The sequence below is a fragment of the Aegilops tauschii genome, chromosome 5 (assembly GCF_002575655.3).
Source record: "Aegilops tauschii subsp. strangulata cultivar AL8/78 chromosome 5, Aet v6.0, whole genome shotgun sequence".
Taxonomy (NCBI): Eukaryota; Viridiplantae; Streptophyta; class Magnoliopsida; order Poales; family Poaceae; genus Aegilops; species Aegilops tauschii.
This window is the reverse complement of record NC_053039.3, coordinates 573,279,443-573,340,390: the sequence shown is the minus strand read 5'-3', so window position 1 is coordinate 573,340,390 and position 60,948 is coordinate 573,279,443. Positions and strand designations below refer to the sequence as shown.

Sequence of the window (60,948 nt, the reverse complement as noted above, 5' to 3'; positions counted from 1 at the left end):
CTTCAAAGGTAGCATTGATGTTCATAAAGTACTCCCTCCGTCCCAAAATTCTTGTCTTAGATTTGTCTAGATACGCATGTATCAAGTCACATTTTAGTATTAGATACATCCGTATCTAGACAAATCTAAGACAAGAAATTTGGGACAGAGGGAGTAGTTGAAAGTAATATATAAGAAATCAGTGTCAACCTCTCGCATGTTTTGGTCAAAAGAGGAATTTAGAACCGTCATTTGGCACACAAAAATCACATGCAAGATCACCCGGAAAGTTGTACTACTAGTACTAGTACTCCGTGTTAGATGAAAAAACACGATCAAGATCGACAAAAAGATCGTCAAGAATAGATATTATCTGGACTTGCTTAACGAGGGATCCCGGAGAGGGGGTCTTGGACAGGGCGATGGCTTTGAGCTTGTCTGCGGTAGTCTCGGCGGGGTGCTTGCGCTTCTTCGTACCATGAGCGTCGACGGTTTTGTCCAGAGCCATAGACATCACTTCGGCCGGTGCTCCAGCGTCCATCAAGAAACTGTCAAATAGAAATAAAAGAAAAGAAACCATAATCACAAACCCAGAAGAAGAGAAGAGAGGGAGTTATAGGATCAGTCTCGGGGTTGCAAGACCGGGCCTTGGCCAGAATCAACACCATCGATGCGCTCACCTCTCCTTCTTTGGGAGAGAAGAACAACGGCAGAAGCAGGTCGGGGTTTTCTTGAAGAAATGAGGAACAAGATGAGGGAGAAGCGAGTTGGGTAGAGAGGAATCTGAGAGAGAAGAGTGAAATGATGGTTGCTTCGTCTGTCCAACTTACTGCTGGAAAGGAGGGGGTTTTGTGATTTGACAGCTCATTGGGCATTACTGCGGCGCTTCGATCGGGGTAGTCTACCGTCACTCTACTACGGAGTAATTTAATGCATGGCTGGTGGACCCCGATGCTGGCTGTCCCACATGTCGGCGAAAGTGAGTAATTTAGTGCATGGCTGGAGGAGGATCCGCATGGTAGAGCATGTCCACTGTTTTTCTGAAGAAGAAAAATGATTACAACAAGTGTTTCCTCTCTTACGACGGAGGAGTGCGAAACAAGGCAGCCACTTGAACATACACAGTGCTCCTACTACTAGGCATGTGCAGTGGTTCATACGTCAGTACTACATAATCTTGTTGCTGGTGTAGTAAGATATGACGACAACAAATGATGTTGTGCGCATGTCAACTATATGAACAGTAATGTAGTGACATAGTACCGCTTTCTCGACTGTCCGGTTGAGAATGGACGGTCAGATCAATGATAACAGAACTAGGTCTACAGCGCACGGAGAGTACGGTGCTACAGTACTCCACGAAACATGAACCATATGAAGCACGGATAGTGTTAGGCTGGGTGTATGAAGGGTGCACGGGATGGGAGCAAAAGTTCCCTTCTCGACCCACTTTTGGGTGTTTGGCAGAGTGCATGAAGGGTGCATGAGTCCACACTAGTAGGTTAACACAAATACACGAAGAGGAAACAACTATATTGAGATGAGAATGCAACAAAACACACCCACACGCTTTTTGCTATAGTGACTGATCTGTACCGTCAACTTGGGTTCTCAATCTACTCCCGTGTGAAATTTCATGAAAAAATACCAGGAGACGTATCCGTGGTGAAGGAAATAATGTTGGAACAAAAAGCCATCCAAACAGTTTTTTTCTATACATAGAAATTTTTTGTCTTTTTTGCCACGAATATGTTTCCTGGTATTTTTTCTCGAAATTTCACACGAAAGTAAATCAGGACCCCAAGTTTGATATCCCAAAATCTCAGATTTTTTTCCCAGATTTCTCGGTATTTTTTTTGAATTTAATGTTCGTATTGGTGTGTGGAGCACCCGGGTGCTACAAATCCGCAGGAGCTCCTAGGTGCTCCACACCCCTATACGAATATTAATCGTAAAAAATACCAAAAAAATATAAAAATCTGAAATTTGGGGATATCAAACCTGGATTCTCAATCTACTTCCACGTGAAATTTCGTGTAAAATAACAGGAAACATATCCGTGGCGAAGGAAATACTGTCCGAACAAAAATCCATCAAACAGTTTTTTTTCTATACATACTATTTTTTGTCTTTTTGCCACGAATACATTTCCTAGTATTTTTTCACGAAATTTCAACATGGAAGTAGATCGGGAATCCAGATTTGATATCCCAAAATCTCAGATTTTTTTTCCAAATTTCTCAGTATTTTGAATTTAATGTTCGTGTAGGGGAGTGGAGCACCCGAGCACATGGGCGCTACACCCCCTATATGAACGTTAAGTTCAAACAAATACAGAGAAATTTGAAAAACAAAGGATCTTAGGATATCAAACTTGGGTGCCCAATCTACTTCCGTGTGAAATTTCATGAAAAAACACCAGGAAATGTATTAATGGCAAAAAAGACAAAAAAAATCCTATGTATAGAAAAAATTATTTGGATGGTTTTTTGTTGGGACAATATCTCCTTCACCACGGATATGTTTCCTGGTATTTGTTCACGAATCTTCACACGGGTGTAGATTGGGAACCCAGATTTGATATCCCTAAATTTCAGTTTATTTAATTTTTTGGTATCTTTTACATTTAATATTCGTATTGGAGTATGGAGCACCCCGAGAGTTCCTGTGTATTTTCCGATGGGCACGGTAAGCTAGTCACTGCAAGGTTTTGACGTTTTGTTGACTTACCTAATCACCATGGGTCCATAATAATATTCTAGTTGGCATGCCTGCTCAGCAAGCAAACCGAGACACGGTGTTAAGCGAATAAATTAAGAACAACTTACCACAGACTTTGATCTTACTCCCACCGTCTCATAATTTAAGAGCATTTTTGGAAAATACATAGGAGCTCCTGGGTGCTCCCTATATGAATATTAAACGTAAAAAATACCAAAAACATTAAAAAAAAATCTGAAATTTGGGGATATCAAACATGGGTTCTCAATCTACTTCGTGTTAAATTTCGTGAAAAATACGAGGAAACGTATCTGTGGCAAAGGAAATACATCCAGACAATTTTTTTCTACACATAGGATTTTTTTTCTTTTTTCCCAGGAATACATTTCTTGGCATTTTTCACGAAAATTCCACACGAGTTGATCAGGTAGGTGGGTGCTCCACACCCGTATATGAACATTAAAGTCAAAAAAAATACCAAGAAATTTGAAAAGAAATCTGAGATTTTGGGTTATCAAACCTGGGTACCCGATCTACTCCCGTGTAAAACTTCGTGAAAAAATACCAGAAAACGTATTCGTGGCAAAAAAGATAAAAAAATTCTATGTATAAAAAAAACTATTTGGATGGATTTTAGTTCGGATAGTATTTTCTTTGCCGCGGATACGTTTCCTGGTATTTTTCACGAAATTTAACAGGAGAGTAGATTGAGAACCCATGTTTGATATCCCCAAATTTCAGAGTTTTTTGGTATTTTTTACGTTTAATTTTCATATAGGGTGTGGAGCACTCAGGAGCTCCAGTGTATTTTCTCAAAAATGCTCTTATATTATGAGATGGAGGGAGTAAGATCAAAGTCTGTGGTAAGTTGTTCTTAATTTATTCGCTTAACACCGTGTCTCAGTTTGCTTTCTGAGCAGACATGCCAACTAGAATATCATTATGGACCGATCATGATTACTGATTAGGTAAGTCAACAAAACGTCAAACCTCGCAGTGACTAGCTTACTGTGCCATCTATCGTGAAGTAAGTAGAGTTGAAAATTTGAGCAATTTTTCATCAAGTGTAATACAGAAAAAACAACTCCCTTCGTCTGGAATCACTTGTCACAAAAATAAGTGTTTGACAAAAAACAACCAGTTTAGGGGTTCGCGTCCCACAGAACTACCACTTTTTTAAAAGTGGCTGAAAACTACAAAAAAAGTAAAAACGTGACTAAAAACTACCAGGTTGATTGAATGGTGGTTTTGACCGTTTTAACAGCGATTCTGACGTGAGTGGCCCACTTGCCAGGCGGGCGACCCGCCTAACGGCTAATGGCGCGCGCGCGGGGCCGTTAGAGCCGCTCGGTCGGGACCAGGTCATAACCTGGCCGACCGGGCCGCTCGTCCCCACCAGCTCTCTCACTCTCCCCGAGCTCCTCCCTAGCCCTAGCCGTCGCCAGCCATGGCGGCTGTGGATGCAAACTCCGGCGGCGATTCAGGCATACCTCCGGGCGGCAGCGCGGCGCAGCAGCCTTCTCAGTCCGAATCTAATCCTTCCGCTGGCGGCGCGCAGCAGAGGTTGGATTTGTCGGCGCCGGCGTGACCACCGTCGACGACAAGAAGCAGAGCTCAAGGTCGGCGGAAGCTTCCTCGTTCTGCGGGCGGCGGCAGGTACGGCATAGTTTTTTGCATGGTTGTGAGATTCAGAGATTCAGTAAATTAGGCTAGTTTTTTGCATGGTTAGATTCAGTTATGGTGACCTTGGAAATTGTTAGTATTGTGCATACTTTGTTGTGTAAGAAACTGAAAAAAGCAGTTTGACAGAAACTCAATATTGTGCCTAGTTAGGTTCAGTTATCCTGTTTTCAGTTAATAAAGGTATTTTATTTTATAATTTTCAGAATTGATGACCCAAAGTGGTCAATTTGGTTCCATTTCAATGCCAGAGACACTAGTGGAAAACTGGGCTTTGGTCACAGGGCAATATTCACATTAGTCCCGGTTCAGTCACGAACCGGGACTAATGTGAGCATTGGTCCCGGTTCGTGCGGCCAGGGGCCTGCCGGGCCTCGTGGGGGCATTGGTCCCGGTTCGTCCGGACCCTTTGGTCCCGGTTGGTGGGACAAACCGGGACCAATGGGCCACGCTCCTGGCCCATCACCCTTTAGTCCCGGTTCCTACCACAAACCGGGACTAAAGGGCTGGTCCTAGTTGCGGCCAGTGTTTAGTCCCACCTCGCCAACCGAAGGGCGCTCACACCAGTTTATAAGCCCGTCCCTCTCTGCCTTGTTGAGCTCCTCGTAAAGTGAAAATAGATGCCCTTATATAGGGAATTTGACCTAAATTCATAGTAAATTTCATAGAAATTTATTATGAATTTAGGTTGAATTTTCTCTATAAGCGCATCTATGTTCATTTTTTTATATTTATAAAATAAGTAAACCTTAATAAAATAAATAAAACTAAATAAACCTTAATAAAATAAAATGAAATAAACTATAGGAACTAAAATAAATAAACCTTAACAAATTAAGTAAAAATAGCAGCAGTAAAATAAATAAAAATAAAATAATTAAAGTAAAATACATAAGTAATTAGAAATAAAATAAATAAGTTTTTTGTTGTAAGTAGAAACAAAACAAAACAAATAAAGCAAAAGAGAAAAAAACAGAGGAAAAAAATTATGCCACCTACTGGGCCTCCACGGCCTGAATACGACTAGAAACCCATCCATGGGACAGAATTCAGGCCCGCAGAAGGCCCAGTAGGCCCCATAGGCAAAGAGAATAGTTAGGCCCGAAAGCCTGCAGTTGAGAGGAGTTCGAGAGGGTGGGCGCAGCAGCGATTATAAACCACCCTCGAGCTCTCTCAACTAGCGAGGTGGGACTAAACTTTTGACGCGGGGCAGCACAAGGCCTTTGGTCCCGGTTGGTGCCACCAACCGGGACTAAAGGGGGCATTGGTCCCGGTTCGTAGCACCAACCGGGACCAAAGGCCTTTAGTCCCGGTTGGTGCCACGAACCGGGACCAAAGAGTTCCCTATATATACCCCATCGCCACAGCAGAGCACTCCACAGTGCTCTGTTTTTTCTGGCCGGCGAGGGGAGGGCATTTGGGTGCTCTAGCTCACCTCCTATGCACATGAGGTGTTCGATGAAATGTCTGAGCCACACTAATTAATCTTTGTCCTCCCAAAACTCGACCTCCGAGCTACATTTTCCCCGAGATTTGTCAAGGTTTAGCGGTCCGTCACGTCCCGTTCCCGTCTTCACCGCCGTTGATCGCCCGCGCCGATCTTGTCGCCAGCACCACCGTGGTGAGCCTCTTGTTCTTATCTTCTTTCTGAAAGGAAAAAATTCTTACTTTAGATAGTTACTTGTGTAATTTTGTTACTTTTATTATTCCTTCTTATTACATAGTGCGATGGTTTTGGTATCCGCCCCCGTCGGCCCTCGTCCTGTCTATGATTCGGATGTGGTATATATTATCTTTTTATAACTATTTGGTTCATTTATTATTTATGACAAATATACCGACCAACGTGACATAGATTTTATTTATCTAGGAGGTGGTTGAACCGGAAATTCTAACCGACCCTATTGTCGAGAGGTTAAATTTAGTTGAAGAAGAAAACAATTACTTGAAGGAAAAAATAAAAAAAATTGAGGAGGAGAAGATGATATTGGAGTTGCATGTTGCGGATGTCGTCGATGATCACAAGATCAAGATGGATGCAATGCGCTTGAAGATTAGAAAGATTAGAAAATATGCCATTCATACCGAGGCTTGGTATCATTATGCCGTTGGATCAATTGTTACCTTGGTTGCGATTATGATCGCATTTGTTTTCGCATTGAAATGTTTTACATAGTTTCAATGTATGGTTTAATTAATTAGATGCTCTGGAGAGCTATATATATGTTGTTAGATGAGAACTATGTATGTACTTTGGTTTTAATGTGATGATGAACTTCTATTAATTTGGTCACTTAATTATCTATTCATGATGTTCTGTAATGGTTTTTGACACACTTAATTATATATAATGCACGCAGATGAACCGGCAATGGATGTACGGTGACAGACACACCTCCGAGTACATTAAGGGTGTGCATGATTTTCTCGAAGTGGCTGAGGCAAACAAGCAGAATGGTTTTATGTGTTGTCCATGCCCTATATGTGGGAATACGAAGTCTTACTCTGACCGGAAAATCCTTCACACCCACCTGCTTTACAAGGGTTTCATGCCACACTATAATGTTTGGACGAGGCACGGAGAAATAGGGGTTATGATGGAAGACGGCGAAGAAGAAGAGGACGATGACAACTATGTGCCCCCTGAATACGGTGATGCTACAATGGGGGAAGCTGTTGAAGATCAAGAGGAACCAGACGATGTGCCCAATGACGCTGCAAGGGGGGAAGCTGCTGAAGATCAAGGGGAACCAGTACCCGATGATGATGATCTCCGTCGGGTCATAGTCGATGCAAGGACGCAATGCGAAAGTCAAAAGGAGAAGCTGAAGTTCGATCGCATGTTAGAGGATCACAAAAAAGGGTTGTACCCCAATTGCGAAGATGGCAACACAAAGCTCGGTACCGTATTGGAATTGCTGCAGTGGAAGGCAGAGAATGCTGTGCCTGACAAAGGATTTGAGAAGCTATTGAAAATATTGAAGAAGAAGCTTCCAAAGGATAACGAATTGCCCGACAGTACATACGCAGAAAAGAAGGTCGTATGCCCTCTAGGATTGGAGGTGCAGAAGATACATGCATGCCCTAATGACTGCATCCTCTACCGCGGTGCGTACAAGGATCTGAACGCATGCCCGGTATGCGGTGCATTGCGGTATAAGATCAGACGAGATGACCCTGGTGATGTTGACGGTGAGCCCCCCAGGAAGAGGGTTCCTGCGAAGGTGATGTGGTATGCTCCTATAATACCATGGTTGAAACGTCTGTTCAGAAACGAAGAGCATGCCAAGTTGATGCGATGGCACAGTGAGGACCGTAAGAAAGACGGGAAGTTGAGAGCACCCGCTGACGGGTCGCAGTGGAGAAAAATCGAGAGAAAGTACTGCTGAGTTTGCAGCTGACCCAAGGAACGTATGGTTTGGTTTAAGCGCGGATGGCATTAATCCTTTCGGGGAGCAGAGCAGCAATCACAGCACCTGGCCCGTGACTCTATGCATGTATAACCTTCCTCCTTGGATGTGCATGAAGCGGAAGTTCATTATGATGCTAGTTCTCATCCAAGGCCCTAAGCAAAAAGAATTTTCATAAAGAACTTTTTTTGATAGAAACTTTAATAGCAAAAAGAATTATCATAAAGTAAAATAAATAAGTAATTAGAAACAAAATAAAATAAAATAAATAAGTTTTTTGTTGTAAGTAGAAACAAAACAAAATAAATAAAGCAAAAAAGAAAACAAAAAAACTAAATACAGCAAAAAGAATTTTCATAAAGAACTTTTTTTGATAGAAACTTTAATAGCAAAAAGAATTATCATAAAGTAAAATAAATAAGTAATTAGAAACAAAATAAAATAAAATAATTAAGTTTTTGTTGTAAGTAGAAACAAAACAAAATAAATAAAGCAAAAAAGAAAACAAAAAAACTAAATACAGCAAAAAAAATTGTTGGGGCGCTGCCCGCTGGGCCCTCCAACCCTCGGGTTTGCAAATACAGGCCCAGAAGGGCTAGAGGGCTCAACGGGCAGCGCGCCAAAGTTAGGCCCAGAAGCCTGCTATAGAGAGGAGTTCGAGACAGCAGCCGCAACGGGGCTTATAAACCACACCGAGCCCCTCTCAACTAGCGAGGTGGGACTAAACTTTTGGCCGCGACGCGGGCAGCAAGAGGCCTTTGGTCCCGGTTGGTGCCACCAACCGGGACTAAAGGGGTGCATTGGTCCCGGTTCGTGGCACCAACCGGGACCAATGCCCCCCTTTAGTCCCGGTTGGTGCCACCAACCGGGACCAAAGGCCGCCGCTTCCCGCCCTTTGCGCTGCTGAAAAGGGACATTTGGTCCCGGTTTGTGGCACCAACCGGGACTAAAGGGTGGCATTGGTCCCGGTTGGTGCCACGAACCGGGACCAATGCACTTGCTATATAACCAGGACTTGTGAAAATTTCACATCTCCCTCGCCTCCCTCGCCAGTTGCCCCCGCCGCCAGGCTGCCCAAAAATCGCTCGCGCGCTCCTCGTCGCCGTCGCCGCCGCCGGCCGCCATCCCCGTCTCCCCGTGCCCCTGCCCCGCGCCCGAGCCCACGCCGGCCGCCGCCCCCTGCCCCTGCCCCGTCCCCGAGCACGCACGGCCGCGCCCCTGCGCCCCGGCCCGCCCCCACCATTGTCGTCGTCGCCGGCGCCCGCCCCCACTGTCGCCCCTGCCTCGACGCCGCCCCTCCTCCCCGTTTGGTCCGGCTTCGGCGACCCCCTTTCCTCCCTGTCCCCTCAATCCTCTTCATATAATTTATTTCATATGCATATGTTGATTATATGGATGGATGGATGATGTATATGTTCATTATATGGATGGATGGATGATGTATGCTTTTTTTTCATATTAGGCAGATTTTTAGAATTTTTTAGGCAGATTTTTAGAATTTTTTGTGTATGTATGTTATGTTTATATGTATGTATGTATGTTCATATGTATGTATGTTTATATGCAAAGCATATGCAAAGAAAATGTATGAATGGTCATATGCAAAGAAAAATGTATGTATGGTCATATGCAAAGAATATGTATGTATGTATGTTCATATGAAAGAAAAATGTATGTATATATGTTCATATGCATATGCAAAGAAAATGTATGTTCATATGCATATGCAAAGAAAATGTATGTTCATATATATGATGATATGTTCATATAAAAAGGAAAATAAGAAGAGGAACAAAGGAGAAGAAGAGGAGAGGAAGAAGAGGAGAAATAAAAATAAGAAGAGGAAAAAAGAAGAGGAGAAGAAGAAAGGAATAGAAGAGAAGAAGAAAAAATTGAATAGAAAAAATTCTATTTTTTCTTCTTCTCTCCTCTATTCCTTTCTTCTTCTCCTCTTTTTTTTCTTCTTTTTTCTTCGATCTTCTCCTCTATCCCTTTTCTTCTTCTCCTCTTTTTATTTCTTCTTCGTTTTCTTATGTTTTATCGGGTCTGTCGTCGTCGATATACCCCTCTCCCAATAACTTCAACACGAGGGGGGTCGATATACCCCCTCCCCGCCGATAATATTATTTTCCCATGTACGTATGTCGTCGTTGTCGATATAACCCCCTCCCGATAACTTCAACACGTGGGGGGGGGGTCTCGATATACCCCCTCCCCGATAACATTATTTTCCCATGTATGTATGTCGTCGTTGTCGATATATATAACTCCCTCCCAGATAACTTCGACATGATGGACGGTCGATATTTATACCCCCTCTCGACCGTGATAACTTATACCACGGGAGCACCCCCCGGCCCTCTCGCTCGACCAAAACTCTCGAGGACACCCAAACCCTAGAAAAAAAACGATGTCGGTCTCCTACCCCCTCCCGCCGCGCCCCTACCCTTGAAGCGTTGCCTAGGCCACCCCAAACCCGGAATAAGCTAGGTCTATGTTTGCACTAATATATCCACCTGCTGTCATGTTTGTGTAATAATTGCCATGTTGTAATATTTGCAGAAACAATGGAGCACGGACGAGACGAGCAAGCAGAAGAGGTGTTGGGGGACATAATCTTAGCCGCAGGTGATATCTTGTCGTATCTTAACGACAGTGATGGTCTGGAAGAACAGGGTGAAGAAGCAGGCTACGGTGATCGAAGAGTGGAGGAGGAAAGACATGATTATGATGGCTCCGGTGACCCAATGCTGGTGCAAGAAGGAGCCCGTGGTGACGGCTCCGGTGACCGAACAGAGTTCGGCCAGGTAAATATATTAGTTAAGCCTGTGCTGACTAGCTAATTGATGCATTCATTGTTTTGGTATGTACACATATTAATTAACACTCGTCTTTCTTCTTTTTCCTAGCCCTCCGGATCGAGCACAACTTCGGTAAAGAGACGAGGCCCGAAGAGAAAGTTGCGCTCGGATGAAAGGTTTGAGATCACAGCAATCGCGCGCGACGGCCAACCGATTGAACCCCTCCAGACAAAGGATGCATTTGCTGCTCAGTGCGGGGTTCTAGTTAGGGACAAGATCCCGATCAGCATCCACCAATGGTATAAGCCTAAGAAGGAAGACCCTGAGGTGTCTTATGTCAATGATATGCATAAAGATGATCTTTGGACTGAGCTGAAGGCAAATCTCACCCTACCGCCAGAGGAGGATCCGGAGAAGCCAGTTATAGAGCAATTAATCAAGTCTCATGCTCTTAAGAAGATTGCAGACCTATTCAGGAGGTGGAAGAATGAGCTGAAAACGTTTGTCGACAAAGAAGAGACACCAGAATTCATCGGCCGGTATGAGAAGACCAGAGATCACTGGCCCGCATTTGTGGCCCACAAGACATCGGAAAAGAGTAAGAAGATGTCAGCGACAAACAAGAAGAATGCTGCAAAGAAGAAGCTTCACCATCGCACGGGGTCAGGTGGCTACCTCAAAGCCCGACCTAAGTGGGCCAAGGCTGAGAATAATCTGCTTCAAAAAGGGATCGAACCACAGACAATGAACTGGACAGACCGTTGCCGGACTTGGTTCTTCGGGACTGGCGGAACCTTGGACCCTGTATCAGGGAGGTGCATTTGGACGAACGAGCTTTTGAGAATACCAGTCAAGAAGATTCAGCAATATATCGATAGAGGGCAGGAAGGGACGTTCGTTCCAGACAGAGAGAACGACGAGCTCACAATTGCCCTCGGGAACCTGAGCACCCTGGACGGACACGAGGCACGCCAGGCTCCGTTCCGTGGAAGGCTGGTTTTCCGGACGCGAGCGGTTACAAAAGCCAGGAGAGGAGGAAAAAAGTGGAGCAGATCCAAATTCAGAAGCTGCACGAAAGGGTTCAAGCGCTAGAGGAACGAGACGGCAATCGACATGCCGAAACTGCCCCCGAAGCTACACTGCCATCTCAGCGGAGAAGCAGCATGGCTTCCACTGAGCTGCTTCAGCTGGAGCATGCAGCTCCTGCTAGCTACCCCGTGGATGCTATCACGGAGTCTCAACATTGCCACCTTATGGTGGAATGGCAGAACTTCAAAGTCAAGGCGGCTGTTGGCTCTGTTTTACCTCCTGAACCCGGCGCAACCTACCACTGCCGGCCGATTCCAGAAGGATATGCTAGGGTGATGGTGGATGAAATAACGGAGGGATTTGAGGAGCTCCAGCTTGACCACCCTACCGGTGAAGGGGAGACTCGGCTGGGTTCTGCTCTGAAGACTCCATGCCTATGGCGGAAGGTGCTCATCAAGCTTCCGAACTGGACGGCTCCGGCGAGTAAGGGCACTCCGCCTCCTCCTCTGCCTCCTCCTCCGGCGAGTGATCAAGGCACTCAGCCTCCTTCTCCGCCAGCGCCGGCGCGCCAGAGCAGCCAGCCTCCTCCTTCTCCGCCTCGTCAGCAAGGGCGGAAGAGACCCGCCGCCGCTGCGGCTGCTCCGGCGCGTCGTAGTCCTTCTCCTCCGCCTTGTAAGCAAGGAAAGAAGACAGCCGCAGCCGCTCCGTCTGCTCTGCCGGCGTCTAGCAGTAGAGCTGCCAGAGGCGGGAGGCAATACAGATTTGGTCCTTCTCTGAAGACTCCAGAGAAGTTACCATACGAGAGGACCGAGGAGGAAACCAGGAAGATCGTGCGAGCCGAAGTGACAAACTTCTTTGAAGGGGTGAAAGCAAAGAAACATCCACCTCCGGAGGAGAAGGTAGATCCGGTGAAAGCAAAGCGCACTCTGGCTGCCCTGACAAAACCACCAAAGTCTCCGTCAAGAGGCAACTATGAGCGCATTCTTGCAAAGACATATGCCGAAGCGGAGCGGTCGGGAAGTACTTTCAGTGATCAAAGGTTAAAAGAACGACGAGCTGGGAAAAAATTGCCCAGCTCGGCGAACAAGCGAACCAATCGTGTCCCCCGCTCAAGGTGTCAAAAGACATCGTCGCTAATGATCCGAGTATGGTGCCCGGTTATAGCAATCTTGGAGATTACCTGCCCGACGATGTACATTATGAAATCATGGAGGTGGACGAACACAAATACCATTACGGGAAGCCTCTCGTCAAAGATGAAAGATCTCTAACAACGATGATGTGAAGACTACATGATTGGTACATGAAAACCTGCAGAGAGTCTGATGGGATGAATACTTTGACGCAGAGAGTTAAACCAGAGCATCACCTCGTTGGAATTGATATACTGAATGTTCCATTTGAGGATTTCTTCCAGTTTCACAATCAAAAGGCCCTCGATAAAACAACGATCACTTGCTACTGTCTGTAAGTAGTACTACTTCTGTCATTAAGTCTCTCTATATAGGTCAGCTCTTTCATTGCATGTATTTATAATTATCCTCACTATATTATGCATATTGAAGATCGCCGAATTGAAGAAAAGACAAATCGGTGATATTGGGTTCATTAACACAAATCTCATAGATGCATATACGGTTGAAAAACATCCCAAAGAAGCCGAGGCCAACTTGCTACAATCGTTGGTATTAAATCAAAACAAAGATATAATACTCTTTGCTTACAACTTCAAGTGAGTGTTACTGTCTTGTGCATATTCGGTTTCCCTTATTAGTCCAGGTTATGGTAATGTAATTGATGACTTATGCATGCATGCGCAGCTTCCACTATATTCTCCTAGAGATTAAGCTTGAGGAGGGAGTAGTAACCGTCTTAGACTCGAGACGAAAAGATCCCCAGGACTATGCGAACATGACTCAAATGCTCGAGAAGTAAGTTAAATCGATCATTATCCACCATATTAGCAACTTTGTTCATTTCCTGATATCAAGTAATTGTTTTCTTTGTCTGGCAGGGTTTGGAGAAAATTCACCAAAAAAGCTCCGGGACTGCCGAAGAAGCTGCAATTTAATCACCCGAAAGTAAGTACTATAGTAGCATGTTCCGCGCATCTCCTAGTGATTCAAGCGCTAGTTTCATCAATACCATTTAGCTTGCTTTCTTATCAGTTTGATTGACCTCTATTTCTTGTAAAGTGGTTGTGGCAGGAACCCGGGAATAATTACTATGGATACTACGTTTGCGAGTCGATCCGCTACACGACCTGTGAGCGGGGCTACACTGAAGAACAATATGAAGTGCGTAAGCAATAATATTCACAATTTTATTTTATTACCATCATTTGTGTTGAGTTTCATTTATTCATATATATATGTATTGACCCACTTCTTCAAATTAGATGTTTCGGAAGCGGGATGAACTCCTAGCACCAGATCGTATGCGAGGAATTCAAGAGGAATTGGCGGCATTCTTCCTTGACCACGTGATCGCTGAAAATGGAGAATACTATGTGGACCCTGTGTTCCTACAATTTAATTAGGAGATTGTATTGTAAGAGATAATTATTGTATATATGTAGCCGGTAGTGTCGGATAGATATACGAGAACTTGTTGTTCGACCAATATCTCGGAGAAGGAGAGGTGGTCGATATCACTTCTCTCTGTATGCATATGTTCATGACGATCTTCTGTTTCCTTCATTTGATTACTAGCTAGCGTGTCTACTCCTCTCCATACGTATATAGTACGTAGCGTCAACCAAGCACGGAGATAAGAGAGGACACTTCTCTCTATTAATTAGCTAGCTAACACAATACATGAAACACCTAAATTAACCCCCCAAAACCCCTAAACCACCCCCTTTCAAAAAAACAAAAACCTCAGCTCCTGCCAGCTGCTGACGCGTGGATGCCTATTGGTCCCGGTTGGTGACACCAACCGGGACAAAAGGCCCTGCCTATTGGTCCCGGTTGGTGGCACCAACCGGGACCAAAGGCCCCCCTGCCTGGGCTGGCAGCAGCGGCCACGTGGAGGACCTTCTGTCCCGGTTCGTGTAAGAACCAGGACTAAAGGGTTAGGGCTTTAGTAACGACCCTTTAGTCCCAGTTCGAGAACCGGGACAAAAGGCCCTTACAAACCGGGGTAAAAGCCCCCTTTCCTACTAGTGAGAATCTGTGGTTCGAAATTTATACCAGTCAGACATATCATATTTGACAATGCTTTCTCTTATTGGGAGTGAGGGCTTTGTGGCTGATGATTATATGTACTATGTATTTGATGAGGAGAAAGGATTAGAAGGTTTAGATAAAATATGCTGTGAAGATGATGTGCAGCAGATGTTGGCACACTCTCATAATGAAAAGTTTCTGAACATAAGAGTAGTGGGAGCTCTTGAGGAATGTAATGTAGATGAAAATCATGAAAACAGAGATAGTTATTTTGCTGAACATTGCATTAACACTCAACAAAGTTGCACTAAGGTGGTGGATATAAGCATGGACAGAAAGGAAGAGCTGAAGAAAAGCATGGTGCAGAGAGAGGCTAGCCTTAACCATTTTGAAGGTGACACTGATGTGTCTGAATTTGTTTCTGATGATGAAGCTGCAAATTCAGGTTCAGATGGGAACAATGTGGATTTTCAGTCAGAGTATTCCTCTGAAGATGAAGCTGCAAAACAAGATACAACAGTGGCACTGAAACTGAAGGTAGTGAGAAAACCTGGTCCAACTAGTAGATCCCACCATGAGGTTGAGAAAATGGAGAAAGCAGATTGGTTCCCTGAAGCAGATGAAAAATGTTTCCCTGGTGATTATGGCATCAGTGATGAAGAAGATGAGCCTGAAGGATCCTATAAACTACCAAGTGGTAGGAAGAGAAGGAATAAGAAGTTGAAAGACAGGATATGGTATGATCACAAACTTCAAGGACCAGTAGAATAGTTCTGTAAGGGCTTGTGCTTCACCACTGTGTATGAGTTCAGAGATGCACTTAGGGATTTTCACATTAGGACTTTGAGAAATTTTCAATACCACAGAAATGCCCCAGATAGGATTATTGTTTGGTGCTCAGAGAGAGCCGCCCAGGGATGTGATTTTTATATATGTGCCTCTAAGTTAGCTCATGAAAAAACATTCTGCATCAAGAAGTGTGATATGTTGCACACTTGTGGAGCATGTGCAGAGTCCACAAAGGTTACTACTAAGTGGATGTCAAGGTCAGTAGAGGCAGCATTGAGAGAAGACATTAGATCTCCTGTGGATGCATTAATTAAGAAGACCAAGACTAAGTTTGCAGTGGATGTATCAAGAAGTGTGGCATATAGGGCAAGGAGGAAGGCTGTTGATGTAGTTCAAGGTGACCACAAGCAGCAGTACTTGAGGCTCAGGGATTATCATCAAGCAGTTCTTGACACAAACCCAGGTAGCAGGTGTATAGTAACAACATTTGAAGATCCAGAGAACCCAGCACCTACTCCTAGATTCAAGTATATGTTCTATTGTTTAGCAGCTTCAAAGGAAGGTTTCCTTAATGGTTGCAGACCATTTATAGGTCTTGATGGATGCTTCATCAAGTTAACCACTGGACAGCAAATTCTTGCAGCCACATGAAGGGATGGAAACAACAATATTTATCCTATAGCTTTTGGTGTGGTTGACAAGGAAGATGGTGAAAGTTGGAATTGGTTTTTAACTCAATTGAGATGTTGCATTGGCAGTGGCAACAAATTTGAAACATACACTATCATGTCTGACAAGCAAAAGGTTGGGAAGAATTCCATTGAGCAATTTATGTTATTACTTTTTTTAATTATTTCAATTTTTTCAATTGTATTAATAATTTGTGAATGTGCAGGGCTTGCTTAAGGCAATAAATGAGGTATTCCCTGATTCACCTCAAAGGTATTGTCTTAGGCACATATATGCAAATTTTTAATCTGCTGGATTTAGAGGCCAGGAACTAAAGAAGTGTTTTGACAAGGCTAGCTACTCCTACACTAAACATGGGCATGAACTAGGCATGGCAGAGCTGAAAGCACAGTCTGAGGATGCTTGGAAATGGCTCAAAAAAATTGAGGTCTCTACTTGGGCTAGGTTTGCTATGGATCATACTTGCAAAACAGATTTAGTTGTGAACAATATAAGTGAAGTCTTCAACAAGATGATACTGGATGTTAGGGCCAAACCAATAAGGACAATGTTTGAAGGGATTAGGACCAAGCAAATGATCAAGAGGCAACAAACTAGGGAGAAGTTACAGATTAGCAGGTGGACAATCACACCAACCTACTCAGAGATTTTAGAAGAGAACAAGCAGTATGCCAAGTATTGTCAGGCTGACAGAGCTGGTCCAACAATTTGGCAAGTTACTAGCAAAGAAAAACAGTATTGTGTGGACATGGAAGGGTATACATGTGACTGCAAGAGATGGAACATGACTGGTCTACCTTGCAGTCATGGCATATCTGTACTGACAAAGAAAAAGCTGCATCCTGAGGACTATGTCAATGGCTTTTTCAAGAAGCCACTTTATTTGGAGACATACAAAGAAATTATATACCCTGTTCCTGGTCCAGATTTCTGGCCTCACACAAACACTCCAGACATTGAACCTCCTGTGTTCAAAGAAAAGGCAGGCAGAAAACAAACTGCAAGGAGGAAAGGAGAGTTTGAAGTTCCTGCCCCAAGAGACACCAGTAGGATGGGAACAATTACCTGTGGAAATTGTGGGTTGGAAGGACACAAGTATACAAGTTGCAATAAGACTCTTAGGCCTAAACTGCAAATGAGGAAAAACAAACACCAGGTAATTATCAAGCATCAGAGCAATGTTTCCTTTTACATAGTCTAATCTAAGTTAAGTTGGACCTTTAATGTAGGAAAACAGGGCAGTCTATGCACCTGCTCCATCTGCACCAGTACAAACTCCAAGAGCACCAGCCCCTCGTGCAAGAGCACCAGCTCCTGCTGCATTAGCACCAGCACCACATGCAAGAGCACCAGCTCCTGCTGCATCTGCACCAGCTCCTACTACAACAGCTAAAAGGGGTAGGCCTGCAGGTGGAGGGAGAGGCAAGGGATTCAGTGCACCAAGATCTGTTGCTGCAACTTCAGATGTTTTGGCTGGTAACAAAAGGAAGAGGTTTGCAAGCAGCAGATTGAGGGGTTATTTGTATGCCAGTGGTAACTGACACTATAAAAAGGTAGAACTTCTCTCTTGGAACCTGTTTGAATTAGTTTAGAACCTGTTTCACTTTGTTTTGAACATGTCTGTACTTTTCTGCATGAGTATGTCTGAATTTGTGTGAACCTGACCGAACCCTATACTTCTATCAAATTTGTGGTGTAACGTGGGCCTGATGGTGGGCTTCCGTGTTGGACCTAACTAACCCACCAAGCCTGCCACACTGTCTACATAAGAGAGGCCACCAGAAACCACTGGATCCCCGCGCCTCATTCCCCTTGACCAAAACCTAGCCGCCATTGATGGATCCACAGTTAGGAGAGGTAGTTGATGAACAAGACGAGGTTGCTAGGGCTGAAAGGAGGGCCAACCATCGAGCACAGGCACAGGAGCGACGCCAGATGATTGCTGCCATGATTATGGCGGAACGCAACCAGAATGACGTGAAGCAGTTCAAGGAGGTGTTCCCAGAAGGAACCAACTTCACAGATGAACTAATCATCTGGTGGGCCAGAGACAGGGCATCTTTCCATCGATTCCAAGCAACAAGGAAGAGATAGACTCAGATCCTGGCAGCAGCAGAAGGAAGACAAGATTGGGATTAGTTCAACGCGGTAGTTTCTGACTAAATTGTGGTGTTTCTGAATCTGCTTGTCTTGTGCTCAATATTGCCCTGAATCTTGTTCTTAGTCTTGCTTTGAAGCTTGTCTTGTTCTGAACTTTCTAAACTTTATGATTGCAGTGAAGGATGCAGTTCAGGAGATGCACCAACCGTGATGAAGACGATGCAATGTGGCTGCCTAAATCTATGTTAAAGACTATGCTTATTTTCTGAACTATCTATGTTTGGGTTGTTGGAAAATCTATGATAAAGACTATGCTTATTTTCTAAGAAATGTATCCATGGCACAATATTTTGAAGTCTGAACTTATGCCTGAATCCATCTATCTGCATTTATATGAATGTTTCTATACTTGGGCTTTGCTGAAATGTGATTTTTTGGTCACTCTAATTTTTGAAATACTTTGCCATCAACTACTCCACTGTTTGAGCACACAAGTTCCAAGTTGCTGGGTTTCAACAAAGACTTTAATTGCAACACAACTACCACCATTTCTCATCACTCAATCTACCACTTCCCCACTGTCACACTCCACCGCACTTCCTCCACTCCAACATTTAAGTAGCCCAACAACTCACTCTATCTCTGCTCACTCTACCTCTCTCTCAAAAACCTCACTGCACCTACATCCATGGCTGGTTCTTCCTCTATGCCAGACCCATGGCTGAACCCCTTCCCCACCGGCAAGGGCTGGGTTGCCATGCTTTTTGGGTCGGCTCGCGGTGACGAAGACCTCTTCCTCGACTACATGAAGATTGCCATGAGATACAGCAGCGCACAAGGGCTCGTGGATGCATCAGAAGAGGTGAGGAAGAAGGCGACGACTGAGGAGAAGCAGCGCATGGACCAGCGCTATGCAACCCCAGGTAAGGGTATCATGCCCATCAACATGTTGCTGTGGGCAATGAAGGAGGCGGACTCCGGCGATGCTGGGCAGAGGGAACGGTGGGCAGCCCACTGCTATATCCCTCCAGCACAAGCTACAACTCCAACTACTATGGGCAACGACGACGAGGACCTGCAGATCATCGCCCCACCAGCACTGCTGGCTCGCCGACGTCCTCCTCCCATCATCGTCATCGATGGAGACGAAGAGAAGGTGCCAGAGCTGCCACCTACCACTCAAGTCAAGCAAGAGGTGCGACGGTCAGGTCGCATAGCAGGGCACGGGCCTAACAATCTGAAACTGTAAGTTTCAGATTCAGTTACAACAGTTATCGCCAGATCTATGTGAGATTCAGTTCTGTCAGTTTAGTTCTGTCAGTTTAAGTGTCTTTGAACAATTTTAGTGTCCATGTCCTATCTATGTAAGACTAAATGCTATCTATGGGAGACTAGATGTCTTCCAAACTTCTCTGAATTTGTCTGAACCTGTGATGAAGCAATTTATGAAGTAAAAAGATCTCAGCAAGAACTTATGATACAACACACACAAATAAACTACATCAGACTTAGATAATTTAGTTCTTAACTTAACTTAGCACCAGTTCTCAGCATCAGGATAATATTTGGGCAGTACAGATCAGGGCAAACACCACCCCCACACCAACCAAAATGATCTGAACCCATTACAGTTCTTAGGTAGTTCAAAGGTAGTTCATAGGTAGATCAGGGCATATTTGCATCAGACTGATCATTCCTAGGCCAATTATATATATAGGCCTCATATATACTTACCATCCAGAGCTGCCACTTCACTCCTCCATCACAACTTCCTTTATCTTGTCCAACTTTTCCTTGCACCCATGACCAACCTTAAGGAGCTCAGCAATGACATTCTCCAGCTTCTTCTTCTCTTCTTTAAGGAGATCTTTCTCCACCTCTAGCTCCTTCATGGCCTTCCTTGTGTTTTGGATTATATCAGCTTGACTCTGAAGGATGCACCTTTGTTCTTTCTTGAGCTTAAGCTTCTCCATTTGAAGCTCAATCTTTGCCTGCTCCTCAAGTTGCTTCTTCTTCTCCTTCAGTTCATTGATTGCCTGGCTTGTGCAATCCATGTCATGAGATTTGATTCCATCCTGAAAATCAAACAACTTGGACACATCATCCACCAGCTGGCTATACTGATTGGCCAGAGAATCAAGCTCCTTCTGCAGTTTTGCAACCTCTATCCCATGAGCCTCATTATCCTGGGCTCTACCAAGGTTCTGCTCATGATACATATCCCAGAGCTTGCTTAAGCACCTTTGCAGAATTACAGGCCAGGGGGCATCTACCCACTCCAGAACACCACAGTTCACACCATCCTGAAAATCAATTTAAATTTACAGTGAACAAGCAAATTCAGAATAACAAATCATAAACAATAATGATATAAGCTACACTAGCTAGTTAGTTCTATACTAAAAATACAATACATCAATATGTTTCATATGTTTCCAGTGCTCTTTAGTACAAGTACAGTATTCAGACATACCAATGTTTTCAGACTTAAGGAAAATTTAGAAAAACAGCAACTAAACAGTCTGTTTCCACTACATAGCAGAAATTCAAGCTAATCAAATCCACACCAACTTGGTCCATTACCTCAGTAGCACATCCTATGAATCTCCTGCCAGTGTCAATGCCTTCAAATGCCACAAACTTGCCCGCCCTCTGCCTGTGCAGGATGCACCTTCTGTCAGATTCAGTCACAAGCCCACAGAAACTAGGGTCTATCACAGTGTCAGGAGTTTGCTGCAAATGCAAAAGCATATCTATATCAAGAACAACTCACATATATCAACTTAAATAGAAAAATCTCAAATATCTTCAAACCCTAACCCTATCCCTAGAACAGAACAGACAGGAGAGGGAGAGGATAGATTGAGCTGACTTACAAAGTACTCCATCTGCATGCTGTTGAGCTCGCTCATGTACTCGTCATCGTCGTCCGACATCTCGTTGCTGTTCGGCCACGACGGCATGGTCGCGGCGTCGCCGGAGCGCGAGAAGAAGAAACAGAAGCAGAGGAGAGCAGAGAGGAGTGGAGTGAGCTCGGGGAGAGTGAGAGAGCTGGTGGGGACGAGCGGCCCGGTCGGCCAGGTTATGACCTAGTCCCGACCAGGTGCGACCGACGAGCGGCTCTAACAGCCCCGCGCGCCGTTAGCCGTTAGGCGGGCCGCCCGCCTGGCAAGTGGGCCACTCACGTCAGAATCGCTGTTAAAACGGTCAAAACCACCATTCAGTCAACCTGATAGTTTTTAGTCACGTTTTTTCGTTTTTTTTAGTTTTTGGCCACTTTTAAAAAAGTGGTAGTTCTGTGGGACGCGAACCCCTAAATGGTATTTTTTGTCAAACACTCCCTAGCGACATAAGATCCAATAAGGCCAAGCAGTTCCTGGGTCACGCAGACCTGCAACGCGCTGTAATACTTGATTTCCTGGGTGCTGAATACCTTACTCAAAATAAGGATGGGGAAGATAGCCAGAGACACAACAAAGGTGGAGGTGTTGCCAAAGAAGAACACCAGGTATCTTTTGTCCGGCATATGGTCGCCGTTGAAGTACTGCTGGCAAAAGTCGCCGTTCAGTCCAGCTTGATACGTCACACTCGCCGTCAGAGCCCCGAGCAGAAGGAGATGCATTTGAGATCTCTTCAGAATCTGATAGGCATCGCCACTGCCTTGCCCGAGCACTATGTTTTGGTGCTGGCGATTTATCGGCTCCACCTTCAGCTGGTAGTACTTCTTTTTCTCCGAGCGAAGCAATTTCGGGCACTTTTGCGGTGTTTCTTGCATACAGCTGAGCACAATCTCCACAAGCTTTGAAGAGAATACAAGGATTTGAGTAGCAATGTAAAGTATCAATGCGATGATGCAGGCAGAGAATATGTAGATGGAGGTCCACACGCGGAGATAGGTTCTGCCATACAGAGCAAGCAGGCTCAGGGTCATGGCGACCCGCAGTGCGTACCACTTGATTCGCTGCAGGTTGCTGCTGATTAGGTTCGCCGGGAGGAGATGGAGGAGAATGACCACCAGCGACGCGACAAAGGCGATGGCACTGCAATAAAAGAACACCACGTATCTCCGGGGATGCGTGACGTCGAACGGGCTGCCAGTGAACCAGCGGCGGTTGTCGAGCCAGAGCTTGCCCGGCGGCCCCAGCACCGCCGAGCAGGAGAAGCTTGCCGTGAGGGTGCCCAGGAGCAGCACGACTTGCTGCCGCCGCGGGTTCATGACGGGTGGAACGGCCCGCGCCCGGGCTCCCCTCTCGCGGTCGACGACATACGTCGTCGTCGCCATCACTTCCGCGCTTAGGAGTTGATGTGTTGCTCCGTTATTGTGGATTTGTGGTGACTCTTCTGGTGATTTAAGAACCCATGTTCCGGGTTCCCGGCGTCGCTGTCGGGTGCCGGTTTCACGCTAATCTCCCAAAAGACATCGGGCGGTAAGCTTTTTGTCTCCACTGGGAACGGGGGAAAGTGCCTAGACTTTTCTTGTGCAGTTGTGCACTTGTCTCCGGCGGCAGCGGGCCGTGGGTGAAAGCAATATTGCTGCAATAATACTAATGGCAACGGCATACAAGTATTCCCATCTCAGCCAACAATAATAATAGTCATGACTTCGATGGAGACTTACAAATCCACAGTTAATCTCTCTGTCAACCGGACACAAGTAAACAGCTCAGCTTTGATCAATGACCGCCCTATCATCGTCTGCCCGGCTGTACTCCCATCTCTATACCCTTGGCCATTTTAGGCGGGTAAATTTATTCATAATAATTATTTACAAGTGCATTATTGGAATAGATATGATTTTGAGTCAGTAGCCTCTCTTGTTTGTTTTGTATCACCAAAACTCAAAGTTGTCACCATCCATATCGCATCAGCTACGAATATATTTCTGTGTTAAAGATATAAAGAGTGACATGGATGTTGTGCAAACAAACACATGCGTACGAGATAGGACCAAAGGCTGAGACAAAGTTGTTATTATTATTTGCTTACCGCCGTGCCTCACTTTGCTTCATGGATGGACATGCTTGCTCGTAAAATATCATCATGGATCTATCGTGATTACTAACCTGGTTGGTCAACAAAACCTCACAATTACTAGCCTAGTATGCCCATCTAACGTGAATTAAGTACTAGTACTCCCTCCATTTTTTTACTCTGTATATTAGAGTCGACTGAAGTCAAATTTCATAAAGTTTGACTAAGTTTACTACACTACGTACCAATGCTCTGCATGTCTTTAAATATAATACTCCCTCTATCCATATATATGGTCAAATGCGTTTTTCAAGGCTTGACCAAATGATAGACTAAAAATATATAACATGCAAGTTACACAAAGCATATCGTTAAATCGGTACGTGAAAGAAGTTTCCAATAATACAATTTTCAAATTATAAATCTGACATACTATTAATCTTATCAATAGTTAAAGGTAGTCTAAGAAAACGCATTACGCTTTATATAGATGAAAGGAGGGAGTAACACCATAGCTTTCTTGGTACGCTCACACCAAAACATTGGCTTGACTCCTTCCATGCGGATGCACATGCGCACATGATCGTTCATGCGTTTTCCGTTGTTAGCTGTGCCAAAGTTTTTTTTTTTTGCTTAGTCCTCTTCATGTTGCTGCTAGCTCCACATGTCCGGCACTAATGCAGAGCCGTCTTTTTTGATGGCAGATTTTTAAACATCATCTTGACAAGGTGTGCCATAGGGAGGGGTCCATCTCGCAAACAATACAGTTTAATCGTGTGAACTAATCCGAGGTGCTAGTATCAAGCGATCACACAAGTACGACATCAAGATTTGTTAATACATCCCGGAGCCTGACTACGGCGCTCCTTCCTCCGCACCTCGATCGTCCAGGCGCTGGCACACGCCGTGGCTCTCCTACGTGCTTGTGCTATTATGTTGTCATATATTACATCATGTGCCTATGCCCACATATATCAGAGACCTAAAATAGAAGTGTCCTGTTAGGCCATGACTCCATATCCTATCTACACACCATATGATTCAGAGCCTAATTGTAACCCACTCCCTCCGTCCGGTGAAGAGTGTACATTTGGTTTTAAATTTTGTCCACAAAAGAGTGTACTTCTATATTCCAAATGAACTTTAAAGTAGAAAAAGTATTTCTCTCTCATCACACGGTAATCAAGGCCAATAACATTTTACACATGGTCTTCTTAATTTCTACATGCACTTAGCTCATTGGGGGTTGGGTAATTAAAGACGAAAGAGATGGTGGCTTGCACCTTTCCAATGCATTTTTTACTTTACTCTATAATTTCTCCTACAATTTCTATATGCACACTTTTCACCGGACGGAGAGAGTACTTTATTCAAAATATTCGACACAACTCAAACAAAACTCGACCTAGGCAAATATTCTCCACCACATTGGATTCATCCATGCGTCGAACCTTCATGCACATTTGATTGGATATGAGTTACGCCATGAGCAGCGTTGCTACTCCCGGACTCTATGTGACTCCACCTGCAACTATAGTCCCTACTTGTCTTCTCCACAGTCAACATTCAAGCAAAATTAAGTTACTTTTTATTCTACTTTGCGCTCTCAACTTTCGGAGTATCTGTTTAACGTCATCACGCACCGATCACTTTCTGCGTGAAAATGAACAACTCACATATTGGATGTGACATATAAGAGTTACCCAAACTCAACATCCTAACTCTTTCTTGACTGTTATCTAACTTGAAGAAATTTCACCGTTGCAATGTGTCACCCCGAGTCACAGTTGTCTGATCTTTTCTCCGGGTAGTCTCTGACATGTCTCACAACGATAGCACTCTGCCTCCTTTTGTTCTTGTCATTCACACTTTGTCATGTGCACTGAACACCATAAAATATATGGCCATATATTCTCTCAGCTTTTGATACTTTCATACATTCCGCCACTTTCTCAGATTCTCCATGGTCAACTCATGTCCATCTCCCGGCCGTTACTGGTAGACCCAGTCATCAACTTGAACCTGGTACTCATCAACACTGCTTCAACACCCCCTGTACACTTTGTCTTACCACATGTCTGACTACCAGTGCCTTGGTATGTTGTTGTGTTCCCTGCTTAATGTATGTCTCGCCATTATCTGTTGGAAACGTAGCATGCAATTTCAAAAAAATAATCCTACGATCACGCAAGATCTATCTAGGAAATGCATAGCAATGATAGGAGGAGAGTGTGTCTACGTACCCTCGTAGACCGAAAGCGGAAGCGTTTGACAACGCGGTTGATGTAGTCGAACTTCTTATCGTTCCGACCAATCAAGCACCGAACGTATGGCACCTCCGAGTTCTGCACACGTTCAGCTCGATGACGTCCCTCGAACTCTTGATCCAGCAAAGTGTCGAGGAAGTAGATGAGTTCCGTCAGCATGACGGTGTGGTGATGGTGAATGGTGAAGTGATCCGCGCAGGGCTTCGCCTAGGCATTACGAAGATATGACCGGAGGCGTAAACTCTGGAGGAGGGCGCCGCACACGGCTAACAATTGTTGGTATGTGTTCTAGGCGCCCCCTCCCCACATATATATAGGTGGGAGGGGAGCAGCAAGGGGCGCCCCAAGTAGGAGGAATGCTACTTGGGGTCCTCCCCAATTCGGCCTTTCCTTATTTGCATGAAGGGGAAGGAAAGAGGGAGGGGGGGGGGGGTGAGGGAAGGAAGTGGGAATCCTAATCCACACTTTCCTTTCCCTTCCCCCTTTTCCTCCTCCTATAGCCTTATAGGGCGCACCAGCCCCTTGTGTGCTGGTGTGTTCCTTCACAAGGCCCATAGGATTGCCGGGGGTACCTGAAACACCTTCCGGTGACCCGATAAGTACCTGATACCCTCCGAAACACTTCCGGTGTCCGAATACCATCGTCATATATATCAATCTTTACCTCTCGGCCATTTCGAGACTCCTCATCATGTGCGCGATCCCATCCGGGACTCCGAACAACATTCATTCACCAAATCACATAAATCATATAATACAATATCGTCATCGAACGTTAAGTGCGCGGACCCTACGGGTTCGAGAACTATGTAGACATGGCCGAGACACCTCTCTGGTCAATAACCAATAGCGGAACCTGGATGCTCATATTGGCTCCTACATATTCTACGAAGATCAGTATCGGTCGAACCGTTATGACAACATATGCTATTCCCTTTCTCATCGGTATGTTACTTGCCCGAGATTCGATCGCCGGTATCTTCATACCAGTTCAATCTCGTTACCGGCAAGGCTCTTTACTCGTTCCGTAATACATCATCTTGCAACTAACTCCTTAGTCACTTTGCTCGCAAGGCTTCTTATGATGTGCATTACCGAGAGGGCCCAGAGATACCTCTCCGATACTCGGAATGACAAATCCTAATCTCGATCTATGCCAACCCAACAGACACCTTCGGAGATACCTGTAGAGCATCTTTATAATCACCCAGTTATGTTGTGACGTTTGATAGCACACAAGGCATTCCTCCGGTATCCGGGAGTTGCATAATCTCATAGTCGAAGGAATATGTATTTGACCTGAAGAAAGCAATATCAATAAAACTGAACGATCAATATGCTATGCTAATGAATGGGTCTTGTCCATCACATCATTCTCCTAATGATGTGATTCCATTCATCAAATAACAACACATGTCTATGGTCAGGAAACTTAACCATCTTTGATTAATGAGCTAGTCTAGTAGAGTCTCACTAGGGACATGGTGTTTGTCTATGTATCCACACATGTATCAAGTTTCCGGTTAATACAATTCTAGCATGAATAATAAACATTTATCATGATATAAGGAAATATAAAATAACAACTTTATTATTGCCTCTAGGGCATATTCCCTAACAAACATTGTGTTCCTTCCGGCCCATAAAAAGATATAAAAAGATAGATCTGATCATAAAGTCAAAGTTCATCGATCCCAACAAACACACCGCAAAAGAGTTACATCATATGGATCTCCAAGAGACCATTGTATTGAGAATTCAGCGAGAGAGAGAAAGCCATCTATCTACTAACTACGGACCCGAAGGTCTACAAAGAACTACTCACGCATCACGGAGAGGCACCAATGGAGGTGGTGAACCCCATCCGAGATGGTGTCTAGATTGGACCTGGTGGTTCTGGACTCTGCGGTGGCTGGATGAATATTTCGTCGACGCTTTTAGGGTTTCTGGAATATTGGAGTATTTATAGAGCAAAGAGGCGGTCCGGGGGGCATCCGAGGTGGGCACAACCCACCAGGGTGCGCGCCCCCCAGGCGCAGCCAGGGCCCGTTGTGTTCCTTCCGGCCCATAAAAATTCTTCGTGGAGTTTCGGGGCATTTGGACTCCATCTGATATTGATTTTCTGCGATGTAAAAAACAAGGAAAAAACAACAACTAGCACTTGGCACTATGTCAATAGGTTAGTACCAAAAAATGATATAAAATGACTATAAAATGATTATAAAACATCCAAGATTGATAATATAACAGCATGGAACAATCGAAAACTATAGATACGTTGGAGACGTATCAGCATCCCCAAGCTTAACTCCTACTCGTCCTCGAGTAGGTAAGTGATAAAAACAGAATTTTTGACGTGGAATGCTGCCTAGCATGTCATATCATATTCTTTTATTTATAGCATGGACAATTGGACTTTTATTTGTTCAAAGCAATAGTCTAGTTTTGACATAATAATTTTGATACTCAAGCATATCAACAAGCAACCATGTCTTTCAAAATATCAACGCTAAAATAAGTTATCCCTAGCCCATCATGCTCAACCATTGATCCATTCATGAAACACACTCGCATATTAACTACACCCAATACTTAAGTATGATCATATTGCCTCCTAGTTGGTGCTTTTATGAGAGAAGATGGAGACTCAATTTCAAAAATAAAAATTGCATGGAGTAAAAGAAAGGCCCTTCGCAGAGGGAAGTAGGGATTTGTAGAGGTGCCAGAGCTCAAAGCGAAAAAATTAGAGATAAAAACATTTTGGGTGGTGTATCCATCCCACCAACGAAAACGACTTAGAGTTCCCAACACTTTCCATGCTAGATATATCATAGGCGGTTCCCAAACAGAAAATAAAGTTTATTCCTTTTTCCACCATACTTTCACTCTCCATGGCTAGCCGTATCCACAGTTGCCCTCCATACCAACACTTTCCAAGGTATTTATTATTTGACAACATAAAGTAAATTCATTTTTGCATTTCGGGACTAAGCATCCCTAAAACCTTTGCCTTACTCTCGTGCAATGACAAGTGAATAAACACTCATCGTGAGAATAACACATCCAACATGGAAAATATTAGCCACCCCTCACCGCTCCGCGAGCAAAACAAATACACAACAGAGAAGTTTATTTTGAAAATTAGAGATGGCACATGCAAATTTGCTTAGAACGGCAAAAATATACCACATATAGGTTGATATAGTGGACTCATGTGGCAAAATTGGTTTAAAGGATTTTGGATGCACAAGTAGTGATCATACTTCGTGCAAAATGAAGGCTAGCAAAAGATTGAGAAGCAAACAACCAAGAAATGAATAATCTCATAAGCAAGCATTAAGCATAATTAACACCGAATAATGCACCACAAGTAGGATATAATTTCATTGCATGACTATTGACTTTCGTGCTTGCATAGGGAATCACAAACCTTAACACCAATATTCTTACTAAAGCATAATTACTCATCAACATAACTCACATATCACATCATCATATCTCAAAACTATTACTAAGAATCAAGTTTATTTGTCCAATGATCTTCATGAAAGTTTTTATCATATCCTTCTTGGATATCTATCACTTTGGGACTAATTTTCATGTGTTGCTTTTCATAAGCTCAAACAAATATAAGTGAAGATCATGAGCGTAGTTTTTCTTTCTCTCAAAATAATTTAAGTGAAGCAAGAGAGAATTTCTTCAAAATTTGACTAACTCTCAAATAAATCTAAGTGAATCAAGAGAACATTTCTTCCAAAATACTAAGCACACCGTGCTCAAAAAGATATAAGTGAAGCACTAGAGCAAGTCCATTGCTCATAAAAATTTAAGGGAAGCATAGAGAGCAATTCTAACAAATCATGACATAATTTTGGCTCTCCCAAATAAGTGTGTCCATAAAGAATTGATGACTTAAAACACAAAATAAAACATGAAAAGACTCATATCATACAAGACGCTCCAAGCAAAACACATATCATGTGATGAATAAAAATATAGCTTCGAGTAAAATACCGATGGTCGTTAGAAGAAAGAGGGGATGCCACTCGGGGGCATCCCCAAGCTTAGTTGGATGCTCATCTTTGGATAATAGCTTGGGATGCCGGGGCATCCCCAAGATTAGGCTCTTCTATCCTTCTTTCATCCATCGTAAGATAACCCAAAACTTGAAAACGTCAATCACACAAAACTCAACAAAACCTTCGTGAGATCCGTTAGTATAAGAAAAATAAATCACTACTATAAGTTCTGTATAAAACCAATTCATATTTTGTTTTTCCATTATATCTACTGTATTCCAACTTTTCTATGGAAATACCTCATCAAAGAAAACCATAGAGCCATCAAAATAAGCACACAACGCAAAGAAAACAGAATCTGTCAAAACAGAACAGTCTGTAGAAATCTGACTATTTCGAAAATTTCTGGAACTCCAAAACTTATACCAAATTAGGACGACCACGGTAATTTGTATATTAATCTTCTGCAAAACGAATCAGGGAAAAATCACTTTTTTTTGATTTATGAAAATTATTTTCGTGAGCGCTTAGTTTCCGTCTTTTTCAGCAAGATCAATCAACTATCACCCAAGAAGATCCTAAAGGCTTTACTTGGCACACACACTAATTAAAACACAAAAAACACAATCATAACAGTATAATAATTGTGCTAACACTCAATAATAGAAAGCAGAACGCAAAAATAAAATTTATTCATTGGGTTGCCTGCCAACAAGCGCTATAGTTTTACGCCCTTAGCTAGGCATAAAGCAAGGATCTAAGTTTTATCATCTTTGGTGCGAGATCCATAAGATGCCCTCATGATTGATTCATAAGGTGGCTTAATTATTGTTCTAGGAAAGTGTTCCATACCCTTCCTCGAAGGAAATTGGAACTTAATATTGCCTTCTTTCATATCAATCACGACACCGGTAGTGCATAACAATGGTCTACCAAGAATAATTAGACAAGACGGATTGCAATCAATATCAAGGACAATAAAATCTATGGGCACATAATTCCTATTTGCAAGAATAAGAACATTATTAATTCTTACCATAGGCTTTTTCATTGTAGAATCCGCCAAGTGCAAATTCAAAGAACATTCTTCAAGATCGGTAAGGCCAAGCACATCACATAAAGATTTCGGAATTGTAGAAACACTAGCACCCAAGTCACACAAAGCAAAACACTCATAATTTTTAATCTTGACTTTGATAGTATGTTCCCATTCATCATGCAATTTTCTAGGAATTGAAACTTCTAATTCCAATTTTTCTTCAAAAGCTTTCATCATAGCATCAGCAATATGTTTAGTAAAAGATTTATTTTGTTCATAAGCATGGGGTGAATTATCATGGATTGCAACAAAGAAATAGAATCAATCAAAGAGCAACTATCATAATTAAAGTTTTTGTAATCCAAAAGAGTGGGCACATCACTAGTTAAAGTTTTGACCTCTCCAAACCCACTTTCATCAATTTTCTCAATAAGATTTTCACCCTCCGAAATATTGGGACGCCTTCTACCTAAAGTTGACTCTTCTCCAGTCCCTTTTTCATCAATCTTAACTTTACTAAACAAGGAATCAATAGAAGAAACATCAATCATTTTAAGATCTTCATCACTTTTGTCCTCTAACGAGATTGGTTTAGCGGCCATTTGATTTACTAAAGTAGCTTGCACATCGGATATTTTTCCTAGCAAGCTTTTGGCAAAAGAATACTTAGATTGGAGATTGCAAACTTCTCTACTAACATCATCAAGTTGTTTTGTAATAGCATCTAGCACAATGTAGTGCTCCTTAAGTTCTTCAGTAAAATATTGATTATGCTCAAATTGTGTAGTCATATAATCTTTAGTGCTCTTCTCAATTTCAAGCAAAATATTTGGGTAAGGAACATCATAATATTTTCTTTGAGGCATCATGACTATGCAAACTAGAACACACACAAAAACAGATCCGGCAAGAAAACGGCGAACGGAAAAAGAGAGGCGAATAAAACGACAAATTTTTGTGAAGTGGGGGAGAGGAAAACGAGAGGCAAATGGCAAATAATGTAAATTGAAAGGAGATGATATTTGTGATTAGGAACCTGGTATATGTTGAAGATCCTCCCCCGCAACGGCGCCAGAAATTCCTTTTGATGTCGCTTGAAGCTACGTCGGTATTTCCGCAAAGAGGAAGGGATGATGCAGCACATCGGCGGTAGGTATTTCCCTTAGATATGAAACCAAGGTTATCGAACCAGTAGGAGAACCAAGCAACACAATGTAAACAGTCCCTGCACACAGATAACAAATCCTCGCAACCCGACGTGTTAAAGGGGTTGTCAATCCCTTCCGGGGTACGACGCCTCAACATAGGAAAACGGACGTGAGATAAATTTGTAGTAAATTGATAGATCGAACGCCAGATAAAATAAATAAGAATAAATTGCAGCAAGGTATTTTTGTATTTTTGGTTTAATAGATCTGAAAATAAATGCAAGAGAAAATTAGATTGCAAAGGCAAATATGTGAGAAAGAAGACTCCGGGGCCGTAGGTTTCACTAGTGGCTTCTCTCGAGAAAAAAATAGCAAACGGTGGGTGAACATATTACTGTTGGGCAATTGACAGAACTTCAAATACTCATGACGATATCCAGGCAATGAGCATTATGTAGGCATCACGTCCAAGATTAGTAGACCGACTCCTGCCTGCATCTACTACTATTAAGTTCATGGAGAAACAGAGTAATGCAATAAGAACGATGACATGATGTAGACAAGATCTATCTATGTAGAGATAGACCCCATCATCTTATCCTTAGTAGCAACGATACATACGTGTCGGTTCCCCTTCTGTCACTGGGATCAAGCACCGTAAGATCGAACCCACTATAAAGCACCTCTTCTCATTGCAAGATAAATAGATCAAGTTGGCCAAACAAAACCCAAATATCCGAGAAGAAATACGAGGATATATGCAATCATGCATATAAGAGATCAAAGAAACTCAAATAACTTTCATGGATATAAAAAGATAGATCTGATCACAAAGTCAAAGTTCATCGATCCCAACAAACACACCGCAAAAGAGTTACATCATATGGATCTCCAAGAGACCATTGTATTGAGAATTCAGCGAGAGAGAGAAAGCCATCTAGCTACTAACTACGGACCCGAAGGTCTACAAAGAACTACTCATGCATCATCAGAGAGGCACAAATGGAGGTGGTGAACCCCATGCGAGATGGTGACTAGATTGGATCTGGTTGTTCTGGACTCTGCAGCGGCAGGATGAATATTTCATCGACGCTTTTAGGGTTTCTGGAATATTGGAGTATTTATAGAGCAAAGAGGCAGTCCGGGGGGCACCCGAGGTGGGCACAACCCACCAGGGCGTGCCTGGGCCTCCTGGCGCACCCTGGTGGGTTGTACCCCCCTCGGGGCACCCCCCAGGCGCAGCCAGGGCCCGTTGTGTTCCTTCTGGCCCATAAAAATTCTTCATGGAGTTTCGGAGCATTTGGACACCATCTGATATTGATTTTCTGCGATGTAAAAAACATGAAAAAAACAGCAACTGGCACTTGGCACTATGTCAATAGGTTAGTACGAAAAAATGATATAAAATGACTATAAAATGATTATAAAACATCCAAGATTGATAATATAACAGCATGGAACGATAAAAAATTATAGATACGTTGGAGACGTATCATGCTGCCTAACATGTTCATCTCTTATTCTTTTCTTGGTAGCATGGATAGTTGGACTTGATGTTGGGAAACGTAGCACGCAATTTCAAAAAAAATTCCTACGCTCACGCAAGATCTATCTAGGAGATGCATAGCAATGAGATGGGGAGAGTGTGTCCGCGTACCCTCGTAGACCGAAAGCGGAAGCGTTTGCTTAACGCGGTTGATGTACTTGAACGTCTTCTCATTCCGACCGATCAAGTACCGAACGTACGACACCTCCGAGTTCTGCACACGTTCAGCGCGATGACGTACCTTGAGCTCTTGATCCAGCAGAGTGTCAAGGAAGTAGACGTGTTCCGTCAGCACGATGACGTGGTGACTGTGATGGTGATGTGATATGCACAGGGCTTGGCCTAAGCACTACGAGAATATGACTGGAGGCGTAAACTTTGGAGGGGGCGCCGCACATGGCTTGGAAATTGATGTGTGTTGTAGGCGCGCCCACATATATAAAGGAGGGAGGGGGAGGAGGACGGCCCTAGGCGCGCCCGGTAGGAGGAATCGTACTTGGGCTCCTAGTAGGATTCAGCCCCCTTTCCTTTTACCGGAGGGGGAAAGGGGGAAAGAGAGAGAGTGGGGGAGAAGGAAAGGGGGGCACCGCCCCCTCTCCTAGTCCTATTCGGCCTCCTTCCCTGTGGGGGGCATGCCACTCCTTTTTGTGCTGGGGTGCCTCCCTCCTATGAACCATATGGCCCATATCTTCCCCCGGCGGGTTCCGATATGCACCCGATACATTCCGGAAAATTTCTGGTGTTTGAATACTATCATCCAATATATCAATCTTTACCTCTCGACCATTTCAAGACTCCTCGTCATGTCCGTGATCTCATCCGGGACTCCGAACAACATCCGGTCACAAAGAACATAACTCATATAATACAAATCGTCATCGAACGTTAAGCGTGCGGACCCTACGGGTTCGAGAACTATGTAGACATGACCGAGACACCTCTTCAGTCAATAGCCAATAGCGGAACCTTGACAATCATATTGGCTTCCACATATTCTACGAAGATCTTTATCGGTGGTACTGCAGTGACAACATATGTTGTTCCCTTTGCCATCGGTATGTTACTTGCCCGAGATTTGATAATCGGTATCTTCATACCTAGTTCAATCTCGTTACCGGCAAGTCTCTTTAATCGTTCCGTAATGCATCACCCCGTAACTAACTCATTACTTACATTGCTTCCAAGGCTTATTATGATGTGCATTACCGAGAGGGCCCACAGATACCTCTCCGATACTCGGTGTGACAAATCCTAATCTCGATCTATGCCAACCCAACAATCACCTTCGGAGATACCTGTAGAGTAGCTTTATAATCACCCAGTTACGTTGTGACGTTTGATAGCACACAAGGTATTCCTCCGGTATTCGAGAGTTGCATAATCTCATAGTCAAAGGAATGTGTAAAAGTCATGAAGAAAGCAATATCAATAAAACTTGACGATCATTATGCTAAGCTAACGGATGGGTCTCGTCCATCACATCATTCTCCTAATGATGTGATCCCGTTCATCAAATGACAACACATGTCTATGGTTAGGAAACTTAACCATGTTTGATTAACGAGCTAGTCTAGTAGAGGCTTACTAGGGACACTATGTTTTGTCTATGTATCCACACATGTATCAAGTTTCCAGTTAATACAATTCTAGCATGAATAATAAACATTTATCATGATATAAGGAAATATAAATAACAACTTTATTATTGCCTCGAGGGCATATTTCCTTCAGTCTCCCACTTGCACTTGAGTCAATAATCTAGATTACATTATCATGATTCTAAACACCCATGGAGTCTTGGTGTTGATCATGTTTTGCTCGTGGAAGAGGCTTAGTCAACGGGTCTGCCACATTCAGATCCGTATGTATTTTGCAAATCTCTATGTCTCTCTCCTTGACTTGATCACGGATGGAGTTGAAGCGTCTCTTGATGTGTTTGGTTCTTTTGTGAAATCTGGATTCCTTCGCCAACGCAATAGCTCCAGTATTGTCACAAAAGATTTTGATTGGACCAGATGCACTAGGTATTACACCTAGATCGGATATGAACTCCTTCATCCAGACTCCTTCATTCGCTGCTTCCGAAGCAGCTATGTACTCCACTTCACATGTAGATCCCGCCACGACGCTCTGCTTGGAACTGCACCGACAGCTCCACCATTCAATATAAATACGTATCCGGTTCGTGACTTAGAGTCATCCAGATCAGTGTCAAAGCTAGCATCAACGTAACCATTTACGACGAGCTCTTTGTCACCTCCATAAATGAGAAACATATCCTTAGTCCTTTTTAGGTACTTCAGGATGTTCTTGACCGTTGTCCAGTGATCCACTCCTAGATTACTTTGGTACCTCCCTGCTAGACTTATAGCAAGGCACACATCAGGTTTGGTACACAACATAGCATACATGATAGAACCTATGGCTGAGGCATAGGGAATGACTTACATTTTCTCTCTATCTTCTCCTGTGGTTGGGCATTGAGTCTGACACAACTTCACACCTTGTAACACAGGTAAGAACCCTTTCTTTGACTGATCCATTTTGAACTTCTTCAAAACTTTATCAAGGTATGTGCTTTGTGAAAGTCCAATTAAGCGTCTTGATCTATCTCTATAGATCTTGATGCCTAATATATAAGCAGCTTCACCGAGGTCTTTCATTGAAAAACTCTTATTCAAGTATCCTTTTATGCTATCCAGAAATTCTATATCATTTCTAATCAACAATATGTCATCCACATATAATATTAGAAATGCTACAGAGCTCCCACTCACTTTCTTGTAAGTACAGACTTCTCCAAAAGTCTGTATAAAACCATATGCTTTGATCACATTACCAAAGCGTATATTCCAACTCCGAGATGCTTGCACCAGTCCATAAATGGATCGCTGAAGCTTGCACACTTTGTTAGCACCTTTAGGATTGACAAAACCTTCTGGTTGCATCATATACAACTCTTCTTTGAGAAATCCATGAAGGAATGCAGTTTTGACGTCCATTTGCCAGATTTCATAATCATAAAATGCGGCAATTGCTAACATGATTTGGACAGACTTAAGCATCGCTATGGGTGAGAAAGTCTCATCGTAGTCAACTCCTTGAACTTGTTGAAAACCTTTCGCGACAAGTCGAGCTTTGTAGACAGTAACATTACCATTAGCGTCAGTCTTCTTCTTGAAGATCCATTTATTCTCTATGGCTTGCCGATCATCGGGCAAGTCAACCAAAGTCCATACTTTGTTCTCATACATGGATCCCATCTCAGATTTCATGGCCTCAAGAAATTTCGCGGAACCTTGGCTCATCATCGCTTCCTCATAGTTCGTAGGTTCGTCATGGTCTAGTAACTTGACTTCCAGAACAGGATTACCGTACCACTCTAGTGCGGAACGTGCTCTGGTAGGCCTACGAGGTTCGGTAGGAACTTGATCCAAAGTTTCATGATCATTATCATTAGCTTCCTCACTAGTTGGTGTAGGCATCACAGGAACGGTTTTCTGTGATGAGCTACTTTCCAATTCGAGGGGAGGTACAACTACCTCATCAAGTTATACTTTCCTCCCACTCACTTCTTTCGAGAGAAACTCCTTCTCTAGAAAGGATCCATTCTTAGCGACAAATATCTTCCCTTCCGATCTGTGATAGAAGGTGTACCCAACAGTTTCTTTTGGGTATCCTATGAAGACACATTTCTCCGATTTGGGTTCGAGCTTATTAGGCTGAAGTTTTTTCACATAAGCATCGCAACCCCAAACTTTAAGAAACGACAGCTTAGGTTTCTTGCCAAACCATAGTTCATACGGTGTCGTCTCAACGGATTTAGATGGTGCCCTATTTAACGTGAATGCAACTGCCTATAATGCATAACCCAAAACGATAGTGGTAAATCGGTAAGAGACATCATAGATCGCACCATATCTAAAAAATTACGGTTACGACGTTCGGACACACCATTACGCTGTGGTGTTCCAGGTGGCGTGAGTTGTGAAACTATTCCACATTGTTTTAAATGAAGGCCAAACTCGTAACTCAAATATTCGCCTCCGCGATCAGATTGTAGAAACTTTATTTTCTTGTTACGATGACTCTCCAATTGACTTTGAAATTCTTTGAACTTTTCAAATGTTTCAGACTTATGTTTCATTAAGTAGATATACCCATATCTGCTCAAATCAAGGAGATACATAGCAACGCGAGGGGGAGAGCGTGCAATTTCAAAAAAATTCCTATGCTCACGCAAGATCTATCTAGGAGATGCATAGCAACGAGAGGGGGGAGCGTGTCCATGTACCCTTGTAGACCGAAAGCGAAAGCGTTTGCTTAACGCGGTTGATGTACTCGAACGTCTTCCCGTTCCGACCGATCAAGTACCGAACATACGGCACCTCCGAGTTCTGCACACGTTCAGCGCGATGATGTCCCTCGAGCTCTTGATCCAGCAGAGTGTCGAGGAAGTAGACGAGTTACGTCAGCACGACGGCGTGGTGACGATGATGGTGATGTGATCTGCGCAGGGCTTTGCCTAAGCAGTACGAGAATATGACTGGAGGCTTAAACTGTGGAGGGGGCGCCGCACACGGCTTGGAACAATTGATGTGTGTTATAGGTGCCCCCATGTATATAAAGGAGGGAGGGGGAGGAGGCCGGCCCTAGGCGCGCCCAAGTAGGAGGAATCCTACTTGGGCTCCTAGTAGGATTCGCCCCCCTTCCCTTTTACCGAAGGGGGGAAGGGGGAAAGAGAGAGAGGGGGAGAAGGAACGGGGGTGCCGCCCCCTCTCCTAGTCCTATTCGGCCTCCTTCCCTGCGGGGGGCGCGCCACCCCTTTGTGGGCTGGTGTGCCTCCCTCCTATGGCCCATATGGCCCCATCTTTCCCCGGGGGTTCCGGTAACCCCCCCGGTACTCCGACCTGTTCCCGATACATTCCGGAACACTTCCGGTGTCCGAATACCATCGTCATATATATCAATCTTTACCTATCGACCATTTCGAGACTCCTCTTCATTTCCGTGATCCCATCCGGGACTCCGAACAATATTCGGTCACCAAATCACATAACTCATATAATAGAAATCATCATCGAACGTTAAGCGTGCGGACCCTACGGGTTCGAGAACTATGTAGACATGACCGAGACACCACTTCGGACAATAACCAATAGCGGAACCTGGATGCTCATATTGGCTCCCACATATTATACAAAGATCTTTATCGGTCGAACCGCAATGACAACATACGTTATTCCCTTTGCCATTGATATGTTACTTGCCCGAGATACGATCGTCGGTATCTTCATACCTAGTTCAATCTCTTTACCGGCAAGTCTCTTTACTCGTTCCGTAATGCATCATCCCGTAACTAACTCATTAGTTACATTGCTTGCAAGGCTTATTATGATGTGCATTCCCGAGAGGGCCCAGAGATACCTCTCCGATACTCGGAGTGACAAATCCTAATCTCGAACTATGCCAACCCAACATACACCTTCGGAGATACCTGTAGAGCATCTTTATAATCACCCAGTTACATTGTGACGTTTGATAGCACGCAAGGTATTCCTACGGTATTCGGGAGTTGCATAATCTCATAGTCAATGGAATATGTATAAGTCACGAAGAAAGCAATAGCAATAAAACTTAACGATCATTATGCTAAGCTAACGGATGGGTCTTATCCATCACATCATTCTCCTAATGATGTCATCCCATTTATCAAATGACAACACATGTCTATGGTTAGGAAACTTAACCATCTTTGATTAACGAGCTAGTCTAGTAGAGGCTTATTAGGGACACTGTGTTTTGTCTATGTATTCACACATGTATCAAGTTTCCAGTTAATACAATTCTAGCATGAATAATAAACATTTATCATGATATAAGGAAATATAAATAACAACTTTATTATTGCCTCTAGGGCATATTTCCTTCACTTTTATATGGTTCAAAGCAATAGTCTAGTTTTAGATGATAACTTAAATACTCAAGCAAATCAACAAGCAACCATTTCTTTCAAAATGTCAATGCTAAAATAAGTTATCCCTAGCCCATTATGCTCAACCATTGATCCGTTCATGAAACACACTTGCATATTAGCTACACCCAATGCTCAAGTATGATCATAATGCCCCTTAGTTGGTGCTTTATAAGAGAAGATGGAGACTCAAATTAAAAAATAAAAATTGCATAAAGTAAAAGAAAGGCCATTCGCAGAGGGAAGTAGGGATTTGTAGAGGTGCCAGAGCTCAGAGAGAAAAACATAGAGATAAAAACATTTTGGGAGGTATGCTTTTCCCACCAACGAAAACGACTTAGAGTTTCCCACACTTTCAATGCTAGATATATCATAGGCGATTCCCAAATAGAAAATAAAGTTTATTTCCTTTTCCACCATACTTTCACTTTCCATGTCTAACCGTATCCACGGGTGCCCTCCATACCAACACTTTCCAACGAATTTATTATTTGACAACATAAAGTAAATTTATTTTTTCATTTTGGGACTGGGCATCCCTAATACCTTTGCATTACTCTCGTGCAATGACAAGTGAATAAACACTCATCGTGAGAATAACACATCTAGCATGGAAAATATCGGCCACCCCTCACCGCCTCGCGAGCGGTACGAGCACACAATAGAGAAATTTACTTTGAAAATTAGAGATGGCACATACAAATTTGCTAAGAACGGCAAAAGAATATCGCATATAGGTAGATATGGTGGACTCATGTGGCAAAACTGGGTTTAAGGATTTTGGATGCACAAGTAGTGATCATACTTAGTGCAAAATGAAGGCTAGCAAAAGGTTGAGAAGCGACCAACCAAGAAACGAAAAATCTCATAAGCGAGCATTAAGCATAACTAACACCGAATAATGCACCACAAGTAGGATATAATTTCATTGCATAACTATTGACTTTCATGCTTGCATAGGGAATCACAAACCTTGACACCAATATTCTTACTAAAGTATAATTACTCACCAACATGACTCACATATCACATCATCATATCTCAAAACTATTACAAGGAATCAAGTTTATGTTGTCCAATGTTCTTCATGAAAGTTTTTATTATATCCTTCTTGGATATCTATCACTTTGGGACTAATTTTCATGTGTTGCTTTTGATAAGCTCCAACAAATATATGTGAAGATCATGAGCATAATATTTCTTTCTCTCAAATTAATTTAAGTGAAGCAAGAGAGAATTTCTTTAAAAAAATTACTAACTCTCAAATAAATCTAAGTGAAGCATCAGAGCATTTCTTCAAAAATACTAAAGCACACTGTGCTCAAAAAGATATAAGTGAAGCAGTAGAGCAATTCCATAGCTCATAAAGATTTAAGTGAAGCATAGAGAGCAATTCTAACAAGTCATGGCATAATTTTGGCTCTCTCAAATAGGTGTGTCCAGCAAGGATTCATGACTCAAAACAAAAAGGAAAACAAGCAAAGACTCATATCATACAAGACGCTCCAAGCAAAACTCATAGTATGTGACGAATAAAAATATAGTTCCGAGTAAAGTACGTACCGATGGTCGTTAGAAGAAAGAGGGGATGCCACTCGGGCATCCCCAAGCTTAGTTGCTTGCTTCTCTTTGGATAATAGCTTGGGGTGCCATGGGCATCCCCAAGCTTAGGCTCGTGTTACTCCTTATTCCTTCATCCATCGTAACATCACCCAAAACTTGAAAACTTCAATCACACAAAACTCAACAAAACCTTCGTAAGATCCGTTAGTATAAGAAAGCAAATCACTATTATAAGTACTATAGAAAACCAATTCATATTTTATTCTTGCATTATATCTACTGTATTCCAACTTTTCTATGGAAAAAACTCTTTAAAGAAAACCATAGAATCATCAAAACATGCACGCAACGCAAAGAAAACAGAATATGTCAAAAACAGAACAGTCTGTAGCAATCTGAATATTTCGAATACTTATGTAACTCAAAAAATTCTGAAAAATTAGAAAAACGTGAGCAATTTGTATATCAGTCTTGTGTGAAAAATTCAGAGCAAAAGCACGTTTCTGTCATTTATGTAAATTATTTTTCTGAGCGCAAAAGTTTCTGTTTTTCAATAAGATCAAGCCAACTATCACCCAACATGATCCTAAAGGCTTTACTTGGCACAAACACTAATTAAAACACAAAAAGCACAATCATAACAGTAGAATAATTGTAACACACAAGAACAGAAAGCAAAAGACAAAAATAAATTTTATTCATTGGGTTGCCTCCCAACAAGCATTATCGTTTTACGCCGCAAGCTAGGCATAAAGCAAGGATCTAAGTATTGTCATCTTTGTTTCTAGATCCATAAGATTCTCTCATGATTGATTCATATGGTGGCCTAATTCTTGTTCTAGGTAAGTGTTCCATACCCTTCCTTATTGGAAATTGAAATTTAATATTGCCTTCTTTCATGTCAATAACGGCACCAATAGTGCGTAAAAACGGTCTACTAAGAATAATTGGACAAGACGGATTGCCATCAATATCAAGAACAATAAAATCTATGGGCACATAATTCCTATTTGTAAGAATAAGAACATCATTAATTCTTCCTATAGGTTTTTAATAGTAGAATCCGCCAAGTGCAAATTGAAAGAGCATTCTTCAAAATCGGTAAGACCAAGCACATCACATAAAGATTTAGGAATTGTAGAAACACTAGCACCCAAGTCACATGAAGCAAAACACTCATAATTTTTAATCTTGACTTTGATAGTAGGTTCCAACTCATCATGTAATTTTCTAGGAATTGAAACTTCCAATTCCAATTTTTCTTTCAAAGCATCAACAAGATGTTTAGTAAAAGCTTTATTTTGTTCATAAGCATGGGGTGAATTTATCATGGATTGCAACAAATAAATACAATCAATCAAAGAGCAACTATCGTAGTTAAAGTCTTTGTAATCCAAAAGAGTAGGCACATCACTAGTTAAAGTTTTGACCTCTTCAAACCCACTTTTATCAAATTTCTCGATAAGATTTTCACCCTCCGAATTATCGGGACACCTTCTAGCTAAAGTTGACTCTTCCCTAGTCCCTTTTTCATCAATCTTAATTTTACTAAACAAAGAATCAATAGAAGAAACACCAATCACTTTAAGATCCTCATCACTTTTATGAAAGCAATCACTAGAAAATGCCTTTTCTAAAAATTCTCTTCTAGCTCTAAGTATGACGGTTCTTTTCTTACTTTCATCCATAGAAACATAAAGAGATTTAATTGATTCTTCAACCTTAGGCACAAAATTTTTCATCTTGAGATTTTCTACATCATGAGAGATTCTGTCAGCACTTCTAGACAAATCATCAATCTTATTCAACTTTTCTTCCATTGTAGCATTGAAAACCTTTTGAGTATTGATAAATTCTTTAATATTATCCTCAAGATCAGAGGTGTTTCTATTATTATTGTAAGAAGGATTACCATAGGAATTACCATAATTATTAGAGGAATTACTAGGAAAAGGCCTAGGATTAAAATTATCTCTATAAGCATTATTATTGAAATTATTTCGCAAGATAAAATTCACATCTATGGCATCACTATTTTGCTCAATCAAAGTAGACAAAGGCACATCATTAAAATCAATAGGAGCAGTTTTATTAGCAACCAATTTCATAAGTGCATCAACTTTTTCACTCAAAGAAGAAATTTCTTCAACCGAATTAACCTTTTTACTAGTAGGAGCTCTTTTGGTATGCCATTGCGAATAATTAGCCATAATATTACCAAGCAATTTGGTGGCTTCACCCAAAGTAATTTCTATTACCACCCGCGACGGAATCTAAAAGATTACGAGAAACAAAATTCAACCCCACATAAATTTTTTGTATGATCATCCAAAGATTTAACCCATGAGTTGGGCAATTCCTTAGCATCAATTTCATCCTTTCCCAAGATTGTGCAACATGCTCATGTTCAAGTTGCTTGCAATTCATGATCTGGGTTCTAAGGGAAATAATTTTTGTGGGCGGAAAATACTTAGTAATGAAAGCATCTTTGCACTTATTCCAAGAATCTATACTATTGCGAGGCAAAGAAGAAAACCAAATTTTTGCACGATCTCGCAAAGAAAACGGAAATTATTTTAACTTCACAACATCATTGTCCACATCCTTTTTCTTTTGCATATCGCATAATTCCACGAATGTGTTAAGATGGGACGCGGCATCCTGATTAGGAGTACCGGAAAATTGATCTTTCATAACAAGATTCAGCAAAGCAATATTAATATCACAATTCTCTGCACTAGTGGCGGGAGGAGCAACCGGAGTGCTAAGAAAATCATTGTTGTTGGTATTTGAGAAATCACACAACTTGGTGTCCTCTTGAGTCATTGTGACTACGCAACAAGATTGCACTCAAAAACAAATCCGACGAGAAAATGGAGAACAAAAAAGAGGGCGAATAAATGGCAAATTTTTGTGAAGTGGGGAAGAGGAAAACGAGAGGCAAATGAAAAATAATGTAAATTGCGAGGAGATGAGATTCGTGATTAGGAACCTGGTATGTCTTGATGATGTCTCCCCGGCAACGGCACTAGAAATTCCTTTTGGTGACTACTTCAACTACGTCGGTATTTCCCCAAAGAGGAGGGGATGATGCAGCACAGCAACAGTAGGTATTTCCCTCAGTGGTGAGACCATGGTTATCGAACCAGTAGGAGAACCACGCAACACCATGTAAACAGCTCCTGCACACAAATAACAAATACTCGCAACCCGACGTATTAAAAGGGTTGTCAATCCCTTTCGGGTAGTGGCGCCTCAAGACAGGCAAACAAACATGAAATAAATTGAATAAATAGATGGCGAATTGACGAGTAGACGGCAAAAGGTTGTGATAGATTGAATAAATAGATTGCGAATAAAATAAAGTGCAACAAAGTATTTTTGTATTTTTTGTTTAATAGATCTGAAAATAAAAGCAAGAGAAAATAGATCGCAAAGGCAAATATATTAAAGAACAGACCCCGGGCCTTAGGTTTCACTAGTGGCTTCTCTCTAGAAAAATAGCAAATGGTGGGTAAATGAATTACTGTTGGGCAATTGATAGAACTTCAAATAATCATGACGATATCCAGGCAATGATCATTATATAGGCATCACGTCCAAAATTAGTAGACTGACTCCTGCCTGCATGTACTACTATTACTCCACACATCGACCGCTATCCAGCATGCATCTAGTGTATTAAGTTCATGGAGAAACGGAGTAATGCAATAAGAACGATGACATGATGTAGACAAGATCGATTTATGTAGAAATAGACCCCATCGTGTTACCTTAATAGCAACGATACATACGTGTCGGTTCCCTTTCTGTCACTGGGATCAAGCATCGTAAGATAGAACTCATTACAAAGCACCTCATCCCATTGCAAGATAAATAGATCAAGTTGGCCAAACACAACCCAAATATCGAAGAAGAAATACGAGGCGGTGCGTGAGGCAACCGAGGTGGACACAACCCACCTGGGCACGCCTGGGCCTCCAAGCGCACCATGGTGGGTTGTGCTCCACTCGGAGCACCCCCAGGTGCTTCTTCGGCCCAGTGGATGTCTTCTGGTCCAAAAAAATCCACAAAACGTTTTGCTGCGTTTGGACCCCATTTGATATTGATTTCCTGTGATGTAAAAAACATGCAAAAAATAGCAACTAGCACTGGACACTATGTCAATAGGTTAGTACCAAAAAATGGTATAAAATGACTATAAAATGATTGTAAAACATCAAAGAATAAACGTCTTTGCCGTAGGGTGGTGTTAACCATGGCAAAGCTCATCTCTGAACGTATTTCCTTTATCTGAAAACGTTTGGTTGTGCTCCATCAAGGTTTGGGTTTGCAGTGTTACTGAATTTTATGTTCTTACTGCTAAAAATTTCCTAGTTTGTATGCTGAACTATGGGAAGAGGTGGTAGTACACAACCAGGAATAACACAAGTTGGCTCGAATGTGAATTGCATTTTGACCCATCAATTAATCCATGTAATTTCCCCAATTTACAGACCTTAGGGTAGGGTATGCTGGTTAACTGCTGACATTCAGCAAGCACGGAGAGCAAAAGCAGAGTTGTCCTAGAGCTGGAAGAAAAGGGGATTATTTCTTACCCCCTAGCTATCCACCCCGTGGAGGTCATAGACAGGTAGGGGATCCAGGCGGTGCCCAGGAGACGTTTCTGCGGTGGTGACGACAGTGGAGTACTGGCAGAATATGCCGCCACTTAGCCGGAGTTTCATCGCCGGTGGTGGTAGCCGGCGGCCACAATTTTCTCACCGCAGGCGCTCGACACACTTCACCGCGGAGCAACTGTGATTGTTGTTTCCTTTTTTCTTCTTTTTGAGAAAAAGAGATACAATGGTGTGGGCTTTCTGAAAAAGAGTATAATGGCTGGAGTTTTTTTAGACAAGTATAGTAACTGGAGTGTTCTTTCTCAGGTGTGCCATCGGCCTCAGAAAAATACTAGGACGTGTTTGATGATTGATGCTTGTTGAAAGCACGTTCTACTCTAAATATGCAGATATGGCCTCGGAACATTGAGACCAAAAGGTCGAACGTGAATCATATAGTAGATATGATCAACATAGAGATGTTCACCATTGAAAACTACTCCATCTCACGTGATGATCGGACATGGTTTAGTTGATATGGATCACGTGATAATTTAGATGATTAGAGGGATGTCTATCTAAGTGGGAGTTCTTATGTAATATGATTAATTGAACTTTAATTTATCATGAACTTAGTCCTGATAGTATTTGCAAATTATGTTGTAGATCAATAGCTCGCGATGTAGCTCCCCGTTTATTTTTTTATATGTTCCTAGAGAAAAATAAAGTTGAAAGATGTTAGTAGTAATGATACGGACTGGGTCCATGATCTGAGGATTATCCTCATTGCTGCACAGAAGAATTATGTCCTTGATGTACCGCTAGGTGACAGACCGATTGCAGGACCAGATGTAGACGTTATGAACGTTTGGCAAGCTCGATATGATGACTACTTGATAGTTTAGTACACCATGCTTTACAGCTTAGAATCGAGGCTTCAAAGACGTTTTGAATTCCATAGAGCATATGAGATGTTCCAAGAGTTGAAATTGGTATTTCATACTCATGCCCATGACGAGAGGCACGAGACCTCTGACAAGTACTTTGCCTACAAGATGGAGGAGAATATCTCAACAAGTGAGCATGTATTCAGAATGTCTGAGTACTACAATCGCTTGAATAAAGTGGGAGTTAATCTTCCAGATAAGATAGTGATTGACAGAGTTCTCTAGTCACTATCACCAAGCTACTAGAACTTCGTGATGAACTATAATATGCAAGGGATGACGAAAGCAATTCCCAAACTCTTCGCGATGCTAAAATCGGCGAAGGTAGAAATCAGGAAAGAGCATCAAGTGTTGATGGTTAACAAGACCACTAGTTTCAAGTAAAAGGGCAAGGGAATGACAGGGAACTTCAAGAAGAATGGCAAGCAAGTTACCACTCCCATGAAGAAGCCCAAAGCTATTCCTAAGCCTGAAACTGAGTGCTTCTACTGCAAAGGGAATGGTCACTCACTGGTAGAAAAAGAGGCTTCCATACGCCCCCATTAGTCCCCAAAACAATCGAACCGCGACCAAAGTGGTCTTTAGTCGCGGTTCGGGAGGAGACCCGCAACCATATATCTGGGCCCAGCGCGCTCGGTCGACAGCTGGCGGACGGGAGGGGCTTTAGTCCCGGTTGGCCTGGCCAACCGGGACTAAAGGTCCCCGAAGGCCTTTAGTCGCGGTTGGCCAGGCCAACCGGGACTAAAGGCCCATCCAGCTGGCGGACGGGAGGGGCTTTAGTCCCGGTTGGCCTGGCCAACCGCGACTAAAGGTCCCCGAAGGCCTTTAGTTGCGGTTGGCCAGGCCAACCGGGACTAAAGGCCCATCCCTATATATAGGACTCAGCTCACTTCACTTCACTCAGCTCACTTCACAATTTTCAGAAGGGGGTGGTGGGTTTGCTTTTGGTTCCTCCTATGCACACAAGGTGTTTGATGAAATGCCCGAGAGCCTGAAACAAACATGATATGAAGTGTCCGAGCCACACTTGAGCTTTCTCATTTATTTTTCCTCCGCGATCGCGGTTAGCAACTTGAACCTTTCATGTGTCATTGATAAAATATGCATGTGTGTAGTTCATTGTTTAATTTGTATTATTTCTAGCTAGTTAGTTTAACAAATGCATGATGGTTAATTATATACTTTATATAATAATAATGCAGATGAATCGGCAATGGATGTACGGTCCCCGACTCTCCGGCGAGTTCACTACGGGTTTGAAAGATTTCCTCGTAGTGGCAAATGCGAACAAGCAGCAAGGTTTTATTATTTGTCCATGTGCTGTCTGTAAGAATCAGAAGGGTTACTCCTCCTCAAGAGACGTTCACATGCACCTGCTTCGGCACGGTTTCATGCCAAGCTATAATTGTTGGACCAAGCATGGAGAAAGAGGGGTTAGAATGGAAGAAGATGAAGAAGGGGATGATATCATGACAACTATCATAATCATTTCGGTGATACTTTCATGGAGGATGATGCTGAAGGTGGGGAAGGGTTAGGTGAAGGTGAAGAAGAGGCACATGATGAGCCCGCTGATGATCTTGGTCGGACCATTGCTGATGCACGGAGACGCTGCGAAACCGACAAGGAGAGGGAGAATTTGGATCGCATGTTAGAGGATCACAAAAAGTCGTTGTATCCAGGATGCGATAATAGTCTGAAAAAGCTGGGCTACACACTGGATTTGCTAAAATGGAAGGCACAGGAAGGTGTAGGTGACTCATCATTTGAAAATTTGCTGAAAATGTTGAAGAATATGTTTCCGAAGAATAATGAGTTGCCCGCCAGTACGTACGAAGCAAAGAAGGTTGTCTGCCCTCTAGGTTTAGAGGTTCTGAAGATACATGCATGCATTAACGACTGCATCCTCTACCGCGGTGAATACGAGAATTTGAATGAATGCCCTGTATGCACTTCATTGCGTTATAAGATCAGAGGCGATGACCCTGGTGACGATGTTGAGGGCGAGAAACCCAGGAAGAGGGTTCCCGCCAAGGTGATGTGGTATGCTCCTATAATACCACGGTTGAAACGTCTGTTCATGAACAAAAAGCATGCCAAGTCGTTGCGATGGCACAAAGAGGACCGTAAGTCCGACGGGGAGTTGAGACACCCCGCTGATGGAACACAATGGAGAAAGATCGACAGAGTGTTCAAAGATTTTGCAGCTGACGCAAGGAACATAAGATTTGGTCTAAGTACTGATGGCATGAATCCTTTTGGCGAGCAGAGCTCCAGCCGTAGCACCTGGCCCGTGACTCTATGCATCTACAACCTTCCTCCTTGGTTGTGCATGAAGCGGAAGTTCATTATGATGCCAATTCTCATCCAAGGCCCTAAGCAACCCGGCAACGACATCGATGTGTACCTAAGGCCATTAGTTGAAGAACTTTTACAGTTGTGGGCCAGACCTGGTGTACGTATCTGGGATGAGCACAATGGAGAGGAATTTGACCTACGAGCGTTGCTTTTTGTAACCATCAACGATTGGCCTGCTCTCAGTAACCTTTCGGGACAGACAAATAAGGGATACAATGCATGCACGTACTGCTTACATCAGACTGAAAGTGTACGTTTGGTTAATTGTAAGAAGAACGTGTACCTGGGTCATCATCGATTTCTTCCCCGAAATCATAACGTAAGAAAGAAAGGCAAGCATTTCAACGGCAAGGCAGATCACCGGCCGAAGCCTGTGGAACGTACTGGTGCTGAGATATTTGATATGGTCAAGGATTTGAAAGTCATCTTTGGAAAGGGTCCTGGCGGACAATCAGTTCCGCGGGGAGTTGACGGGCACGCACCCATGTGGAAGAAGAAATCTATATTTTGGGAGCTAGAATATTGGAAAGTCCTAGATGTCCGCTCTGCAATTGACGTGATGCATGTTACGAAGAATATTTGCGTGAACCTGCTAAGCTTCTTGGGCGTGTATGGGAAGACAAATGATACAAAGGAAGCACGGCAGGACCAGCAACTTTTGAAAGACCCAGATGACCGGCATCCGGAATGGTTTCAAGGTCGTGCCAGCTACGCTCTTACCAAAGAAGAGAAGGTCATTTTTTTGAATGCCTGAGCAGTATGAAGGTCCCGTCTGGCTTCTCGTCGAATATAAAGGGAATAATAAACATGGCGGAGAAAAAGTTCCAAAACCTAAAGTCTCACGACTGCCACGTGATTATGACGCAATTGCTTCCGATTGCTTTGAGGGGGCTCCTACCGGAAAATGTTCGAGTAGCCATTGTGAAGCTATGTGCATTCCTCAATGCAATCTCTCAGAAGGTAATCAATCCAGAAGATCTACCACGGTTACAGAACGATGTGGTCCAATGCCTTGTCAGTTTCGAGTTGGTGTTCCCGCCATCCTTCTTCGATCTTATGACGCACCTCCTGGTCCACCTAGTCGAAGAGATTTCCATTTTCGGTCCTGTATTTCTACACAATATGTTCCCCTTTGAGAGGTTCATGGGAGTATTAAAGAAATATGTTCGTAACCGTGCTAGGCCAGAAGGAAGCATCGTCAAGGGCTATGGAAATGAGGAGGTAATTGAGTTCTGTATTGACTATGTTCCTGACCTTAAGCCGATTGGTATTCCTCAATCGCGGCACGAGGGGAGACTAAGTGGAAAAGGCAAGATCGGAAGGGAATCCACGATATGTATGGACGGTCATTCTATGACTGAAGCACACCACACAGTTCTGCAAAATTCCAGCTTGGTGGCTCCGTACTTCGAGCAACACAAGAATATTTTACGCTCGGACAACCCGGGGAAGCCTGAATCCTGGATTAGAAAGGCCCACATGGAGACTTTCGGCAGTTGGTTGCGAAAACATTTAATGAATGACAATGATGTTGGAGATCAGATGTACATGTTGGCCAAGAAACCATCTTCGACTATAACGACTTTCCAAGGGTACGAGATAAATGGGAATACATTTTACACCATCGCCCAAGATAAAAACAGCACCAACCAAAACAGTGGTGTCCGCTTTGATGCAGCAACCGAGAATGGGCAAAAGGTCACATATTATGGTTACATAGAGGAGATATGGGAACTTGACTATGGACCCTCCTTTAAGGTCCCTTTGTTCCGGTGCAAATGGTTCAAGCTAACAGGAGGTGGGGTAAAGGTGGACGAGCAATACGGAATGACAATGGTGGATTTAAACAATCTTGGTTACCTTGACGAACCATTCGTCCTTGCCAAAGATGTCGCTCAGGTTTTTTATTTGAAGGACATGAGTAGCAAACCGAGGAAACGGAAAGATAAGAAAACGATCAGTACATCATGCGATGATCCAAAGCGCCACATTGTTCTTTCAGGGAAAAGAAACATCGTGGGAGTGCAGGACAAGACAGACATGTCAGAAGATTATAATATGTTTGGTGAAATTCCGCCCTTCAAAGTGAACACTGACCCAAGCATTAAGTTAAATGATGAGGATGCTCCATGGATACGGCACAATCGTAAGCAAGCAGGGACACAAGGGAAGAATTGATGTGTAATAATTTATTGTACCAAAGTTTGTATTTGGTCGATGAACTGAATGATGTATCAAACCTTTTGTCAAACCTTCAAGAATAAAACAAGAATAAAATATATAAGTACAAACAGAAGAAAAAAGGAAGAAAAAAACAGAAGAAAAACAAGAATAAAATAAACAGAAGAAAAACAAAATAATATAAACTTTAATAAAATATATAAGTACAAACAGAAAAAAAACAGAAAAACAAAACAAGAATAAAATATATAAGTACAAACAGAAAAAAACAGAAGAAAAAAGGAAGAAAAAAACAGAAGAAAAACAAGAATAAAATAAACAGAAGAAAAACAAAATAATATAAACTTTAATAAAATATATAAGTACAAACAAAATAAAATAAATTTTAATAACATAAAAAAATAAGTAATTAGAAACTTTAATAGCAAAAATAATTATCATAAAGTAAAATAAATAAGTAATTAGAAACAAAATAAATAAAGCAAAAAAGAAAACAAAAAACAGGCAAAAAATAAAAAATATGCCACCTACTGGGCCACCACGGCCTGAATACGACTAGAAACCCATTAATGGGCCAGGATTCAGGCCCGCAGAAGGCCCAGTAGGCCCACAGGCACATAGTGACAGAATAGGCCCGTAAGCCTGCATTTGAGAGGAGCTCGAAGTGGTGAGCGCAGCCGCGCTTATAAACCACTGACGAAGCCTCTCGGCTAGCAAGGTGGGACTAAACATCCCACCGCACCGCGCCAGTTCCAGCACAGACCTTTAGTCCCGGTTGGGGAGGCGGACCGCGACTAAAGGGTACCCTTTAGTCGCGGTTGTTGTTCCCAACCGCGACTAAAGGGTCTTTCTGCGCGGGAGCGAAAGCGGCGCCAAAACCCTTTAGTCCCGGTTGGGGAGGCGGACCGCGACTAAAGGGTACCATTTAGTCGCGGTCCTCCTCCCCAACCGCGACTAAAGGTGCGTCTATAAATACTGCACTTAGCAGTTTCGCCATTTCCCATTCTCCTCTCTCTCGACGCCGAAGCGCTGCCCCGACGCCGATCGACGCCGAAGCCCTGCCCCGACACCGACGCCGACACCGAAGTCCTGCGCGCCGCCGCTTCCGTCCCCAGTGAGCGCCGCCTCCGCCCGTGCCCTGCCCTTGCCCGCCGCCCGTGCCCTGCCCTTGCCCGCCGGCCGCCGCCCGCCGCCCGACGCCCTGCCGCCTGCCGCCCGCTGGCCCTGCCTGCCGTCCTCCGCGCGCAGGCAGAAGAAGAAGAAGGAAGAAGAAAAAGGAAGAAGAAGAAGAAAGAAAAAGGAAAAAGGAAGAAGAAGAAAGAAAGAAGAAAAAAAAAGGAAGAAGAAAAAAAGAAAGAAGAAAAAGGAAGAAGAAAAAAAGAAAGAAGAAAGAAAAAGGAAGAAGAAAAAACAAGAAAGAAAAAGGAAGAAGAAAAAAATGAAAACCAAATGAAAACCAGAAGAAAGAAGAAAGAAAAAGGAAGAAGAAAAAAAGAAGAAGAAAGGAAGAAGAAGAAAGAAAGAAAAAAGGAAGAAGAAGAAAGGAAGAAGAAGAAAGAAAGAAGAAGAAAGGAAGAAGAAGAAAGGAAGAAGAAGAAAGAAAGAAGAAGAAAGGAAAAAGGAAGAAGAAGAAAGGAAGAAGAAGAAAGAGGAAGAAGAAAGGAAGAAGAAGAAGAAAAAAAGAATTTTTACTTAAAGAATCTTATTTTTTAATTCCTCCTCCTCTATGTCCCCTTAATCTTATTTTTTAATTCCTTTATACTTAAAGAATTTTTACTACATGCAGGAGTGACATATGGCGGACGATAGAACCGAGCCGCTTAGGGATCCGGAGGCTGAACGTTATTTAATGGACATCATCAACAACGAGATTCCTTATGTGCCGGGCTCAGAATATGAGCAACAAGAGGATGTAGTCTCTTCTTATCTGAACCTTGACGGTGGAACAGAGATTGTCGATGATCAAGAAGGTGAAGGAACGGACATTGTCGACGGAGGTCAACCGTCAACAACCGACGATCTCGAATTGCAAGTAGCAACCACCTCCGGCGAGGTATATATATACATTGAGCCTCTCGTGATACAAACTTACTGAAATGTGAATACATATGTATTAACGCGCGCGACTCTCTTTCTTTTTTTAGCCCTCCGGATCGAGTATGACAAAGCGTGGCAAATCCAAGGCAATGAAAACAGGAGAAACATATGCCATTGAGTTTGTCAGTGAAACCGGCAAGCCCCTATAGCACACCTCAAAGTTTATCAACCAATGCGGAGTCGTTGTTAGAGACAACGTCCCGATCACCGTCCAGGAATGGAAGGAGCCAAAGAAGGCACGTCTTGGTTTCAGTTTTGTCGACAAGAGAACGAAAAAGGATTGCTGGAGAAAGCTTATGGAACATTTCATTCTACCTCCGGAATACAACAAAGTCGATGAATTCGGTAACGAGGTTCCGGGTGGACGTCAGAGGAGGAGGCTAGTTAAAGAGTTTGCTCTTCAGAAGATGGGCGAAGCATTCCGGAACTTCAAGAAAAATTTAACCCGTGACTATGTCAACAAGGGCAAGACTCCGGATTTCAATGGACAACATGAGAAACTGAAAGATGATTGGCCAGAATTTGTGAGGCAAAAGCAATCGGAGCATTTCAAGGAAATATCGAAAAAAAATAAGGATAATGCGAGTAAGAAAAAGTTCCATCATATTATGGGGCCAGGAGGATACCGCCTTTCGGAGCCTAGGTGGCAGAAGATGGAGGAGGACCTGAGGGTGCGAGGAATCCCTCTAGGTACAGAGGGATGGGACCCAAGGGCCAAAAGCTGGTGGTACGGGCATGGGGAATCGCTAGACCCGGAGACAGGGGTGTGTGTTCACCAGCAGAGACAGTTTGCTCCCACCCAAGCCCTTATTGACGCAATGACCCAAGCTCAAGAGGGCTTGATCAAGTTCAACAGAGAGAAAGACGCACTGACAACAGCCCTCGGGAATGATGAACACGGAGGACGTGTACGAGGCAAAGGCAAAGTTCCGTGGAAAGTAGGGTTTTCCCAGGACAATGACCCGTACTGTTACAGAAGCCGTAAGAGAAAGACGGACCGGGATGCAGATCTTATGACGAAGTTTGCATCGGAACTCCATGAGTTGAAGCAGACCGTGCATGAACTAGTGAAAGAAAAATCGGCTGTAGGGCCGCATGAAGATCATGAAGCGGATCGCGGAAGCCAGCAGCGGAGAAGCAGCGTGGCTTCCACGGATGCCCCGCCTGCTGCTAGTGCACCGATGATCGAGATTCGTGCACCGGAGCCTCACTACCCCGTGGATGATGTAAAGGAGATGAAAGAATGTGATCTGCATTATCCCGTGGGGAACGTTTCCACGAAGGTAGCTAGCGGCAGTGCTTTACCCTGTACACCTGGAGCACTCCACCACAACAACCCCATTGCATATGGCTATGCTCGTGTCACGGTGGAAGACATAGTCCAAGGGTTTGAGGACCTGGAGATTGACAAACCTACACCCGAAGGGGAGAGAAGACTTGGAGATGTCAAGCGCCAGTTCATTCTATGGAAAAAGAAGTACATAGTGTTTCCAGGCGAGGCGCCAAGGCTAGCAAGTCCACCCCCCTCCGATGGTGGTGGTAGTGGTGGCGGTGGTGGCGGTGGTGGTGGTCGTGGTGGTTCACCTACACCTCCTTCACGCCATTCGACGCCGTCCCCCGATCCACAACCTCCGGCAGGTACGACGCCCCCCAATCCTCCTCCGGCGGGTACGACGCCCCCCAATCCACCTCCGGCGAAGAAGCAGAAGCAGGCGGACAGCAAGGAAACCCGCTCCTGGACTATTAACCCGGACCCTTATGTACCTAAGACCACAAGGGTACCGGAGCCATCACTGAAGCCTCTCCTCCCAAGGCCTGGGGAACTTAGTGAAGCTGAAACCAAATTGGCCGCGTCTGCTGATTATGAGAAATGGAAGGCGGATATGAAGGCGAAAAAAGAGCCTGAGCCCAAGCAAGTATTCACTGAGAAGCAAAAGAAGTGGGCTAAGGATTTTTTGACCACACCGTCCCAAGCCGAGCTGAATATGCCTGACGACTATGGACATGAACTTCGTAGGCAAGCAAAAATATTGAAGGAGGAGAAAGAAGAAAGTAAAAAAAGCGGGAAACAAGTTGACCAGCTCGGGATGCAGAAGAAACAATCGATCCCCCCGCTCATAGTGAAAGCCGGTCCGGAAGAGGACCCCGAGATCATAGCAGCTGCGGCAGCACTTGGATTGACTTTAGCGAGTGCCATGAAACAAGCATCCGAGATGGGTTTGACTCTTCGTGCCTTCTTAGGCCTTGAGGATGCGCCAGTATGTGAGATAGCATTACAATATGTGCGGAATGGGCCTCTCGTCGAGCCTGCGCGGGAAAAGAGTCTACCACCACAAATGTGAAATCTGCTACGTTGGTACAAGCAATTCATAACATGGGCCGACAAAGAATATATTTATGCGGATGTTACAGATGAGCATCACACCAAACGGTACTCTGTAGAAGTTCATATGAGTGAATTGTTCCAGCTGTTCAATCTGCGCGACCTCGACAAATCTATGCTGAGTTGCTACGTTCTGTAAGTGATTTATTTCTACCTCATCTCGTTCTTCATTGCCTGCACTATATATATATATTGTCCTAACTATATTGTTGCGTACGCTATTATGCAGATTGAAGATTTGGGAATGCAAAATAAGAAACATCCATGATGTTGGGTTCATTGACCCACATATCGTTAATGGACATGTGTTACAACATCACCCCGAAGACGTCGAGAAAGACTTGTACAAGTTTCTTAGAAAGCATCAACTCAAAAGTCATGTTCTATTTCCTTACCATTTTGGGTGAGTGTTTCTCTCTTGTGCCCATTCTCTTTTGTTTACTCCATGCATGGTATGTCTAATCGATGAGTTATGCATGACTGTGCATGTAACGTGTACGCAGGTTCCACTGGATTCTGCTAAATATTGAACTTCACACCTCCAGAGTTCTAATCATGGACTCTATGGATTCGGATCCAAAGCGTTGGGCCGACATGAGAAAAATGCTGCAAAAGTAATTATTTTCAATCATTTGAGCTCTATACCGATCGGTCTCTTTCGTTCATTTCCTAATATCAAGTAACTAATAACTCCCTTCTTCATTTAATTTTCTTTGCCCTGTAGGATTTGGAGACGGTTCTCAGAAGAAATTGTCGGTGAATTCAAACATGAGCTAGATTTCAGAAGGTTAGTTAATGTGGATAAGCAGCCACCGGGGACCAATCTATGTGGATACTATGTTTGTGAGAACATCCGGAGACACACCTCTGAGCGGAAGGCATCGGATAGCGTGCGGAACGCGACGGATAACTTGCGGAGGAGGCTTAGTCCAGAAGCTCGCTTCCGACCAATTCAAGAAGAATTAGCAGGATTTTTCATGAGGGAAGTCATCAATCCTAAAGGAGAACACTATACCGAGGACGAAGAAATTTATATGCATACCCGAGATTGAAACTTGTACGAAGTTGTATATGGTCATCCATCCTAATTGTGTATGCAAACTTGTTCGAAGTTGTATATGGTCACCCGAGATTGAATATATATTATATATTCCTCTTGAATTCTTCTTGTTTGAAATTTCATATGCATGTATATAGTAGCGTAGAATATGTGTACTGAAACTTTATCAAAATTAAAATAAAACACAAAATATAATATAAAAGAAATAAAACACTCCAAACTAAAAAGAAACCAGGTTTAGGGGGGCTAAAACCCTAAACCTGCGGAGGAGCCCTTTAGTCCCGGGTGGCCACGAGAACCGGGACTAAAGGTCCTCCGCCCCGACGGACCACGGGCGTCCACGTGGACGGGCCTTTAGTCCCGGTCAGCCACAAGCACCGGGACTAAAGCCTTTAGTCGCGGTCCGTAAGAGGCACGACTAAAGGGGGGGTCTTTAGTCGCGCATATTTAGTCCCGGTTGCACAGCCGGGACTAAAGGCTGTTGCGAACCGGGACTAAAGGGCTTTTTTCTACCAGTGACTAGAAGAGGAATTACCCCAAATATTTGGCGGATAAGAAGGATGGCGAAGTGACAAAAAGATATATTTGATATACAGATTATTGATTTGTACTTTACTAGTGTTCGTAGCAACCCCTGGGTATTTGATACCAGTTCAGTTGCTAAGATTAGTAACTCGAAATAGGAGTTGCAGAATGAACAGAGACTAGTTAAGGGTTAAGTGATGATGTGTGTTGGAAGTGGTTCCAAGATTGATATGATCATCATCGCACACTCCCTATACTTTCGGGATTAGTGTTGAACCTAAATAAATGTTATTTGGTGTTTGCATTGAGCATGAATATGATTTGATCATGTTTATTGCAATACGGTTATTCATTTAAGTCAGAGAATAATTGTTGTTTTGTTTACATGAATAAAACCTTCTATGGTCATGCACCCAATGAAAATGGTTTGTTGGATCTCGATCGTAGTGATACACATATTCATAATACTGAAGCCAAAAGATGCAAAGTTAATAATGATAGTGCAACTTATTTATGGCACTGCCGCTTAGGTCATATTGGTGTAAAGCGCATGAAGAAACTCCATGCTGATGGGATTTTGGAATCACTTGATTATGAATCATTTGATGCTTGCGAGCCATGCCTCATGAGCAAGATGACTAAAACTCCGTTCTCCGGAACAATGGGGCGAGCTACTGACTTACTGGAAATAATACATACCGATGTATGCGGTCCGATGAGTGTTAAGGCTCGTGGCGGATATCATTATTTTCTGACCTACACAGATGATTTGAGCAGATATGGGAATATCTACTTAATGAAACACAAGTCTGAAAATAGTTGAAAAGTTCAAAGAATTTCAGAGTGAAGTGGAAATTCATCATAACAAGAAAATAAATATTCTACGATCTGATCACGGCGGTGAATATTTGAGTTATGAGTTTGGTCTTCATTTAAAACAATGTGGAATAGTTTCACAACTCACGCCACCTGGAACACCACAGCGTAATGGTGTGTCCGAACGTCGTAACAGTACTTTATTAGATATGGTGCGATCTATGTTGTCTCTTACTGATTTACCACTATCGTTTTGGGGCTATGCATTAGAGACAGCTGCATTCACTTTAGATAGGGCACCATCTAAATCCGTTGAGACGACGCCGTATGAACTGTGGTTTGGCAAGAAACCTAAGCTGTCATTTCTTAAAGTTTGCGGTTGCGATGCTTATGTGAAAAAGCTTCAGCCTGATAAGCTCGAACCAAAATCGGAGAAGTGCGTCTTCATAGGATACCCAAAAGAAACTGGTGGGTACACCTTCTATCACAGATCCGAAGGCAAGATCTTTGTTGCTAAAAATGGATCCTTTATAGAGAAGGAGTTTCTCTCGAAAGAAGTGAGTGGGAGGAAAGTAGAAACTTGATGTGGTAATTGTACCTTCTCTTGAATTGGAAAGTAGTTCATCACCGAAATTAGTTCTAGTGATGCCTACACCAATTAGTGAGGAAGCTAATGATAATGATCATAAAACTTCAGATCAAGTTACTACCAAACCTCGTAGGTCAACCAGAGTACGTTCCACACCAAAGTGGTACGGTAATCCTGTTCTGGAAGTCATGTTACTCGACCGTGACGAACCTACGAACTATGAGGAAGCGCTGATGAGCCCAGATTCCGCAAAATGTCTTGAGACCATGAAATCTGAGATATGATCCATGTATGAGAACAAAGTATGGACTTTGGTGGACTTGCCCGATGATTGGCAAGCCACTGAGAATAAATGGATCTTCAAGAGGAAGAGGGACGCTGATGGTAGTGTTAATATCTACAAAGCTCGACTTGTCGCGAAAGGTTTTTCGACAAGTTCAAGGTGTTGACTACGATGGGATTTTCTCACCCGTAGCGATGCTTAAGTCTGTCCGAATCATGTTAGCGATTGCCGCATTTTATGAAATCTGGCAAATGGATAACAAAACTACATTCCTTAATGGATTTATTAAATAAGAGTTGTATATGATGCAACCAGAAGGTATTGTCAATCCTTAAGATGCTGACAAAATGTGCAAGCTCCAGCGATCCATCTATGGACTGGTGCAGACATCTCGGAGTTGGAATATACACTTTGATGAGTTGATCAAAGCATATAGTTTTATAAAGACTTGCGGTGAAGCCTGTATTACAAGAAAGTGAGTGGGAGCACTACAGCCTTTTTGATAAGTATATGTGAATGACATATTGTTGATCGGAAATGATGTAGAATGTTTTGGAAAGCATAACGGAGAGTTTGAAAGGAGTTTTTCAAAGTAAGATCTCGGTAAAGCTGCTTACGTATTGAGCATCAAGATCTATAGAGATAGATCAAAACGCTTGATAAGACTTTCGATGAGTACATACCTTGATAAATTTTTGAAAGAGTTCAAAATGGATCAGTCAAAGAAGGAGTTCTTGCCTGAGTTGTAAGGTGTGCAGTTGAGTAAGACTCAAAACCCGACCACGGCAGAAAATAGAAAGAGAATGAAAGGCATTCCCTATGCCTCAGCCATAGGTTCTGTAATGTATGCTATGCTGTGTACCAGACCTATTGTGTACCTCACCATGAATTTGGCAAGACGGTACAATAGTGATCCAGGAGTAGATCACTGGACATCGGTCAAAATTATCCTTAGTGGAATAAGGATATGTTTCTCGGTTATGGAGGTGACAAAAAGTTCGTCATAAAGGGTTACATCGATGCAAGCTTTGACACTGGTCCGGATGACTCTAAGTCTCAATCTGGATACATATTGAAAGTGGGAGCAATTAGCTAGAGTAGCTCCATGCAGAGCATTGTAGACAGAGAAATTTGCAAAATACATACGGATCTGAATGTGGCAGAGCCGTTGACTAAACCACTCTCACAAGCAAGACATGATCACACCTTAGTACTCTTTGGGTGTTAATCACATGGCGATTACTGGCTCTAGTAAACCCTTTGGGTGTTGGTCACATGTCGATGTGAACTTTGGGTGCTAATCACATGGTGATGTGAACTATTGGTGTTAAATCACATGGAGATATGATCTAGATTTTTGACTCTAGTGCAAGTGGGAGACTAGAGAAAATATGCCCTAGAAGCAATAATAAAGTTGTTATTTATATTTCCTTATATCACAATAAATGTTTATTATTCATTCTAGAATTGTATTAAACGGAAACTTAGTACATGTGTCAATACATAGACAAACAGAGTGTCCCTAGTATGCCTCTACTTGACTAGCTCGTTAATCAAAGATGGTTAAGTTTCCTAGCCATAGACATGTGTTGTCATTTGATGAACCGGATCACATCATTAGAGAATGATGTGATGGACAAGACCCATCCGTTAGCTTAGCATTATTATGATCGTTTAGTTTATTGCTATTGCTTTCTTCATGACTTATACATGTTCCTCTGACTATGAGATTATGCAACTCCCGAATACCGGAGGAACACCTTGTGTGCTATCAAACGTCAACGTAACTGGGTGATTATAAAGATGATCTACAGGTGTCTCCGAAGGTGTTTGTTGGGTTGGCATAGATCAAGATTAAGATTTGTCACTCCGTGTATCGGAGAGGTATCTCTGGGCCCTCTCGGCAATGCACATCACTATAAGCCTTGCAAGCAATGTGACTAATGAGTTAGTTGCGGGATGATGCATTACGGAACAAGTAAAGAGACATGCCGGTAATGAGATTGAACTAGGTATGATGATACCGACGATCGAATCTCGGGCAAGTAACATACCGATGAGAAAGGGAACAACGTATGTTGTTATGCGGTTTGACCGATAAAGATCTTTGTAGAATATGTAGGAACCAATATGAGCATCCAGGTTACGCTATTGGTTATTGAGAGGAGATGTGTCTCGGTCATGTCTACGTAGTTCTCGAACCCGTAGGGTCCGCACG

General features: G+C 43.0%; 1 protein-coding gene across 1 annotated transcript; it reads right to left on the bottom strand.

Moving 5' to 3' along the window:
- Positions 1-19,854: 19,854 nt before the first annotated feature.
- Positions 19,855-21,340, bottom strand: LOC109732297 (uncharacterized). Its single transcript, XM_020291488.4, has 3 exons — positions 21,243-21,340; positions 20,950-21,099; positions 19,855-20,669 (listed from the first exon to the last, which is right to left on the bottom strand). The coding sequence occupies exons 1-3, from the start codon at positions 21,327-21,329 to the stop codon at positions 20,118-20,120; spliced, it is 789 nt and encodes a 262-aa protein (XP_020147077.1). The 5' UTR covers positions 21,330-21,340; the 3' UTR covers positions 19,855-20,117.
- Positions 21,341-60,948: the final 39,608 nt, after the last annotated feature.

What these genes read in the sequence shown, in the direction of transcription:
- LOC109732297 (XM_020291488.4), bottom strand. Translation starts at nt 21,329, where the DNA reads ATGCCGTCGTGGCCGAACAGCAACGAGATGTCGGACGACGATGACGAG. An exon ending in GCATGCAGATGGAGTACTTT is followed by an intron (nt 21,100 to 21,242) that starts GTAAGTCAGCTC and finishes TTGCATTTGCAG; the next exon opens with CAAACTCCTGACACTGTGAT. An exon ending in TCATAGGATGTGCTACTGAG is followed by an intron (nt 20,670 to 20,949) that starts GTAATGGACCAA and finishes ATTGATTTTCAG; the next exon opens with GATGGTGTGAACTGTGGTGT.